General features: G+C 45.3%; 2 protein-coding genes across 3 annotated transcripts; one reads left to right on the top strand and one right to left on the bottom strand.

Annotated features, from left to right (window-relative positions):
• The first annotated feature begins 6,091 nt into the window (after window positions 1-6,091).
• Window positions 6,092-26,025, top strand: Ggcx (gamma-glutamyl carboxylase). Of its 2 annotated transcripts, XM_057762036.1 has the most exons (15): window positions 6,092-6,213; window positions 6,428-6,598; window positions 9,696-9,854; window positions 10,149-10,314; window positions 13,316-13,394; window positions 14,872-14,978; window positions 18,011-18,174; window positions 18,667-18,932; window positions 19,073-19,204; window positions 20,085-20,236; window positions 20,654-20,823; window positions 20,986-21,116; window positions 21,903-22,050; window positions 22,194-22,389; window positions 22,715-26,025. In XM_057762036.1, exons 1-15 carry the CDS (start codon window positions 6,171-6,173, stop codon window positions 22,905-22,907), a joined length of 2,277 nt encoding a protein of 758 aa, XP_057618019.1. In that variant the 5' UTR covers window positions 6,092-6,170; the 3' UTR covers window positions 22,908-26,025. The 2 variants fall into 2 exon arrangements, with proteins under 2 accessions (XP_057618019.1, XP_057618028.1); XM_057762045.1 differs by lacking the exons at window positions 20,085-20,236; window positions 20,986-21,116; window positions 21,903-22,050; window positions 22,194-22,389; window positions 22,715-26,025 and having other exon boundaries at window positions 20,654-20,793.
• A 24-nt stretch (window positions 26,026-26,049) lies between these two features.
• Mat2a (methionine adenosyltransferase 2A) lies at window positions 26,050-33,381 on the bottom strand. The gene is made up of 9 exons (XM_057762057.1): window positions 33,164-33,381; window positions 30,652-30,729; window positions 30,275-30,397; window positions 29,555-29,667; window positions 29,325-29,468; window positions 28,941-29,159; window positions 28,452-28,634; window positions 28,231-28,364; window positions 26,050-27,641 (listed from the first exon to the last, which is right to left on the bottom strand). The coding sequence occupies exons 1-9, from the start codon at window positions 33,252-33,254 to the stop codon at window positions 27,539-27,541; spliced, it is 1,188 nt and encodes a 395-aa protein (XP_057618040.1). The 5' UTR covers window positions 33,255-33,381; the 3' UTR covers window positions 26,050-27,538.
• Window positions 33,382-60,948: the final 27,567 nt, after the last annotated feature.

Here is a 60,948-nt window from a genome sequence, read left to right as displayed (position 1 = left end):
GCCCAGATGTTAATGACTGGTAGCTTCTATCTGAGCTTTAAAAGAAGACATTATTGTTGTTGTTGTTGTTGTTATGGTTTTTCTAGACAGGGTTTCTCTGGGTAACGACCTACTGTCCTGGAACTCACATAGATCCACCTGCCTCTGCCTCCCAAGTCCTGGAACTAAAGGCGTGGTACCACCACACCTGGCTATTTATTATTTTTATTTTATGTGTTTATTTTGCCTGCATGTGTGTCTCTACACTGTGTGCATGCAGTGCCCCAAGAGGACACAAGAGGGAGTTGGGATCCTCTGGAACTGGAGCGAGAGAAGGCTGTGAGCCATCATATGGTTGCTGGGAACCAAATCTTGGTTTCTGCAACAGTAACAAGCACTCTTAACCACTGAGCCATCTCTCCAGCCTCCACCTGGTCTCTCCGAGATGAGATCTTTCCATGAACCTAGGCCTCACTGATTCCTTCAGTGAATGCTGGCTGTCATCTTTCTGTCTCCATCCCCCAGGACCAGGAAGGAGCACAGAGCTTCAGAACCAGGTATAGTGTGAATTCTAATTGGTCTTAATAATAAAAAACCCAGAGTCAGATATCAGGATAAATGCTGAAAAATCAGAGAAGTAAAGGAGCCAGCCACTAGGGAGACTTTTTACCTCTGTTGAATCCTCAGACCAAAGGGAGCATGGTCCTGTCTCCACAGATCCTCAGACTGAGCATCTTGAGCTCCTGTCTCCTCTTGCCTTATATTCCTCTCTCTGCCCAGCCATATCCCTAGTTTCCACCTCCCTAGTGCTGGGATTAAAGGCGTGTGACTCTTAAGTACCGGGATTAAAGGTGTGAGCCACCTGATGCGGGATGTTCTTTTATATGCTGTAAATATGTCTTATTACTATTGGTTAATAAAGAAGCTGATTTGGCCAATAGCCAGGCAGAATATAACTAGGTGGGAAATCCAAACAGATATATAGAGAAAGAAGGCATAGTTGGGGAGATGCAAGCAGCTGCCACTAGAGAAACAAGATGTGAGGTAACAAGCCATGAGCCTTGTGGTAAAATATAAACTAATAGAAATGAGTTAATTTAAGTTGTAAGAGCTAGTTAATAATAATCCCGAGCAAATAGGCCAAACAGTAAGTAATTAATATTAAGCCTCTGAGTGATTATTTTAGAAGTGGCTGTGGGACCAGGTGGAACAAGAAACCTCTAGTTACAAAACAGAATGGTAATTTAAAGTTCATTCCACCTATAATTCAGGTTTTTCCAATTCCAAGGTCTTATCTCATGGCATATTTCTGAGTCTTTCCTTGAAATATTCTGTACTTAACTGTCTGTTTTATAGACCCCTACAGTTTATCACTAGGTGGTCATCTGGGTTTGGATCACAAAGCAGTGAAAAAATAAATTAAAGAACTTTAGAAATAGTTAAAGTGAGGGTGGAGAGATGATTCAGCAGTTAAGAGCACTTACTGCTCTTCCAGAATCCAAGTTCAGGTTCCAGCACTCAGAGTGGGCAGCTGATAGCTGCCTGTAAATCTAGCCTCAGGGGATCTGATCACCTTTTCTGGCTTCTGTGGTCACACACAGGGCATACACATGACACACCGTACATATATACATAAATTTTAAAAAGTTAAACAGAAAACCACTGTGACTTTATAGTGTCAAGACAAATGCTGCTATAACTCTGAATATCTGAATGCTACTTTTGATTTTTGTTATTTGAGAAAAAGTTTCTATGTTGTAGCCCTAGCTGTATGGGAAGTTGCTCTGTAAACCATGTTGGCCTCAAACTCAGAGATCCACCTGCCTCTGCCTCCTGAGTGCTGAGATTAAAGGCATGTGCCACCACTACCTATCCTGATAAATTCTTGTTATAAATGCAACTTTAGGTGATTTGAAGAGGTAGCCTGTAGAGAAATGAATTGTCAAAAAGAATATGTCATTTTGATATGGACTATTATCACCTTCCATAATTGTAACTTGTCAATGAAACAGATCAACAGGACCTGAAGGACACTGCCAGAGGATCACTGGCCAGAGTCCACAGAGAAGATCAAGGGCCAATTCCTTATTAATCTGTTTTAGATGCGTACGCTGTACTTTTCAACTGGCCTCTCCATGTCTCAATATATACTCAACAGTCAAGCCAAACGTCTTTAAAATATAAGATTTAATTTTTCCCTTGTGTATGAGTGTTTTACTTGCGAGTGTGTTTCTACCATGTGTGTGCCTGGTGCCTGCAGAGGCCAGAGAGGACATCAGATCCCCTTGGACTGTAGTTACAGATGGTTGTGAGTAGCCGTGTGGGTTCTGGCAACCAAACCCAGGTCCCCTGGAAGAGAAGCCAGGTCTGCCATGAAGTGTTTGGTTCTGAGGAGGCCTCTATATCTTGAGGACTCTCTGTTACAGTTTCTGTTGCTGTGAAGAGACACCATGAGCGCAGCAACTCTTATAAAGGAACACATTTAGTTGGAATGGCTTACATTTTCAGAGGTTTAGTCCATTATTGTCATAAGAGACATACAAGCATGCAGGCAGACATGGTACCAGAGCAGGAGCTGAGTGAGAGTTCTTATATCTTGACTCACAGGCAATACCTCAGATAAACTTTTTGGCCAAGGGTAAAAAGCAGCCACATTCTTGACCAAAATATCACAAGATTGATCTCTAGGCCACACACACTAAAGTTATTCTCCCTTGAAACTTCTTGAGTCAGCCCTCTCCCCCTCCCCCAGCTCAAATCACCCTTATCACTAATGTCTTCCATGCTCCTACTCATATGGCCCACTAAGCAGCATTTAAAACATCCCACTGCTTTCCTAACCCAAACTCCTAAAGTCCAAATTCCTCCAAACAAAAGAACCGTCAGGCCATTCACAGCAATATGCAGTCCCTTGTACCAACTTCTGTCTTAGTTAGGTTTTCTATTGCTATGAAGAGACACCATGACCATGGTAACTCTTATAAAGGAAAACATTTAATTGTGGTGGCTCGACTACAGTTCAGAAGTTCAGTCCATTATCATCATAGTGGGACATGGTGGTGTTCAGACAGAAATGGTGCTGGAGAGGTAGTTCTGTTTCCTACATCTTGGCTGGCAGGCAACAGGAAGTGGTCTGTCTCACTGGGTGTAGCTTGAGCCTAGAAGACCTAAAAGTCTACCTCCACATAGACACACTTCCTCTAACAAGGCCACACTGTTGTAGCAGTTCGTTTGTTCATTTTCCCAGCCATCCAGACTCCCGAAATAACCACACAGAAACTGTAATAATTAAATCACTGCTTGGCCCATTAGCTCTAGCTTCTTATTGGCTAACTCTTACATACTAATTTAACCCATTTCTATTCATCTGTGTATCACCACATGGCTGTGGCTTACTGGCAAAGTTTCAGCATGTCTGTCGCCTGTGGGGCTACATGGCATCTTACTGACTACACCTCCTTTCTCCCAGCATTCAGTTTAGTTTTCCCTACCTAGCTCTATTCTACCCTATCACAGGATCAAGACAATTTTTTTTTTATTAACCAATGGTATTCACAGCATACAGAGGGGAATCCCACATCACCACACCTCCCATCAGTGGCACTCCCTTTGGGGACCATATTCTTTAAAACCACCACAAGGACCTTATAGTTGGGTCCAAAATATATTTATTTTCCACAAAAATTTGTAGTACTTGCTAGATCAAACACAAGGACTCACACATGCTAGACCAGTGATCTATTGTGTTACAGATGTAATTTGTCTAAACATGTAATAATAACTTTTTGTCTTTGAATAAATCATCATACATGTGTATATGTGTATGTTATATAATTTTGGTTTTTTGTTTGCTTGTTTGTTTTGGTTTTTTTCTTTTTACATAAATCGGTCTGGAACTTACTACATACCTGAGGGCAACCATGAACTCTTGATACTCCTGCCTCCACCTTCTGAGTGTTGGGATTATAGGCTTATACCACTACATTTAGCATTGATGTATTCTTTGAAATTTATTTTTATTATTTTTAGTTATGTGTTTATGTCTGCGTGAGGGAATGTGTGCATGATTGCAGGTGCTCTCAGAGGCCAGAGGCCTGGAAACCCCCCCAAAACTGGAGTTAAAGACAGTTCTGAGCCACCTAATGGGGATACCAGGAACCAAATTTAGCTTATCTACAAGAGCAAGACTATACATGCTCTGAACTGCTGCCATCTCTCCATACCTAGATTCTCATTTGAAAATCTTCTTGATGTAAAACTGTTCAAAATCGGAGCTGGAAAGGTGCTCCATTGGCGAGACACAGGTCTGTTCCCAGTACCATGGGTTCACAACCCGTTGTAACTCCAGTGATAGGTGATCTGATGTCCTTTTCCGGCCTCTGCACACACGAGGCATACAGATTCAAAAATATACACGTAAATAAAAAGAAATCTTTAAAAATGTCTTCCAAACTGGGGTTGTAACTCAATTGTACAGTGTTTGCCTAGTATACTCTAGGATTTGTGTGAGCCCCAACCTTACACACTTACACACACTAGTTTACTCTAGGATTTGTGTGAGCTCCAGCATTACACACTTACACACACTAGTTTACTCTAGGATTTGTGTGAGCTCCAGCATTAAACACTTACACACACTAGTTTACTCTAGAATTTGGGTTTGAGCCTGAGCATTTCACACTTATACACACTTAAAAGAAAAAAAAAAGACAGAACTCAGCACATGTTTGTAACCAGGACTCAGGAGGTAGAAGCTGTCGGGTCGATATTCACGTAATCCTCACCTGCAGTGTTTGAGCCAGCTGGGCTACATGAGACCTTATCTCAAAATAAAACAAAAATAAACATAAAATCTAGTTTCCTCTGTTTCCAACAGTGTAAGAGTGTACTGAGACCAAAATGGTAGTGAGTTGTTCTGTTCTGGGATACTTTTCCTTATCCTGTGGGCCAATTCCAGTAGCGAATTGAATGTTACGACTGTGTTCAGTACCTTCTGACTGAAGGCTAGACAGAGAGCGCTTGCTCCTTATCTCTCCTTTTTCTTTCCTTCTTCTTCTTCTTCTTCTTCTTCTTCTTCTTCTTCTTCTTCTTCTTCTTCTTCTTCTTCTTCTTCTTCTTCTCTTCTTCTTCTTTTTAAAAACCTTCCTGCTGCTTTTAAATTTAGGAGTTTCTTTAGGTACAGAACGTATTGGCACACTAGCTTTAAGCAGGTACAGTTCTTCCAAGTGCATCCTTAACTCTCCAGGCCGCGTCTGTGGAAAAATCTGCCCTTTTGCACCATTTGTCTTTTTTTTTTTTTTTTTTTTGAATGCCAGGAAGCACTTTAGGACATTTAAACCCAGAGAGGAAGGACACAAAGAGGTGGGAAAGTATGAGTCTTAGTCTTGCAATCCAAACATTTGGGAGACAGAAGCGCAGGAGGATCGCCCCGAGTTCCAGGCTAGTTCTGTCTCAAAAGGTGGCACAAGCCTTTAGTCCCAGCACTCTGTCTTTTGATTTTTTTTTTTTTTTTTTTTTTTTTTTGGTTTTTCGAGACAGGGTTTCTCTGTGGCTTTGGAGCCTGTCCTGGAACTAGCTCTTGTAGACCAGGCTGGTCTCGACCTCACAGAGATTCACCTGCCTCTGCCTCCCAAGTGCTGGGATTAAAGGCATGCGCCACCACCGCCCGGCTAATCCCAGCACTCTGGAGGCACACGATTGTTTGTAAATTCGAGGCCAGTCTGGTCTAAACAAACGAGCGAGCGCAGGACTACACAGCTATAAAGACAGACCCTGTCTCAAAACAACAAAATAGGCGTATGTGATGGGTAGTTAGCATAGAGACACTTGTTCTGGGAATGGTCACTCCTCCCTTACAATGCCAAGGTTAGATTCACACGTGTCCCTTTACCCCTGCGCTGTCCATCCTCCGCCCCCAACTCCTTGCCCTGCCCCTCCTCCCCCTGCTCCGCAAGCTCTTGGGGCTCAACCCTCTGCTCAGGATCGCTCCGCCCCGCCCCTCACCCCGCCCACACACTTAGCTCCGCCCCTACGCCTGAGTCCCCGGCCGCGGGTTCTGGCCTTCACGACAGTGCGGGTGCTTTCCGGCCTGCCGCGCGAGTGTTGACGTGTCGAGGGGGCGGAGCCCAAGACAGTATGTGGGTTTCCACTCGCTCGCGACCGGCTGCAGAGGGTCGTTTGTCTCTGCAGTCATGGCTGTGCACCGTGGGGCTGCACGGATCGCTACCTCCTCAGGTAGGCTGGCTGAGGGTTGGCGAGAGGGATGGTGACCTTAGTGAGGAAGTGGCATATTGGGAGAGATGGTAGTCTTGTGTTGTGAGTCCGTGGGAGGATCCTGGAGGAGGGCCTGCCACCCAGAAGCTTGCAGTAGTCCGATCAATGGAGAACCCAGTGGGGTGGATACCCTAGGTTTTCCTACACACACATTTTCCCCACTTCTTGGTTGTAGATAAAGTGCAGAAAAACAAGTCTGCACGGACATCAGGGCTCAGCCAGGGCAGCCGCATGGAGAAACTTTTGGGGTTTGAATGGACAGATTTATCTAGCTGGCAGAGTGTCGTGACCCTGCTTAACCGACCAACGGACCCCGCAAACCTGGCTGTCTTTCGTTTTCTTTTTGGTAAGTCCATTTTCTGGTCCCGGACATTTTGGTTGGGCTTGAGAAAATGACATCCTATTTTTTTTTAAGATTTATTTTGTGTGTGTATGTGTGTGTTAGTTTGTCTTCTATTACTGTGATAAAACACCATGACAAAAAGCATCATGGAAAAGGAAGGGTTTGTTTCAGCTTACAGTTGTAGTTCATCATGAAGGGATGGATGTCAGGGCAGGAACCTGGAGCAGAACTGGAAAAGAGTCATGGAAGAACCGCAGTGGCTGTTGGCTTGCTCCTCGTGGCTTGCTCAGCCTGCTTTCTAATACTACCTGATCACCTGTCCACACAATAGGCGGGGCCCTCCCACATCAATGCTCACAGGCCAATCTGATTTGAGGCATTTTCTCAATGGAGGTTCCTCTAGATTGTTTTAAATAGACAAAGATTAACCAAGATAGTTTCTGTATGGATGTGTGAATGTATACCAGGTATGTGGTTGCTTGTTGAAGCCAAAAGAGAGTGTTGGATTCCTTGGAACTGGAGTAAAAGGCAATTGTACTGCCTGATGTGGCTGCTGGGAATTGAGCTCTGGTCCTTTGGAAGATCAGCGCATGCTCCTAACTGCTGAGCCATTCTCTCTAGTTCAGTCACCTATTTCTTAGTTGTTTCTTAGGTGGTCTTTTCCTTAGAGCTGAAAGTATTGGAATAATGGAAGAATTCTTTGGAAGTTTAGAATTGTAACCTGGCCTTGTCACCTCTAGTTAGGGTTTTATGCTCAGTGCACATGTGCATGTAGACCACAGGTCAACGTCAGGTGTCTTCCTTAATCATTTCTCCACCTTATTTTTTAAGACAGGGTCTCTCCTGAGCCTGGAGCTCACCAATTGAGTTAGACTGGCTGAGCAGCAAGTCCCAGGAGCAGTCCTATCTCCCTGCCTCCACAGCACTGAGATTGATGGCTGCTGTGCCAGACTTTCTGCATGAGTGCTAGTGATCTGAATTCAGGCTCTCATGCGTACAGCAAGACTGAGTAATCTCCCCAGCTCTCTTTGGTGTATGAAATGGTCTTATTCTGTAGATCAGACTTATCTGGCCTCTCGAGTTCTGCTCTTCCTCCTTCACCATCACACCTGACAAGGGACCCATTTTAGTCATGTCAGGAAGCACCCTAGCAGCTCAGAGAGTTAGGATGTGCTGAGACACTACTGTAGCAGCTCAAAGAGTTAGGATGTGCTGAGACACTACTGTAGCAGCTCAGAGAGTTAGGATGTGCCGAGACTCTACTCCTGTAAGTCCAGTAGCTTCCAGCTGGAGGCCATTTTGCTTCCTGGAGACATTTTTAGTTAGAACTTTTGAAGAAGAGGAGTAGGTAATGGGGGCTGGCATCTGTACTGGTACTAGCATGCACTAGATGTCTTGTAATGAACGAGTAAATACCCTACAGATCATTAACCAGACTGGCTAACACAACTGCTTCTGGGATTGAGAAACTGCCTGATCCCAAACTGGCTTCCAGAGCCGAGTGTCCCTTATTTATCTTAGTGTGTTGACCAAATACCACTGCCTTCCTGGGTGTGTCAGCGTGGTAAGGAGGCTGCTTGTTGGTTCCCGGCCGCTTAGCCCCACAATAATCACACAGAAACTGTATTAATTAAATCACTGCTTGGCCCATTAGTTCTAGCTTCTTATTGGCTAACTCTTACATCTTAATTTAACCCATTTCTATTGATATGTGTATCACCACGTGGCTGTGGCTTACCAGCTAAAGTTCCATCTGGCTTTGGCGGGGCTCCATGGCTTCTCTCTGACTCCACCCTTCTTTCTCCCAGCATTCAGTTTAGTTTTCTCTGCTTACCTCTATTCTTTTGCCCTATCAGGCTAAGCCAGTTTTCTTTATTAATTAACCAGTCGTATTCACAGCATACAAAAGGGAATCCCACATCATGTCAGGAGTCAAAAAAAAAAAAAATGTGTTAAGGTCCCCCAGAGCACTTTTTATGGTTCAGATGTAAGTAATTGAACCCTAACAATTTTTATAGTGTTTTGTACATATCTCTTACTTAATCTTTCTGCAGTTCTGTGACATTTTGTTATTGTTTGTCTTGTTTTTATTTTTTGAGATAGGATTTTACTGTCCTAGATGTATAGTCCTGGTTGATCTGCCACTCACTATGTAGATCAGGCTGGTCTAGAACTCACAGAGACCTGCTTGCCACTGCCTCCCTCCCCAGTGCTGGGATTAAAGGTGTATTCGAGGATCACTGGCTTGTGAAGTATTTTTTTTAAAGCTCTATTCTAGTGTGTATATTGTGTGAGTGTTTGTACATACTCCCACATGTGTATGCACACTCCCACACGTGTGTGCACAGGTGAACGTTCCTGCGCATGAGCACAGAAGCTAGAAAACGGTCTTGGTCACACTCCATTCACTAGTTCCTTTGAGGCCAAGTCTCTCCCTGGGCCCCTGGAGCTTGCAGTTCCTCTGCAGGCTGGAAGTCAGCAAGCTTCCTGTTTCTTCCCCTTTCACAGCTGGCTTACAGCTGTGCATAGAATTCCCAGCTTGTTATTGGTGCTGGAATCTGAACTGCAGTCCTTATGATTGCTCAGTGGGTCCAACTTTCCAGCGTCACTACCTCTTCACAAAGTATGCGCATGATTCACAGGTGGGAATCAGCTTGTGAGCTTTAGGGTTTGTCGGACCACACAAGTAGCATAATTCTTAGCCCAGAATAGGCTCAGTACTAATAGTAGGGACTAATAATAGTGGCTTTTATTTATTTATTTATTTATTTATTTATTTTGGTTTTTTGAGACAGGGTTTCTCTGTGGCTTTGGAGCCTGTCCTGGAACTAGCTCTTGTAGACCAGGCTAGTCTCGAACTCACAGAGATCTGCCTGTCTCTGCCTCCCGAGTGCTGGGATTAAAGGCGTGCGCCACCATCGCCCGGCTATTTTGTTTTTTTTTTTGAGGCGAGGTTTTTCTATTTATCTCAGGCTGGACTGGGACTCACTGTGTAGCCAGGCTGGTGGTGAAATTCAAGTGTGGTGCTGCGCGTGCTGAGAGCTACATCGTGCCTCCTTAGCAGATGCTAACAGCTGTCTTCCCCCACTTGCTTTTATAGCGTTCTTGATGCTCCTGGACATTCCCCAGGAGCGGGGCCTTAGCTCCCTGGACCGAAAATACTTGGATGGGCTGGACGTGTGCCGCTTTCCCTTGCTGGATGCCTTGCGCCCCCTGCCGCTTGACTGGATGTACCTTGTCTACACCATCATGTTTCTGGGTGAGGGGAACTGGGTGCTGGGGATCTGAACTAGGGAGAGCTGACTGAGCTGGTAGAAATGCAGCAGAAGCATGCTGGTGAACAAGTCATTGCATGTCTGTAGCACTTCCTCTGTGATTCTGCCCCATGCTGCTCGTCTGTTGTCATGTGAGCCGTCACGACCCCATAACTCTTCTTTCATTTAGTGCTCTGCCTGGTTATAAAATGCCTGCTGACCTTTCTTAATTTCAGTCCCAGGGAAGCTGGGCCTGTGGTGACACTTTGACCTTGAATCCTCTCCTCACAAACCCCCAGGGGCACTGGGCATGATGCTGGGCCTGTGCTACCGGCTAAGCTGTGTGTTATTCCTGCTACCTTACTGGTACGTGTTTCTCCTGGACAAGACATCGTGGAACAACCACTCCTATCTCTATGGTTTGTTGGCCTTTCAGTTGACGTTCATGGATGCAAACCATTACTGGTATGTGCCCTGAAAAGTAGGGGTAAGGTGTGTCTGGGTCAGAATGCTTGCTAGAGAGACAGGGCCCAGTGAAGTTCTAGAAATTGTCGCATAGGCACAATTTTTATTGGTGCTTTGGTCTTTTGGAAGGGGGGTTTCGGGTGGGATTTGTATTACTGTATGTCAGGCTGGTCTGGAACTTACTACGTCATCTAGGCTGGCCTTGAACTTGCTATTCTCTGGTCCTAGCCTGACTACTGGAATTAGAGCTGTGAGCCGCCATGCTGACTCAAAGACATTTTAAACCAAGTTTTGCAAAGTATGGTTTGAGATCATACTTTGACTTTGATGGATTTGGGGGAGCCTGTTCTCTCCTTCCATGTGGGTTCTGGGGAATCCTGAGGTAGCCTTGATGGTGAGTGCCCTTCTTCATTCAGCTATATAGCTTGCTTGACTTGGATCGATTGGGAAGGGGAAGGGCCAGCAAGTTGGGTGATTGCAATGACATAGGAAAATGGCTCCACCCACCCCTTTACTTTTTCCATATCTCTCCAGGTACCTTGCTATATCACTCCTGTATCCCTCTTAGAAGAAGAGAAGATTAAAGCCAGACATAGCTGTTTTCCTATACTCCAGGGTGCAGACTTTACTTTCTGTGTGTGAGTCCAGACAGGCAGAGTTAGAGCCAAATGTAGAAGTTCCTGTGAGGTGGAGATGATAGCAGATACCAAGAGGAGAGGGGCCGCCAGGGTTGCCCAGCAGTGCTGTCCTAGGAGAAAGTAACCCACTCCGCTCTGGCCTAGGTGACCATCTCTCAGGGGAGGTGGGGCAAAGCCTTGGAGCCAGGGTGGTGGGGCAGGAGACCTTGAGGTTCTCTTGTTAAGTGAGAGGAGCTGGTGGGGATGGTTCAGCAGTGATGTATGAGTACACATCTCTCTCCCGTAAAGCTTGTGTGTGTGCCCATGTGCTGGAGATGGCCCCGGCCTCCTGCGTGTACACTACCACAAGGCTACGCTCCCAAACCCCAGTCCTCACCTTTGCCAAACTTGGAACCCATTCAGGGTGTCTAGCTTTGATCCTAGAGAATTAAGAGGTCATTTTGACAGGTTTCCCTTACTTTCAGGTTCCACTTTTGTTATTTTTAGACATTTTGAAAAAATTACTGTCACATACTCAGGACTTTCTTTGTGACACACATATTTAAATGTTTTTTCTCATTCAAACCTTTGAAGAGTCAGGTTTAGTTGCTCAGGCCCAGCACTTTGGGATGCTGACGCAAGAGGATTGCTTTGAATTAGAGACCAGCTTGGGCTATCTATATTAAGATCTTGTCTCAAAACAAACAAATATGAGGTCCCTAAAGGTGAACTAATTTTGTAGATGAAAAAGTAAGTCTTGGGAAGACTAAGGTTACACAGCAGGCAGGAAACAAATGACCTCATTGTCCTTGACTGTAGGCCTAGGCTTTTGCCCACAGCGTAAGCCCCGTTCTCCCTAACTTTTTCCAAACCTGCTTGGTTTCTGCCTCAGAGTAAATCTGGTGTTAGTATCCTAGCTTTTTCCGTTCTCTCGCAGGATAAAATTTAAAGTCAGGAGTCCTTTATCACTGGATCCAGCTTTATAAATGTCAGTTTAAGCTCTGCATTATTTTGCTGGGGAGGATTTTGAATTTATTTTTCCTTTTTTACCCCTATGAAAATGGAGGTCAAACTCCGGGCCTTGTACGGGTTAGGCAAGTGATCAGTGACCTGGGCCACTTTCCCAGCCCCTCCGTCTTTGAGATAATAGACCATGTAGATGAGTGTGGTGGTGCACGCCTTTATTCTCAGCATTGAAGAAGCAGCGCGGCATGAGGATTATAGCTTGGTCTACAAGGTGACTTCTAGGCCAGCCTGGGCTGTAAAGACCTTGTCTCAAAACACCAAAACAAAATAAAAGAGATAATGCACTATACATGTATATTTGTGTGTGTGTGCATGAGTTTATACACCTTTGTGTCTGTGTTTTTTATTTCATGTGTGTATATATTAAGCTTACGTGTATGTATGTGTACCATGTGTGTTCCTGATGTTGGTGGAGGTCAGAATATGGTTCTGGACATCCTGAAATTGGAGTTGCAGGCAGTTTTGTGAGCTACCATGTGGGTTCTAGGAGTTGAACCCGGATCCTCTAGAAGAGCAGTTAGTGCTTTTAACTGTCTCTCCATTCCCTGTTTTGTGATTTTATTGTTTAGTTATTTAGTTACTTTTTTTTTTTTTTTTTTTTGAGACATAGTCTTACTGTGTAGTCCTAGAACTTGCTATGTAGACTATGCTGGGCTCAAACTCATGGGGATCTGCTGGTCTCTGTCTCCTGAGTGTGCACCATGCCCAGTCTATTTCTGTTGTCTTAGTTGTAGTTACTATGATGTGGAGTTGGTAGCCCAGTAGAGGGGACAAGGGTGCTGTGCTGTGCTGTGTGTGCAGAGGTCAGGGTTTTGTGGGCTCCGGGATGACCGCAGGTTGCTACCCTGAGCCATTTCTCCGGCCCACCCTTTAGATTTGTGAAACGGTCCCTCAAATTTGTTTCTCCTTGTCATTTCTATTATAGCTTTGAACCTGATCTGATTCCTTAGGACAAACTGAAGTATGTGTGTTTTGAGTCGGGCTCTCATCATATGTAGATCACTGGCTCCAGACTTCAGCAGTTTTCTTGCCTCTGCCTCCTGAGTGCTGGAATTGTAGTCATGTCCACAATACTCTGCTACACTGAAGATTTTATTCTTGTTTGTTTGTTTGTTTTTGAGGAAGGGTTTCTATGTATAAAAGCCCTAACCATTCTGAAATTTGCTTTGTAGACCAGGCTGGCCTCAAACTAACAGGTATCCAATTGCCTCTGCTTCCTGAGTGCTGGGATTAAAAGTGTGTGCCACTATTGTCCAGTTTGAGAACTATTTCGTAGGTAGATAGGACTGGCCTAATTGGAGGGTGGGAATGTAGCTGAACTAAGAGACCTTTCTTGATGTTTTTCCTCCTTCCTGTAGGTCTGTGGATGGCCTGCTGAATGCCCAGAAGAAAAATGTCCATGTGCCCCTTTGGAACTACACAGTCCTGAGAGGCCAAGTATGGAATCTTGTGTGTGTGTGTGTCCAAATCTTACAGCTGGATTGAGCCCAGAGTCTCCATTTCTTCATTATTGATGCTGCCTATGGCAGGCTAGGGATTTGCTGTCTCCGTCTGCCGTCTTACTGTGGGAGAACAGCAAATACAGATGCCCAGCACTATGTCTTCCTTTACACGGGTTCCGGGAATTCAGCCTTGGACCCTCATGCATTCGTGGAGAATGCTGTACACATTGTGCACTCCCAGCCAAGGAGTAGGGCTTCACAGGCAAGGGGCTCCTTGTGAGCTGTGGCTAGAGACCCTCTCCTCTGCCTCCCTAGATTCTGCCTTGTTTTTAAAAGATATCTATTTATATAGTTGGGCATGGTTGTACACATTTTTAATTCCAGCCCTCAGGAGGCAGAGATCTGTGAGTTTAAGGTCAGCCTGGTCTACATACTGAGTTCCAGGCCAGCCAGGGCTGTACAGTGAGACCTAATCTCAAAAAAAAAAAAATTATTAATTTTGTGTGTGTGTGTGTGTGTGTGTGCATGCTTGTGTGTGTGCATGTACCACATGGCATGCATGTGGAGATAGAGGATGGCTTAGGAATTGGGTCTTCCTTCCACTGTGCTGAGCAGGATGTCTCTTGATGTTTCTGTCCTGCTGCATTGCATACTCCAGGCTCCTATCTCTGCCTCCCATTTCACTGTAGCCGTGATTACAGATGCATCCCACTGCACCTTTTTCTGTTGGGAATCGAACTCAAGTTGTCAGCCCTGTCCGACATGCACTTTCACCCACTAAGCCTTCTTCTTGGCCCTGGTTGTTTCTTTATTCTTTTTGCTGGAAAGCTAGATGGGCCCTTCATTTTTCCAGTTCCTCAGTCCCTGAGTTCTCAACGCCTCGTGGAATGAATAGCACCTTGTCTATTAGATTAGACTCCTCATGAGATAATCACGTCTGTGCTTTTATTACTTTTTTCTTTGTGCCTGACATAGGTAGTTGTTTTCGTTTGTTTGTTGTTTGATGAATGTCTATGTGACGAAAGGTTAGAGGAATGGCTGTATTCTTTCTTGGGTATTGGCTAAGATGAGAGGTTTATCCTTTAATTTTTTTTAAAGTTTCATTTATTTTTTAAATTGTTTTTATTGAGCTATATATTTTTCTCCGCTCCCCTTCCTTCCTCTTCCCTCCCCTTCTACCCTCTCCTGTGCTCCCATGCTCCCAATTTACTCAGGAGATATTTATTTTTATTTATGTATGCATGTGTGCCAACTTGTCTATGTGTGTACCATGTGCATGCAGTGCCTACAGAGACCAGAAGAAGATGCTTTAGAAGTGGAGTTATAGGTGATTGTGAGCTGCTTGACGTAGGTACTGCGAATCAAACCCAAGTCATCTATAAGAGCAGCAAATCCTTAACCACAGAGCTTTCTGCAGAAAAAACATGGGTTCTTTGTTTGCTTAAGCATCATGCCACATTTTGTGTTTACAGATCTTCATTGTGTATTTCATTGCGGGCGTGAAAAAGCTGGATGCAGACTGGGTTGAGGGCTACTCCATGGAGCATCTGTCCCGGCACTGGCTCTTCAGTCCCTTCAAGTGAGTAGTGTCAAGGCAGAGGCCTTCTTGGGTTATAGGTTACTGAGTGGTGATTTGTCTGTCAAGTCTATGTAACCTGTGTCTGTCATTTGCCTTAGCTCCCTATTCAGACAAATGCAGAGTCAGTGATACTCAAAGATGGAGGCCAAGCTAGATGGAGGACTATAGTATAGACAGTCAGGAAGAGAAAAGAATCAGAATCAGGTGACATAGTGTGTCCCACTTTGCTTTTGGTTGCTGAGATAAGACCATGACCAGAAACAGCTTGGGAAGAAAGCGGTTATTTGGCTCACACATCCAGTCCATCCTAATCAGCAGCTATCATGGAGGAAAGCCAAGGCAGGGGCTCCGTAGAGCAGGAACCTGGAAGCAGGAACGAAGTGGAGACGGCTGAGGATGCTGCATACTGGCCTGTTTCCCATGGCTTGCTCCCGTTTTCTCTTTTAAACGAAAATTTAATTTTCTTTATGTGTATAATTGTTTTGCTTGCATACATGTATGTGTACCACATGGGTGCCTGGTGCTGATGGAATCTAGAAGAGGGCATCCGATCCCCTGGCGCTGGAGCTACAGACAGATTTGAGCCTTCATGTGGGTACTGGGCCTCAAGCCTGGGTCCTCTAGAAGCGTAGCCAGTATTAACTCTTTGCTCATCTCTCCAGGCCTGCCAGCTTGCTTTCTTATACCACCCAGGACCACCTGCATAAAAGTGCCACTGCCCATAGCTGCCTGGGCTCTCCCACGTCAATCGTTAACCAAGACGGTGCCCTGAAAGACCTAGGCATTCTAATGGAGGCTATCCCTCAGTTGTGGTTTCCTCTTCCCAGATGGTTCCAGCTTGTGCAAGTTGATAATAAATGAAGCAGCACACTTGGTACATTAGCCAGTACCCAGCCATTACCTTGGGTGACAGTGGTAGTTGCTTGTGTCTTTGCCTTGTCAACCCCAGTTTCTTCTCTCTTTATTCTTTTCTTTTTTTAAAAGATTTATTTATTTATTATGTACACAGTATTCAGCCTCCATTTATGCCTGCAGGCCAGAAGAGGGCAGCAGATCTCATTACAGATGGTTGTGAGCCACCATGTGGTTGCTGGGAATTGAACTCAGGACCTCTGGGAAAGCAGTCAGTGCTCTTAACCTCTGAGGCATCTCTTCAACCCCCCAGTTTCTTTTGTTAATTTTTTATTACATTTTGGCTATAGTGGTGATTGAACTTGGGGTCTTATCCATGTAAGGCAAGCACCCCAGCCCTGACCCCACTCTTTTTATTGTCCTTTTTATTTTTTAAATTTTTTTGGAGACAGGGTCTCACTATGTAGCCCTGGCTGGTCCAGACCTTACTATGCAGACCAGACTAACCTTGGACTCAGAGAGCTCCTCTGCCTCCTGCATGCTGGGACTAAAGGCGGAGTGACCGTAACCTTCTGTAGAGCCCCTCAGACAGTTCAGGAAGACAACTGGTGCTGCTCTTGCCCACAAAGCAGTTGTTACCAACTCTAAAACAGCTTCATCTGTGAGGTTTTCCTTTCCTTCCGATTCCCCTCTCATTTCGTTTCTCCCCACTTCCTTTATTTCCCATGTTCTGAAATGTGATCTGCCAGCCAAGCAGTCGCTCATGCGGTTTCATTTTCACATGTGTTTGTTTGCATGTATTTGTAGGTACATTTGCACAGTGCCATGCATACGTGTGGAGGTTAGAGGACAGTTTGCACAAGTTGCTTCTCGGCTTCCACCATGTGGGTCCCAGGGAACAAACTCAGGCCTCCAGGCTTAGCAGCAAACACTTTTGTCCCCTGAAGCACATCTCTCCAGCCCAACGCAGTCAGTGTTTTTAAACAAGTTTTTTCTTTTCTTTTGAGAAAAGATAGCATCTATCCCAGGCTGGCCTCCAGCTCCCTGAGGATGACCTTCAGCTTCCTGACTTCCTGCTTCTGCCTCCCAAGTATTAGGATTACAGGTGTGCACTGCCGCACCCAGTTTTCTGAAGTGCTGGGGACCAGTCCTGGCACTTACCTTTTTACCTTTTTTTTTTTTTTAAACTTTTTAAATTTATTCTTTGTGGATTTCACATCATGCATCTCGATCCCACTTGTCTCCCTGTTTCTTCTCATCCGCCCTCTGCCATTGCAACCCCCCCCCCCACAGGATAAAACAAAATAAAATTTTAAAGAGAAAAGAAAAAGAAGGAAAACTCTCATCATGGATGCTGTCGTGTGACACAGTGGGTCACGCAGTACACCCTTTAGTCCATACATCATTACTTGCAAGTGTTTAGTGCAGTGAGTCGTTAGACTGGTTTGAGGCCTCTGGGTTTTGGCTCTCACTGGGACTCCTCTTGGATATCCTGTTGTCCTGTGTCTGTCATGGAGAGATCCTGCCACTTTGGGCCTGCAGGGCTGGCCCCTTTTATGCTCAGCACTCACCTTTTAACACTTCTTATTTATGATTTCCATGGGGAAAATTCTGTAGTATATTCCCCGCAGTATATTCCCCGCGGTATATTCCCCGTAGTTTATTCCCCGCAGTATATTCCCCATAGTATATTCCCTGTAGTATACTTTTCCATCAGATTTTATCCTTGGAGACTGGGCATTACTCATTGCACAGGGGATATTTATTTATTTATTTTTATTTTTTTTTATTATTTTTGGTTTTTCGAGACAGGGTTTCTTCTCTGTGGTTTTGGAGCCTGTCCTGGAACTAGCTCTGTAGACCAGGCTGGTCTCGAACTCACAGAGATCCGCCTGCCTCTGCCTCCCAAGTGCTGGGATTAAAGGCGTGCGCCACCACCGCCCGGCCACAGGGGATATTTAAAATAAAGAAAAAAAAAAGGCCCCCTGAAAATGTCAAGGGGTTGGTAAACTCGAATGTAGAACATTTTTATGAGTGCATTTGGGCCTTAGCTGTTGTACCCCACTGGTGGGTAGATCTTCATTAGGGACAAGTTGTTGAGGTCCCTAGTGCTTCAGTTGTGCTGTGGTTGCTGGGCAACCCCACTGCCTGGGCCTGGACCTTTGTCTCTGTGTCTGCAGGCTGGTGCTGTCCGAGGAGCTGACAAGCCTGCTGGTGGTGCACTGGTGCGGCCTGCTCCTCGACCTCTCTGCTGGCTTCCTGCTCTTCTTTGATGCCTCAAGATCCATTGGCCTCTTCTTTGTGTCCTACTTTCACTGCATGAACTCGCAGCTCTTCAGCATAGGTCAGTGCCTGCAGCTGCGGGGCTGTGGGGAGCCTGGAGAGGGGCCTTGTCTACCGGTGGGAGATGGCAGGGGCGTGGGAGGTGCAGGAGCTGAGCTGAGTCCAGTGTGGTCACTGTGAAGCAGCAATGAGTAAGGATGAGAGGATTGGGACCTCTGGGTACATCATGTTGCACAGTGAGGGTCTGTGAGAAGAGCTGTTAGGTACTTCCTTTAGGGCCAGGGATGTGGCTCAGCTGCTCCAATGCTTCCCCAGTGTGCATCCCCAGCACCACACAAAACGGAGGTAATGGCATTCACCCCTTGTCCCAGCCCTTGGGAAAAGGTTAGAAGGACTAGGTCAGGGTTGTCCTCAGCTACACACTGAGTGCTAGGCCAGCACGGGCTTTGTGAGACTGCCCAAGAAAGTGGAGACAGAGCCTCCTTAGAGTAGAACACTTCAGCAGTACTTTGTAAGGGAGCCTGACCATCCGACTTTCTTCCTGCTTTCCTAGGCATGTTTCCCTATGTCATGCTGGCCAGCAGCCCCCTCTTCTGCTCAACTGAATGGCCACGGAAACTGGTAGCTCGGTGCCCCAAATGGCTGCAAGAACTGCTGCCTACCAAAGATGCTCCTCGGCCCAGCCCTTGCTGTGTCTATAAGAGGGCCCGGGCCAAGACTGGTACAAAGGCGGGACTGCGCCACCGGCTGGGAGCCGTCTTCACCCTGCTCTACCTTCTGGAGCAGCTCTTCCTGCCGTATTCCCACTTCCTCACCCAGGTTTGTGCGATCATTTTACATGCTGCATGGGCTTGGACTGTGCTGGATGTGGCAGGGCTTGTCCTTTTAGCTTTTCCTTGCTGGAGAATGAGGTTGGGTTGAGAGATATCAAGCTGACGTGGTCTGCTCTGCCTTCCCAGGGTTACAACAACTGGACAAACGGGCTGTACGGCTATTCCTGGGACATGATGGTACACTCTCGCTCCCACCAGCATGTAAAGATCACCTACCGCGATGGCCTCACAGGCGAACTTGGCTACCTTAACCCTGGGGTGAGACACCTGATGTTGCCCGTTCTTCAGAGCCCCTCGGGCTTTGGGATTTTATTTGGTCCTATACATATCATAAAATAAAACAAATTTGGGTCCCTGCACTTTCTCCAAAACCAGACAGAACCTTCTTTTTTTCTTTTTCTTTCTTTCTTTTTTTTTTTTTTTTTTTGTTGCTGGACCCAGGGCCTGACCACAAGTGTATACTCTACCATTGAGCTACATCCTCATCTTTGAACCTTTCGTCATTTTAAAAAATTTAATGTATGTGCTTGTGTGTGTACATGAGAGACAGACAGACGCATGTAGAGACAACTTTGTGGAGTCAGTTATTTCTGCAGCTTTGTGAGCTCTGGTAACGTAATCCAGGTCATCAGGGGGTTGTGGCAAATGTTTTTAACATGCTGATCATCTTTTTTTTTTTTTTTTTTTTTTTTTTAAATCAAGACAGGGTTTCTCTGTAGCTTTGGAGCCTGTCCTGGAACTAGCTCTTGTAGACCAGGCTGGCCTCGAATTCACAGAGATTCTCCTGCCTCTGCTTCCCGAGTGCTGGGATTAAAGGCATACACCACCACCACCACCACCTGGCTACCAGACCATATTTTTAATTAATTAAGCCAGGGTCTTTCTGTATAGCTCAGGCTGGTCCCTTTTCAGCCATTATGTCTGATGCTGTACTTTTTTAAAAATGTGGATAGAGATGAAACAGTTTGTCATTGTTTTGAGTTAAGATTGTGTTTTGGAAAGGTGAGTAAATACCTAACAATGAAAGTTCACATCCGAAGACAAGTTCCTTTCCCCTCCTTCTCTAACTAGGCAGCAGGTAAAGATCTTTGTGTTATTGGCAGTGACAAAGTGGGACTAATATGGGGGTTTGGGACAGGTATTCACACAGAGCCGGCGATGGAAGGACCATGCAGACATGCTGAAGCAATATGCCACTTGCCTGAGCCTGCTGCTTCCCAAGTACAATGTCACTGAGCCCCAGATCTACTTTGATATTTGGGTCTCCATCAATGACCGCTTCCAGCAGAGGTGGGCAAGAGACAGGGGAAGATGAAGCACAGCTCTTTTTGACCAGATGAAAAGCTGACGTCTTCTCATGGTGTCTTGCTTTTTACAAGGCTGTCTCTCTCTCAGTCTAGTGCATGTCGGGGTTGATCTGGTTGTGGGCATAGTTGGTTGTGTCCAGCAGGGGGCACCATCATCCAGGAGAAAAGCGAACTGACTATTCTTTCAGACACTGTTAACACAATGCCTTCTCCTCAGGTGGCCACTAACTCACATTCTTTCCCCTTCTCTCTGCCACGGACTGGCAATAACATGCTGACAGTAGGCATTTCTCCTTTTGGGAAATCCTGTCCACTCTCCATGGGTCCAGTGTTGAAAGGAGCAGAACCAGTGGTGGGTGAGTGGCCACTGCCTCCTCAGAACATGATTTTCTTTTTTAAGGCTTTTTGACCCTCGTGTGGACATCGTGCAGGCTGTCTGGTCCCCCTTCAAGCGCACACCTTGGGTGCAGCCACTCTTGATGGACTTATCTCTCTGGAGGACCAAGTTACAGGATATTAAGAGCAGTCTGGACAAGCACACTGAGGTGGTCTTCATTGCAGACTTCCCTGGTATGGAGTAAAGTGAGAGCAAATTGTGCTGTCTTTCCTTGGCTTCCTTGACCAGAGACATTGCATATGATGGGATAGGGAGGGAACTCTCTGGAGGTGATGGTGGCGAAAGTTTGTTTTGGTAGGATGGGGTGGGATAGTGACTTCTCTTGCTTCTGGCAGGGCTTCACCTGGAGAATTTTGTGAGTGAAGACCTGGGCAACACTAGCATCCAGCTGCTGCAGGGAGAGGTCACTGTGGAATTGGTGGCAGAACAGAAAAACCAGACTCTTCAGGCGGGAGAAAAAATGCAGGTATTTGCTGGGGTTAACAGTGACAGAGGCTGAGGATGTAGTACTACAAAACAAAACCTGCAGAAGGGGCATGAAGTTTAGGGAGATATAAAGAAACTGCTTGGCCTTTGATAGGCCAGCCCTTAGGTAGGTGGAGTAGACAGAACAGAATTCTGGGAGAAAGAAAGCCGAGTCAGTCAGTCGCCATGATTCTCCTACCCGACACAGACGCAGGTTAAGATCTTTCATGGTAAGCCATACCTCATGATGTTACACAGATTATTAAATATGGGTTAAAGATGTGAGAACTAGCCAGTAAGAGACTAGAGCCAATGGGCCAAGCAGTGTTTAAAAGAATACAGTTTCCGTGTAATTATTTTGGGAAAAGCTAGCTGGGAGCCAGGCGGCGGGAACACAGCCCCGCAGCCTCCTACTACAGAGATAGGGTTCATTTATTACAGATAAAAAGTCTTTACCAGTGCAGTAGTGTAGGGGAGGCTCAGAAAGCAGGAACTTCACTGGGGCATGGAAGCACGTGCCTGTCATTTTCAGGACTTGGGAGGCTGAGGCAGGAAAACAGAATTCTAGGCCAACCTGGACTACACAGTGAGACCAGAACTCAAAACAACACTAGGAGAAGAAACAAAAAGGAGGACCCCTGAGGCTGTGAAAAACTTTCCAGATTCTAGGGGCCATTGTTTCAGACTCAAAGACAAAGGAAAAGAGAGTGCCAGCATGATTAGAGTAGCGAGGCCATAGGCTAGCTAGGGAAGCTAGAATTAAATGTATCCTTTGTTACCCTCTCAGTTGCCTGCTGGAGAGTACCATAAAGTCTATACTGTATCATCGAGTCCCTCCTGCTATATGTACATCTATGTCAACACAACAGAGGTCGCACTGGAGCAGGACCTGGCATATCTGCAAGAATTAAAGGAGAAGGTGGAGAATGGAAGTGGTGAGTGAGTGTGTGGAGGTTTGACAGGAAGTCAGGGTTATAGCTAACCGTCAAAGAGAGTGCTTGAAACCTCTCGGAGATGGGGATGACCCAGTCAGAGAGGGGTCCATCTCATTGGTTCCTTTTTGCTGACTTCTGGACAGAAACAGGGCCCCTGCCTCCAGAACTTCAGCCTATTTTGGAAGGGGAAGTAAAAGGAGGTCTTGAGCCAACACCTTTGGTCCAGACCTTTCTAAGACGGCAGCGTCAACGCCAAGAAATTGAACGCCGGCGAAATAGCCCTTTCCATGAGCGATTCCTCCGCTTCTTGCTGCGAAAGCTGTATGTCTTTCGACGCAGGTATTTTCACATCATCAGGTGTTTGCAGGTTTGGTCACTTTCCCCTAGTGAGGACAACAGTAGAGACTCCTAGGGATCTTTCCCCTCCTCACCCTTCCCCATTCTTTTTTATCTCTAATCTTTCCATCTTTCTATGGTTATTCCTATTCTACCCTAGAATACTGTCAGCCTTCAGAGGGGTAGGGTCCTTGCATTTGGGATGTGGAAGGTCAGTAAAGTAGATGTCTGTGTCTCCAGGTGAGTGGGTCTAAGACCAAGTGTTTCCTTAGGGCTTTGGTTGGAGTTATGTAGAAAAATAAATTTGGACTGTTTAATTTTTTTTCAGCTTCCTGATGACTCGAATTTCACTCCGAAATCTGCTATTAGGCCGTCCTTCTTTAGAGCAGCTAGCCCAAGAGGTGACATATGCAAACTTGCGACCCTTTGAACCAGTTGATGAGTCAAGTGCTTCAAACACCGATTCTTCAAACCCTAATCCTTCAGAGCCAGATTCTGAGCATGTTCACTCTGAGTTGTGAGGGCAGTCCAGATGTTCTGTGCAGATGTGGGGGCTTCCTGGATATTTGTGAAAAATGGTCTATTTTGAGATAGGGTTTCACAATACTATACAGGCTGGCCTCAGACTCATGCTAGTCCCTCTGCTGAGTGTTTTGTGATTACATGAATATCACCAAACCTAGTTCTTTTCCTTTTATATCCCCCACCCCTTATAAGTACAAGATGATAGTTTACAGAATTCAAGGCAACAGGGAATTTGAATTCCAAGATTGATGGCTCTTTTTAGAAGCAGTGTGAACTGTCTTTTTACACAGCAAGGGAATCTTTGTGTAGCTCTTGCTGTCTTGGAACTCTCTGTAGACCAGGCTGGGTTTAAACTCTCACCTTCCTCTGCCTCCCAAGTGCTGGGATTAAAGGTGTGCACCACCAATGCCTTGTTTATAGTCATTTTAAAGCTGGTTCTTTAGGAAAAGGAATTTACCACAATAACAGCTGAAACCATGTGCTTGCTATGTACCTGGATTATCATACTTTGTACTTTAAGAAGTATTGGCTTTATTTTACCTTTGAAGAAAGGAAAGCAGGTAAAATTCACCCAAAGGAGGCCGGGCGGTGGTGGCGCACGCCTTTAATCCCAGCACTTGGGAGGCAGAGGCAGGTGGATCTCTGTGAGTTCGAGACCAGCCTGGTCTACAAGAGCTAGTTCCAGGACAGGCTCCAAAACCACAGAGAAACCCTGCCTCATAAAACCAAAAAAAAAAAAATTTCACCCAAAGGCATCCAGGAGTGGGTTGACAATTTGAACTGCAATCTGTTGGAATTATGTCTTCTATGCTGTTGCTTAATAATTTTCATAACCAAATGGGAGGAGGGGAAGAGGTGGAAATTTTTAATAAAAATTGAAAACTAAAAAATTTTCATAACCACTGACAGTAAAGCTGAAGCAGTATAGCTTAAAACTTGTATTAATTCCAAGTGATTAGGATGACCAGGTACTAAAATGTACAAAGTAATTTTTTATTTACGATTCCTTTTTGTGGCCAGCATGTTTTTCAGCAGTATTGGTATTAGAACTGCACTACTAAATAGGGAAGCCAGATGGCTTGCTTTAGTATAAATCAGCTTAGTGAATGGCAGCTCTCTAAGCCATGACTGAATATTAATCCTTGAGGTTTTTCTTACATTTGTCAAGCCCCATCACATCTATCTTCTGTTCATCCTATTTTTATCTCTACTATTGGCTTATTCCTTCATTCTTTATACTAGAGTCTACTTAGGGATAGACCAAGTCAGACCCACTTTTTTTTTTTTGCGCAGGTTGAGCCCAAGTATGGACATCAAAAGTCCCTCTTAATGCATACAAATTATTGTATATAGGCTATTGATGGCCATGTACAGGAAACCCTCTGATCCAATTTTCTAACAGGGAAAACCATTTTGTGGTTTTTTATTTAGAGACAGGTTTTCTGTAACAGCCCTAGCTGCCCTGGAATTTACTCTCTACACCAGGCTGGCCTCAAACAATCTTTTTCTTACAGTAACACTATGAATGTACCTTGGCACTATGTCCTTTCCAGGCTCAGCTGTTTCCTTGTTCCCTTAACCTGTCACCCTTGACTAGCAAGAAGTTATTTGGGATGTCTTTCAAATGTATGCTGGAAATGAACCCAAATTTCATGCAAAGTACTCAGTCTGTACAAAGATGCTGTTTCTGTGCTGATATACTACCTGACTTTCTCAAGAGAAATGTTAGGATGGATTAGAGATGAAGACATTACTAGATAAGCTACCTGGAGCTAGAGATGGAGCTCAGTTGATAGAGTACTATTAGTCTACCACGCATGTGCAGGTGGAGCTGTAATCTCAAGAGGTGACAAGATCAGTTTAAGGCTAGCACGGGAAAGGCGAGACCCTATCTGGTTGAAGTTGTATTAGTATTGCTAGAGAAACTACGCTCTCCCAAGAGTTGTTCTGGGAATGGATTATTGATTTCTTTAAAAAGTTAAGGGGCCTAGCATTGTACATCTAGCAAAATTAAAAATACAATTTCCTTTTCATGTTAAGAACTTGTACCTGACCTTACCATCTCTCCAGTGTATATTTCATGCTTGTACTTAGCGTGTACCCTTACTTGGTCTAGTGTTCATACACCTAGTACTTTTAGGACATACTCTGTCCTATGCTACTCTAAGCCAGTTATCTCATAGTTTAGCAATTTGATCTTAGCTAGCCCAGACTATCCCCAAATATAAATTATATAGCAGAGAATCTTTTAACTTCCAGTTGTCCTGAACACTCATATTACAGGTGTTCATTACCATGCCTGAATTTTTTTCCTTTGAGACGGGGTCTATTATATAGCCCTGGCTATCCTAGATATGTAGACAGCCAACTTCAAACTCAAATGTCTCTGCTTTCAGACATTTGGAATCACAGGCATGTACTACTACATACAGCTCAGCAATCATTGTTCCTACTACTAATCATCTATCCCCTCTTGTCTTTAGCCAATAAGGTTATTCACAATGGAATGGTACCTAAGACTTGAGATAAAGACTTGCTAACCAAGTTTGCTGTCTCTCAAATGCTGGGATTCCAACTGAGCCACAAAGGCTTTCTAGGCTCCTTGAAATCACTAAACCTTTATCAGACAATGCAGTGGGCTTTCTGTTGTTACTAATTTTAGTGAACTTTAGTTAAGAAAACTTTGCTTTGGGGGCTGGAGATGGCTCAGAGGTTGAGCCCTAAATTCAATTCCCAGCAACCACATGGTGGCTCACAACCATTAAAAAAAAAAACAAAAAAACAAAAACCAAAAACAAACCTTTGCTTTTCCAACACTAAAAACTAAAGTGCCTTCCTGTCACCACAGAAGCCACCATCCCCATTCAGGGAAATCCACATTCCTTAAATTCCAGAGAATCTTCCCTATTTATTTCAATAGCAGGGGCATACTAGTTTTGGCTAGCCCAGAACTCAGGAGAATCTGCTTGCTTCAGCTACTCCAGTGCTTGAGGGATGGGGAGACACCTAACTCCAGAGCAAGCAACAAGAGTTCACTCCAAGCTTCTAAACCATGACCTTATCGTTGAAAACCTTTTCTTTGGCAATGGTGGTAGAACACATGTAGATTTTATCATAGAAAATAACAAGTGGACACAGTTTGGGTAGAACCTAGCATTTTATTTAGATCTTCATTAACTGTTGGAATTGAGAACCAGACATACGTAATAAACCTCCAAAAATAGATCCTGAAAGGCACTTTCTTGCTTAGGGCAAGCAGTCACATGGAATAAGCATGTAAACAAGCTGGCTTCTCTGTACCACACCAGCCAAGTCAGCTTTCTCCATGGCCAGCTGCACCAGCTCTGCCCTCCCTTCTGTTAACACCAGCCAGACCCCCTGTAGGTCTAACCCAAGGTTTTTCTGTAGGACACCTTGGCCTACCTGGGAATGCTGGAAACATGTTAAAGGAATCATGGTGTTGAGGAAAAAAAAAATCTTTTAAAAGCTGCCATCTGAGGTGATGGCTTCTCTGTACTTACGCCATACCCCAGAATACAATAAATAAGCAATTAGAAAATGTTCAAGTATGAAGGGATTTCCTCCTCCCCGCCAAAAGCACTGCTCTCTGAAGGAAGCTGGTTTCTCTGTAGCTACACCAGCTGTTCAGAAAGCTCATTGGACCTGGTTTTGAAAATAAAACAAAGTTAAAACCCTGGGAGGAGCTATTGTGCAGTGGAGTACTGTCTTTCTTATAAAGAAAAAAAAAAAAGTTACCTGGTACCAAAGTGTGCAACCTACAGACCCTCAGGTACTGCCCTGTGACTTCTCTGTATGACATCACAAGGGTGCCAAGTGCCTGTTTTTCTAGACTAGAAGTTGGTGAGGTTTGGCTAGTGCTGAAACCATGCATAGGATTGGTTTACTAAATAAAACCTTATTACGTACGTCCTCCAAAGACAGCTGAAAAGTGGAGAGATTTTGATTTGGTGCTGTTTGAAAGGTGGCAATTAATAGCATAAGCACCAGGGAGATGGTTTAATTGTAACTGCCTTTTTTTTTTTGAAGTCAGGCTAGAGCTCCAACTGAAACTTGCGTTTCATGCAAGATTGATTGGATAGGGACCACTCCCTGACAAAGAACTACATAATTAGAAATGACCAAGTTATAGGGAGGATAAGGGGAGGGGCTGCACATTCAATAAATAGAGCTCAAGACATTACAAATTCATGCTGACAGGGCTATGGCATTGCCAAAGTCTATAGTCAAACTACGAGTACTTTACGTGCACATTACAAGGACATTTTCAGCATCTGGTGGGTTAGGACTTTGGAGGATTAGGTGATAGGACACAAAGATTCGATTTCAAAGCATTATTCACTACAGTGTTTGTTTCTAGGCAGTTACATGGATCACCTATGCTCACTATATCCATTATAATGGTGAACAAAACACCTAGGGACAGAGTAGCAAGCCCAACTTACAGTTCCCCACAAAAGCTAAAATTCATGTCATTGATTAGAGTGACTGCAACTGATCAGGAGCTGAAAGAGGACAGAAAAATTTAGGAAAAGGGCCCTTTCCCTCAGAGCTTGAAGGCTTCTCTGTAGCCTACGCCAACAAGTCTGGGGAAAAAAGGCTAACACTTTCAGTATTTAAGCTTTTTGGGCACTTCCCATGGGAAGCTGTCCCTACCAAAGTGGCCATAGGCTGCAGTCCTCTGATAAATTGGCTTCTTCAGATCCAGATCCCTGGAATATACAAGTCCATAACTTAATATGTAGCATTAAATCAAAATAAAGCAAAACAATCAGCAAGACTCATTTCAAGAGCTCTGGCAAAATGAGTTCAGTTCTCCCTGGGGTTTGCTAGGAAAAAAGTTCATGGCAAAAGTGTTGTTACTTCCCCGGTGTCCAAACTGCTTGCACAGTCCTTTATTAGTAACTACAGTTGTTTTCCAGCCCTGGCTTGACAAACATGAAAACTTAAATCATTCTCAGAATTCCAATTAAATACTTACCAAGGTCCAATCACTGCCCAACTATGGCTACTTTCTTTGTAACTTTGAACATCCCACCTCAACATATTAATCTTTAATGTAGCACCCGTAGTTAATGTAAGCACAAAGCTTAGTACTGAAGATGGAGAACTTTTTAGAATGTTACTGAGTCGCAGAACACTAACTTCATCAGCTAGGTCCTCTCCAGGCAATTTAAAATATTGGCATGTTTTAAGAATTAAAATTTGTTCCCCTATATGAAGAGTCTACCTTCATCTCCAGATTTCAGTATACATGCCCACCCACCATTTCTCACTAGCAATAGGCTTTACCATCTTTACCTGACAATGACCCCAGGGCGAAGATCAAAATTCTTCTTTACAATTTCTAATAGCTCTCTCTCACTCTTCTGGGAAGTACCATAATGGAAAATGGAGATCGACAATGGATGAGAAACTCCGATAGCATAAGAGACCTAAAAGTCAGTAATATATTGTTATAAAATAGGGACACATAAACTTTTACTTAATACTCTTTTCCCATTTACCTGTTCATTACATACCTGAACAAGAACCCTCCTGCACAGACCTCCTTTAACAAGGGATTTTGCTACCCAACGAGCAGCATAAGCAGCTGAGCGGTCCACTTTGGTATAATCCTTTCCTGAAAAGGCCCCTCCTCCATGAGCTCCCCAACCGCCATAAGTATCCACAATGATTTTTCGGCCAGTCAAACCAGCATCACCCTGAAATTATAGGGTTTAAGTTATGTAATCTTTTCTAGTAAGTGGTTCTTGACTAGGCTATTAGGAATCATTCAAGATCCTTAAGTAGCTAGCAGTAGCCACATGTATAATCGTAGCGCTTTAAGGTTAGCTGTATACAGTGATATGAAATCAGGTACATAGTGAATTTGGGGGTAGCATGGGCTATGCAAGACACAGTGTATGTAGGATATGTATGGCTGGGGGAGGGGGCAGTCAGAAAAAAGATGGGGGCAGCGAAAATTTCCAAGTTACCAACAATAGTCAAAACATTTCATAATTTATTACCTGAGGCCCACCAATAACAAATCTGCCACTTGGCTGTAGGTGGTAAATTGTATCCTCATCAAGGTATTTTGCAGGTACAACAGCTTTGATCACTTTCTCCTTTAGAGCATCTCTCATCTCATCAAGACAAACTTCTTCATCATGTTGCACAGATATAACAATTGTATGGACTCTGATAGGAAGCACAGCACCTCGATCTTGCATATACTGCACAGTCACCTTGGATGCAAAATAGATCAGAACACTTGTCTAACCAGCTTTGTTCTATCATAAGATTAAATATAGCAAAAGACAAGTATTATCCCCTCTCAGTCAGCTATAATTAAGTAACTTAGGACTTTTAGTGTAATTTGAGATGAACATTAGTTTTAAACCACCACTTACTTGAGTTTTAGAATCTGGGCGCAACCAAGGCAATGTGCCATTGCGGCGTAGTTCAGCCAGTTTGGCATTTAGCTTGTGCGCTAAGACAATGGTTAAAGGCATACACTCTTCAGTTTCATCAGTGGCATAACCAAACATCAAGCCCTACGAAATAGGAAAAATGAAATGTGAAAGAGAAATCCAAGTTTTAGAATCCAATGTTAAGAGATGCCAATAAACAATGACAATACCTGGTCTCCTGCACCAATGTCTTCCTCATTCCGATCAAGATGAACACCTTGGGCAATATCTGGTGACTGTTGTTCCAAGGCCACCAACACATTACAAGTCTTGTAGTCAAACCCTGCAAACAACAAGGTGTTCCAGTAACTCTCATGTTGTTTTTTAGTGGTAACTCCAAAATGTTAACAAGTTGTGTTGCTAGCAATTGAAATATGCTTAAAAGTGGTCAACCCAGGTGGTGGTGGTGGCACATGCACACCATTAATCCCAGCACTTGGGAAGCATAGGTAGGCAGATCTGAGTTCCAGGGCAGCCAAGGCTACAAAAAAACCTATCACAGAAAGAAAACAAACAAATGAAAAAACAGAACTAAAGGGTAAAGAGAAAAAAATACCGTGGCAACAAGATCTACTGTGCAATATTTTAATAGACCATATTCAACATAATTCACTTATTGCCCCCCTCTGCATTATGGTTTGAAAGAAGATCTTTAACTTGGTTGGGCTAACTCCTGCTTGACCTCTGGCCACTCTACTGACATAAGATATTGCTCTTGCACTAAATCACACACTTTAGAGGACAGAATAGGCTAGATCAGAAAGCTGAGAGGATATGGTAAAACTATGCAATCAGTTAAGATTACCAGGAACGCAAGAAGCTGCTCTCATTAGCATCATATTCTATGTCTGCAAAAATGAGTTTATAAAAATTAAATATTTAAAGAATACCTTTGGATGAATCATCATATCCAATGTGCTTAATGGCTTCACGAACCACTTTCTGGTAATCAACAGCAGCTCTGGATGTTATTTCCCCAGCAAGAAGGATCATTCCAGTTTTAGCAACAGTTTCTAATAAAACAGAAATTTATGCCCAGAATATTAGGGTAGGGGTGCCAGCTGGGGAATTCAATCCACGCTGTACATGCTATATCCCTGGGCTTCATTTTCTACTTCTGAGATAGTGTCTTGCTAAATTGCCAAATTGGACATTAACTTGCCACCTCTAGCCTCAACCTCCCAAGTAGCTAGGTGCATCACAAACCTACCACCAGACTTTCCTTCAAATGCCCCCTTTTCCATTCAAGCAAGTATTGTATACCCACCACAAGCCACTTTGGCATCGGGGTCCTGCTGAAGGTGTGCATCAAGAACAGCATCACTGATTTGATCACAGATCTTATCTGGAAAATAAAAATTCCCCATTCAATTTATTCATTACTATTATCTATCATGTAACTAGCAGTTGATGTTCAACCCGAGGGCCAAGTACAGCTGTGAATTTGTAGATGACAAAAATCTTGTCATGCTGTCAAAAGATTATATATACCTAGCTGCACCCAAAAAACAAACACTATTGGTTTTTGAGATAGAATTCCAGCTATTACTCAAACCCATGGCAGTCCTGACTCAGTCTCCAGAATGGTGGATTAAAGTATGCATCACCATTCTAGGCTTAGACAAATAAAAAACAACATTATTTGTGCATACATGGCTAATACTTGTATGATGGTGTTCATGTGAAGATCAGAAAACATTCAGAGGAGCTGGCTCTCCATTATGTATCCCAGGAACTCTGATCACAACAGCCTTGGCAGCAAGCATTCTTAACCTATTGAGCAAATCTCACTGGCCTCACTGGCCCTACTCACTTAACTTTGAAGTGAACAATTCTACTTCATTGCTTTAATATGTTAATAAAAGCACTGCTTTACCAAGACCCATTTGCCAGAATAAAAATTACTGTATACAGGGTCGTATGCTTAAACTTTCAGCCTATTTAACATCCTAGTCGAGTCAAAGTAGAAATGGTGATCATCTTGAAATCCCAAAGCCAATCCCAGGAAATAACTCCACAGTATATTTTAAAGATCAATTGTTCTATCTTCCACTTAAAATAGGTTACAAAATTAACCCACTAAGAGCTAAATAAGCCAACTGTCAGGTTACTTTTTTTCGAGACAGGGTTTCTCTGTGGTTTTGGAGCCTGTCCTGGAACTAGCTCTTGTAGACCAGGCTGGCCTCGAACTCAGAGATCTGCCTGCCTCTGCCTCTGAAGTGCTGGAATTAAAGGCGTGCGCCACCACCGCCCGGCAGGTTACTAATTTCTTAAAACGTCCATTTCCCCCATTAGAAGCACCCAGTTCCTCAAGTTTTAACTAGTACCAAACCTCTGTACTTGGGATGAATAAACCAAGGTCATATGTAGACCAAGCACTCTGACCTAAAAAAGAACGCTAACCATTTAGAGAAACAAGACTTTTCTTTGTATTTTACCATGAAAGTAAATTTTAACTATGAACAGCAAGAGGAAAATGATCCAGGAAACTATTCAAATGCATTATCAATTTGGAAAACAGAGAGTATCCTGGATTGGAATCTGTGTGGTGTTGACAAAGTGTTCCATGTAGACCAGGCTAACCTCAAACCCAATCAATCTCCTGCCTCTACAGTCTAAACGCTGGGGCAACAAAAGTGTGCCATTAAGCTTGGCTCCAATCTCCTGAATTTTGTTACTACTTTCTCCCAAAATGTGTATTCCAGTCAGAGCACCTAAGACCTTATCTAGCAACTGTAATAAAGTAATAAAGAGCGACCCAATCGATGTGGAGAGATACCCCTTTCCTTGAGGGAAAACCCACCACAGCAAGACTTGGATTTCATTTGTCACTCAAGGTCCTATTAGGTTTGTTCTCTATCATTAATTAGGCCACTAACTAAAAGCAGATCCTTCCATCAAGGATGTTGCTGTGGACTCCTTTAACAGAAGAGCTCAAATGACATCCCAAAGTTCCCGAAAACAGCTTCATTGTAACTCATCTCAACATGGCCGTCCAGTGGACAAAGCCAAAGGAAACGTGACATTTTTTTTTTCAAGACAGGGTTTCTCTACAGCTTTGGAGCCTGTCCTGGAACTAGCTGGCCTCGAACTCAGAGATCGGCCTGCGCCACCACGGTCCGGCAATAAATCCTCCTTTAATCGTTGGAAAGCGCCAAAGGGAAGACTTTAAAAGGAAACCTAATGCCATGGGGTTTGCACTTAATTCATGCTCCTCGTCCTTTTCACGCAGCCTCCAAATATGGGATGTCCTCTCTAACTCGCGCTATATTTAGTCGGCGGCTGCCTGTCACCTTGGAGGCCTAAGGACATGTCCAACCACACTCTTGCGCATTTTCAGTGACCGGAAGTCGTGGATAATGGAGACAGCACGTTTGGAGACACCAGCCCCCACTTCTAACCCAGGGGCTAGGGCGGCGAGCGGCCGGCAGCTCCGCTTCGCCCCGATGCCACATGCGGTGAACACGTGGTTGCCGCTGCAATGCGGAGCGCGCGCTCCCGACGGCCGGAGGCGAGCACGCGGGGCGGGGTCGCCCACTTGAGATTTTTCCAGACGACGGGACTAAAGAGGAGGAAATAGGGCCCTCCCCGCGCCGGTCGCTGGCCCCCGCCCTTCTCGTTTTCTGGAACCTTCCGCGTGCCGGGGAGCGCCGCCGGATGGGGATGAAAGGGGGGAGGGGAGCGGCCGCCGCGCGGCTGCCGCTGTTCTCACCGAACCGGACGGCCTCGACCCCCAACGCCACCGCCCCGTCCTTCTCCCGAGTCCCCCGTCCGCTCACCTGGGTGACCTTCCCCCACAGACTCCGAGGTGAAGAGGAACGTCCCCTCCTCAATGAACGCCTCGTGGAAGCCGTTGAGCTGACCGTTCATGGCGGCGGCGGTGAGAGGACGCGACTCGGAGGACACGGAGCGGCGGCGAGGCAGGGAGCTGCGAAGGGCGCAGACCGAGGTTTACCTCTGCTCGGGGCGGGATGGCGACTCGGAGCGAACGGAGCGGCCCCGTATTTATAGAGCAGCGCCCGCGCGCGCCCGGCTCGGGCCCCGCCCCTCGGCGTCGCGCGCCAATGCGCCACCGGCGGGCGGAGGGGGGGGGTTGGCGGGATGGGGCGCCCCGCTGGGCGCGGAAGAGGCCATTCTGCCGACGGGGGGAGAGCGGAGTTAGCGACGTCTCCTGCCAGGAGTTAGTCATCTTAGCGGCGTGAGGTAAATGGAGATGTGAGTCCCTGAGCAGGCCGGGCTTTTAGTCCCTCCCGGCTTGCACGCCGGAGGAAAGACGGTCTCCCCTCTGCGGGGACATGGTACATCCCTTCCGACCGTTGCCCGCGGAGGTAGGCCGGCGCGCGCGCCCCCCAGCGGCGGCTGCGGGGATGGCGGCCGTTTTGTGCTGTGACTCTAGCCGAGGGTCTCTCACGCCACCCGCGCCGTTCCCCACCTCATGCACCGGCGCCGCGTGGCTCTCCGCCATGTGAAGGTGGCCATGTTGGCTAGCCCGGGAGGCGGCTGTGCACGGCCCTCCATCATCCTACGCGGTTCCTTGCGGGGGACGAGAGATTCCGAGGGGCTCCGGCCCAGCTGTTAGTCATTTCTCGAATAACTTACTGCTCTGGTGAAATGGATATAAAGCCGACTAACGGGAATGCTGTATTGTTTTTTAAACAATTGCTACTTGCCAGCCTCTCCTCCCCTCTCTCCTTGCTTCGTGGACCCTTGGAGTCTAGAGCCTCTTGTGTCCTAAGTCTGACCTTGCTCGGCTTGGTTTTCCATGCTTCTGAGGGAGAAATGAATGTTGAATCAATCTTTTTCGGAAGAATATGGAAGGAGTGTGTGTGTGTTGGGGAGGGCGCCATCCAAGCCTTCAAATACGCTTTCCGTCTCTTGTCAAGGTCAAATGGCCTCGATTTCAGAACACTTTCCCTTTTAAACCTTTGCAATTGTCTCAGTTTTTCCCATGAAAGGAATTAAGAGGAAACAGTGAAATAAAACATATGCCAACAAAGAGTGGAGTCGGGAGCTGAATGCAGGCGAGAGCCACTGTGAGACCAGACTCACACTCTGCTGGACCAGCCTTAGGGCAAGCCTGGAGCTGTAATGGTGGCTGTGAGATCTATCGTTTGTGAAGAACATGGCTTTTTAGAATGTTAGGGAACAGCCTGCTCCTATCATAAGGATGCTCTTGATACCGTGAAGCTGAACAACAGCCTCCAGCTGCTGGCAGCTCAGAAAATTAGGTACATTGTGAATAGCAAGGAGCCTTTCCCTGTAGGGTGTGTGCCAGTGGAAAGGTGGGAGTTTGAGAAAGGCACCGTGGGAAACAAAGGAAGCTCTTGGGCTGTGCTAGGAGCCTCAACAAAGAAGCTAGGGAAACAGGCTCATCTCCGCGTCCAGGAGCACATCCCTGCAAGCAGCCTGACAAGTCACAAAAGAGACAATAGTTGCTTCTTATTTGTTGTTTTATTTTCCAAACTAGCTTCTCATGGGAAAGTAGTCAAGACTTTCATATTTTTTACTTGCTTTAGGGACTAAAGAGAGGGTTCAGCCATGAAGAGTAACTCACCTCACAATGAGTAATAAAATTGCCAGCTAGTCCAACATGCCTAGGTAGACTGGTCAGTGCATTATCTTCTGGCAGAAATAATCTATATGGAAGCCAGAAGATAATTAAAAAGTTCATTAATAGGGAGGCAGAAGAAGGGGATTGCATTCAGAGATTAGCTCATTGCATTCTGATCCTCCTTTGCGCCCAGCTCTACATCTGGTTCATCCTGCCAAGAGGATTAGACTCAGTTGTACACTATTAACTCTGTCTTGCTCATAGGTCAACATACGGGCCTTCCAGCTGTGGCTTTGGTCATGCTTACAGAATAAGCAACCTCTATACCTCATCTTTAGCCTGGAAAGTTGGGTTAACAGTAGGAAATTTTTAGCACAGTGTCTAACATGTAACAGGAATGTTTGTTTTTTGAGACAGGGTTTCTCTGTGTAACTGCCCTGGAACTTTGTAGACCAGGCTAGCCTTGAACTCACAGAGATCTGCCTGCTCACCCACCCTCCCAAGTGCTGGGATTAGAAGTGTGTGCCACCACTGCCCGGCCTCTAACAGGTACTGCAAAAGCAGTGAATGATCTTTCACAGGTGTCTACTTGTTGGTGGGACAAAAGCTGAAATTCTCTACATATTCTGTTTTGTTTTTTGAGACAGAGTCTCATTCTGCAGCCTTTGTTGGCCTGGAACTCACTGTGTAGCCCAGACTGGCCTAGAATTCATGACAAGCCTGCCCTGCCTCAACCTCTCGAGAGAGAAAACTTCAGGTGTGTTCCACCATGCTTGGCTAACGCCGAGCATACTCTCTTTAAAGATGGAGCCGGATGCTGCCTCTACTACTTCAAACCTCATCCTGTACAGATTCCCTCCGTCGTCTCCTACTGTGAATCTCTTTTGCTAACAGTTCAAGTCGTCAACTGATGCATCAGAACAAGGACACATTTTCATGTTATGTTATTCACGTTGTCCGTTCCTTTCTTCTGTAAATATTTATGAGAACAACTGTTAAGATTGGCAGGTACTGACATGGAGACAGTCCTGGTTCTTTTCCTACCCCAGACTCTTAAAAACGGTGGTGCCTGGCACCCCCTTTCCGTGCCTCCTAGCTCAGCTTCTACTTCCTAGATGAAGCCTTCATTCACCTCCAAAGATTTCTCACAGGGTTCAATCTTTACTTGTGCTGCTAAGTGCTCTTTGAAATTGCAGACTTGATGATTAGTTGATGGATGGCTCCAATTCCCAGTTTGGTGCATAACCTCCATGGTAATAAGGTGGTCTGTTTGCTGAAGCTTTGCTCTGAATGCACCTCACAGGATGCTGGAGAGTGTCTAAAGGGGGAAAGGAACATCAAGTAGGGACATGAACCTTGGAGACCCAACAAGACCGATGGAAAGGGGTCCTGCCTTGGCTTTGGGACCAGCTTTACAATTAATAAAATGGAGAGCCCTTAGCTAACAGAGAGGCACATGGCCATCCTGTTCTGGAGGGAGGATGAGATTTCTGATTTCATAATTAGTGCCCTGAGGGCAAAATAAAGCAGAAGTTATTGGTTTAAGTCATATTTAGCACTAATGAGATGTGTTGAATTTGCATTATTATAAAGCACAGAGGGAAAATTTGAATCACTGCCCGAAGGCTCCATATTTCTCAACCCAGAGAATCTTAATGTATCAGGGAGACTGATGGACACTTTCAAAGACAGGGTTGGGAACTGGTGTTTGTTACCCATTCGGCAAATAGAACAACCCAGGTCTTATGAGTCACATCAGAGCTTCTGGGAGAGAGTTCTGGAAAGTGAGAGAAGACATTTACCTGGCACATGTGTGTGTCGAGCTGGGCACTGTAATCCCAGCACTCAGGGCTGAAACAGGAAGATTGCTTCAGGTTCAAGGCTAACCAGTGCTACAGAACAAGATACTGTCCAGATTAGGGTTCTATAGAAAAAAGAACTGATAGAATGAATATATGTGATAATTATTGGATCCCTGGTTGCTGGGTTCCTCCACCAATGCAATAAGCCAAATCAAACCAAATTAATAAATAGGGCAGTGCAAAGCAGAGCACTCCTGGCAGCTATCAGGAAGGCTGATCAGGTCTTAGATAGCTGATAGCTGTGGCCCCAGGTGTCTGGGGAGTTGGAATTGCTGATGGTGGGCTTTCTCAGGGGTGGAGTCTGGAATGAGTCAGCTCCAGGGAGCTGTTGTGTGGTGTGTTAAGAGCAGGGTCTGGAACACCCCCACCTAAGCTGGAGAATCCAAACAGTGTGTGTGTGTGTGTGTGTGTGTGTGTGTGTATACATGCGCATGCGCATGCGCACACACACACATATATGAAATTTATTAGTGGCTTACAGGCTGTGGTCCAATGATTGCAGCCATGGCTGTCTGCTGAGGGGAAGTCCAAGAATCCAGTAGTTGTTTGGTTCATGAGGCTGGATGTCTCAGCTGGCGTTCAGTATGTGTTGGAATCCCAAAGAAGTAGTCTCTAAAGCCAGCGAAGGGATGAACTAGCCAATGAGAGTGAGGGCAAGCAGGCGAGGAGCAAGAGCTTCCTTCTTCTGTGTCCCTTATATGGGCTGCCACCAGAAGATGTGGCCCTGCAGTCAAGGAGCAAGAGGTTCCTTTTTCCATGTGCTGCCACTATATTGGCCACCACGAGAAGGGGTGACCCAGATTTAAGCTAGATCTTCCCACCTCAAATGATTGAATTGAGAAGAAAATCCCTCACAGGTGTACCTAGCATCTCGGGGTTTAGTTCATTCCAGATGTAGTCGAATTGACAATCAAGGATAGCCATCAAACTGGCTCCCCAAAAGGAAAACAAAAAAGCTTGTCATGCAGCACACACTTGTCATTCCAGCACTTGGGATGAAGGTAGACAGGACAGTCGATTGTTCCAGGCCAACCTTCAGCCATAGTGAGCTTGAGATGAGCCTGGGCTGCAAGAGACTCTGTTTCAAACAAACAAACAAACCCAGCCACGGCTGCTGACTCAGCACAGGGGAACAGGGTGCAAGAACAACAGCGAGTATGTGGGGATCACCAAGTGACAGACTAGGCAACTGAAGATGAAATGCCAGAAAGCCTGAGACTGCGAGCCTTCTGTGTAAGGACATGCCAGGGAGAAAGGAATCTTCTATACCAGATGTCTCCAGAAGGGTGCCTGTCTTTTAGTCAGATAGCTTCAGAAGCAAGCTAGCTCTAACAGGATCAGAAACAGGGATATAAATTCCCCCACTTATAAAATGTTTAAGTGTGTGTTTTTGTGTGTACATTTGTGGGTGTATGTATGAGGTCAGAGGACAACTTTTGGGAGTTCGGGCTCTACCAGGGATCTGCTGCAGATCATAAGACTTGGCAACAAGCACCTCTGCCTACTGAGCCATCTTGCTGGCCCACTTTCCTTACTTTTAAAGTCATTTTGTACTTCTCTCTGTTTTGTCTCTTGATTCTTAATGTGAAGGATAGGAAAAATGCATGTGGTACAGTGAGAAGATCCTGAAGGAGATAATGAGGCCGAAGCTGCAGTTTACTTGGGTGAGCATTGCCGTAATGGCTGCACCTTACAACAGCTCTAACGGGCAGTTGCTAGTTATTTCTCCTCCTGTTTTATAGATGAAAAAATTGGCATGTGCTTTACCCCAGTCATGCATCAACTCGGTGGCAGATGGGGACTTGATCCTGGGTCAAAGATCTGATATCTAGACTGATGAGATCTTTTTATAGTCAAACAATAAATACGTCGTATTTTTTGAAATAGGAATATTTCATCGTCTTATAACTTTTCCGTGAACACACACTTTACTGCTCACAGAAATGTGGCATGGTTTCTCTCTTCAACACTAGAGGATTGAACATGTCATTGAACATGCGAGTGCTCTACCACGGAGCTGTATCCCCAGTCCCTTTGTAGCAGTTACTGATTGTATTCTACTCCAGCATTGAACCTGCTCTGCAACCCTGGGAGGCCTTGAGCTTTCTGTCCTCCTGACCCTGAGTAGCTGAGATATCAGGCTTGGGCTGCCAGCCTGGCTGTTTTCTCTTAACAATTCTGTAACTTTTTCTGTAGACACAACCCAGAGATAATCTCAATCTCTCTCTCTCTTCTCTCCCTCCCCATCCACCTCCCTCCCTTCTCTCTCTCTCCTCCCTCACCACCCACTGCCCTCTTCTCTCTGTATGTCTTTGTGCTCAGACAGGGTTCTCATGTAACCCAGGCTGCCCTCACATTCCTGATTCTCTTGTTTCCACCTCCCAAGTATTGAGATCACAGGTGGGTGCCACCCTGCCTGGTTCCTCATTGTAGGGAGAAGTCTGTACTTCCTCTTGAGTATGCTCTGAAATCTCCCTCTCCCCCTCTTCCTTACTTTCATCTCTGAATTCTTTCTTTGACAAGAACCTGGCAACACCAGGTATGGTTTCAATCTGGTCTCTTTCTGAGGTTTCTCGCCAACACCCGCAACACAGTGATGTAGAGAGGTAGGTACGAGGTAATAGACAAGAAAACTGAAGGGAAAAACTGGCAGTGGGAGCCAGGCAGTTGTGGTCTCTCACAGGCAATCCAAGTCCTTTGAGGAAGAGGTGCTGTTTGAGACCAGCCTCAGCTATCGAGAACTTCATTTTTTCGAAAAACACATTTTAAAAACATTTTGTTCTTTACCCGCTGGTAACTGTTCTGATGTAAAACTGGGTGCCCCTGAAATCCATATGTTCAAGCTCTCACCTAATCCCCTAGAGTCTCGGAATATACCTTTATTATTGTTATTATGGACAATAATAACAGGGTCTTCCCTTGTAGCTCAGCCTGGTTGTGAATATATGAGCCTCCTGACTGCTTCCCAAGTGCTGGAATTACAGGCTTGTGTCATCACACCCAACTCAGAATCAATCAATCTCTCTCCCACCCCTCCTCAGCCCTCCACTCTTTTGCGTTTTATTTTATTTATTTATTGCTAGGAATGAATCCTGGCTTTGAAGCTAGGCAAACATTCTAGTACTAGTATCTATCTTTCTAATCCCATAGATAGATAGATAGATACTTTTTTTTTTTTTTTTTTTTTTTTGAGTCAGAGTCTCCATAAGTTTTCCAGGTTGGCCTAGGTCTTACAATTCTCCTGCCTCAGCCTCCTGTATAACTAGGATTACAGTTGTAAGCCACACAACTGGTCAGAATGTGCACTTGTAGCCCGTAGTGCTGCCTGTGTGAAATAGTCAAATTTCTACCCAACTCTACTGTTACTTCGAGGATGTCTGTTGATTATAAGTTCCTGAGCAGGTGGGATTGCCAAAACCGGTTGCATCTAAGATAGCAGCCAGAGTGACCTCCCCCCCCCAATTGTTATAGTTATCTTTCTGTTGTTGTAAGGAAATATCATGACCAAAAGCAACATAAGAATGAGTTCATTTTAGCTTATGGCTCCAGGGGTTGGATGTCCGTAATGTCAAGGAAGACATGGCAGCAGGAGCAAAAAGCTGAGAGATTACATTTCTGTCACTCACAGGAAGCAGAGTGAGCAAACCAGAAGTAGGGAGATGCTATAGATCCTGCAAAGCTCACCCCAGTGAGGTGATTCCTCCAGCAAGGCTGCAGCTCCTGAAGGTTCTATAACGTCTCCAAATCCCACCACCAGTTAGGGATCAAGTGTTCAAATACCCAGAGCTCTCAGAGACATTTTTTGTTTAAATAACACCAGCTAGCTTTATTATAATCTCATCTGCATATGAAATGGCACTTCGTCCCAGGCTGCAGCTGGACATGCCTAGTTGAAGGGTTAAGAAAACCAATGACTCTGATAACTAACAGCTTTCACAGGTTGAAGCTTGTCTAGGTATTCTCTGATCACGGCAGCAATGAAGCAAAAGTGCTGGTCTGTATGCTTACACTTTAATTCCTGCCTGTAGTTTGGCAATGCCCCTACCATGGGCTGGGGGCACTGGGCCACATGATACCACCTTGACTGTCAGGAAGAGATGTGCTCCTCTATCAGCAAGCGGGAGTTCAGGCAGACAGTGTTGTGCACGAGCAAGACTTTTGCAGTGATGGTTGTAGGCTTCCTCTCCTAGAGACTAAAAAGGCAGCCCCTTGGTACTCCTAGTGGATCTGCTGCTTAGCAAATTGTGGCCAAGGACTGGAGCGAAGGATTTGTTCAGATGTGGAAAATCAGACCTGCTCAGGTTTCCCTGGGAGTTTGGATGCCCTACCCTCTGCTGTCTGGAAGAGGTCTGCTAAAATGTGGTGGATGTTTCTTTGAGATATGGACCACTTGGCAGATGGTTTCATATCACTGGCCCTGAGTAAAAGTGGCAGAAGCACTGTGTGCTCCTGTGAGTGGCCCCTGTGTAACCCAACCCTTTTATGAGCCAAGTGCCCAGAGCCCCAGCAGTGTCATAGTCACTGGAGAGATTCTGCACACACTTAGGATTCTCGGCAAAATGAAAGCTTCTTCCTTGCTCATCTTAATGACCTAAATACTAATACTAAAGACATTAAATGCCCCATTTAATGTGAATACTGTGACATAGTAGCCCTCAGTTCAAAGTTTTGATTTAAAGTAAGTATATAACTGCCAAGTCCCTGTTTGCCAAGGAAGAGGTCATTAAGTGTGCAGATGACCCGTTTAGATCTAGTCTGGACTACAGAGGATGGGCCTGCAGGAGATGAGAGAACCTTCTTCTTTTGCCATGCTAATTCCTTTTCTGGGTCAGGAAATGGCCTGTAAGTTTGCCTGCTTCATCATGCAGCTCCTTCCTATGAAAGGGGAACTTGGGCTCTGTGAATGGACTGCAGACTCCAAAACTTAAATCCTACCGGTACTGTCTCCTATGGCTAGGAAAAACAATCCAGACTACATTTAAAAAAAAAAAAAATTACTAAACCAACAAGATGGCTCAGCAGGTAAAGGTGCTTGCCACCAAGTCTGATGACTTGAGTTCAGTCCCCAGGACCCATAAGGTGGAAGGAAAGAATGGATTCTTGTAATTGTCCCCCAACCTCCATACATGAACTGTGGCATGCACATGCCCCTCATTCACCACAAAATAAATACAAATTTTAAAAGTAAAGACAAACTGACTGGGTATAGCCAGCACATGCCTTTAATCCCAGCACTAGGAAGGCAGAGGCAGAGGCAGACAAATCTCTGTGAGTTCAAGGCTAGTTGGGTCTATGTAATGAAGATGTCTCAAAAAAAAAAAATAAATAACTTCTAAATCTAGGTGATGGAGTGTACTGCAATCTTAGCATTTGGAAAGTAGAAACCTGAGGATCAGAGAAAAGGGTCCTCCTAAAGGATAGAGAGATGGTGCGTTTGTTAAAAGCACTGGCTGGTCTTGCAGAGGGCCCAGGTTTGGTTCCTGGCACCCACATAGTATCTTATAAACCTCTATAACTCCAGTTCTAGGGATCCAGAGCTCTCTTCAGATCCCTTTAGGCACCAGACATACCTGTCACACATATACATAAGCAAAACTCTCATTCATGAGAGAAAAAGAAAGAAACATAGCTGGGATGTAGCTGAGGGTCCTTGCCCAGTGCAAGGCTGCGGAGTCCATCTCCAATTACACACCCACACACAAAAGACTGTCGTGGTGCGCACACTTGTAATCCCAGTACCTTGGTACCTAGAGGCAGGAAGATCTGGAGTTCAAGGTCATCCTTGGCTCTATGGTGAGCTGGGCTCCAGAGACCTTGTCTCAGATCAGCCACTCTTACAGAGATGCAAGGGAAGATGAGACAGGAAAACAAACCGGTGCTGATAATGCCGCGTGTTTGTGGGAATGCCAGAAACAGGCAATCTTGTGAGCTAGTGCTGCCAGTGTAAACACAGCCACCCCTTCGGTAGGGGTATTTAGCAATGTCTGTCAACACTGGGGCACTTACACTTGTGATTCAGCAATTCTGCCACTGAGAGTTACCTAAAGAAAAGCTGGCAAAATATGTCAAAATCATGTGCCTGGGTTTGTGTTTAAATTTTATTATTTATTTATTAAGTATGTGTGTGCCTGTATGACTTTATGTGCAAGTAGATATCTATAGGAGGTAAAAAGAGGGTGTCAGATCGTCTGGAACTGGAGTCCAGGAGGCTGTGAACTGCCTAATGTGGGGATGGGGACTGACCTCAGGTCCTCTGCAGGAGCAGCGAACACACTCATCCTTGAGCCATCTCTCCAGCCCTGAAAAGATAAGTTTTGCTTCTGCTATTGTTGTTTGGTACTTTTCTAGAATGTTTGAATTTTTTAACTTTTTGAGGCAGCGTCTCACACTATTGCTCAGGTTGGGCTGGAACTCACTCAGTAGCCCAGGCTGGACTTCTCTTCCTACTGCTGCCTTTCCAGTGCTGGGATTGCGAGTACGAGCCCTGTGCCTGGTATATTTGCAGGAAACTCTGAGCGTGTTCATGTGTGCACATGCTATGGGTGTGCCCATGAAGGCCCCAGCAGGATGTTGGGCACCCTTCTCTGTAAGTCTCTCTCTTCTTCCTTCAGGACAGGTCCTGCCACCGAACGTGGAGCTAGGCTGGCAAGCTCCAGTGACCCTCCTGTTTCCACCCTTCATAAACCTGGGGTTAAGGAGGGCACAACCACACCCAACATTTTACATGGGTGTTGTTATCTAACTCAGTTCCTCATGCTTGTACAGCAAGTGTTCTTACTCACTGAGCCATTTCTTCAGCTTGAAAAAAAAGGGTTTATTTTGGTTCATAATATTTAAATATATATACTATGGATATGCAAAACTATTTTAAGATAAATCTTTTGGGTCAGTGAGGTGGCTCAACAGGTAGAGATGCTTGGTACTAAACCTAAGCATCTGAGGTCACCTGAAGAGCCACATGGTGGAAGGAGAGAACTGACTCCATTTGCCCTCTGATGCCCACGGAGGGGCCGTGCCAAACATGCATTTTCACACACTCACAAATAAATAGATATCAGTAAAATGGATCTTTTGAAAGAAGCCAAGGAACGTAAGAGATAAATGAGAGGAAGAGGAACTTTACATTAGAGAAATGATGGCTTCTCCTGAGCGAGCTGATTGTTTTAGCTGTGTGAATGAAAGCAAATGGTACGTGAAGATTTGGGTGTTCTAAAGAGCAGAGGGAGGAGGAGGAAAGGGAGCATAAAAGACTAGAATCAGCCCAGGGCAATGTCCCCAGTTAGTTCCTTGGGGCACCTGAGGATAGGGAACCTGAAATGAACCTATCCTGTAACCATACTGATGAATATCTTGCATATCATCATAGAACCTTCATCTAGCGATGGATGGAGATAGAGACAGAGACCCACACTGGAGCACTGGACTGAGCTCCCAAGGTTCTAATGAGGAGCAGAAGGAGGGAGAACATGAACAAGGAAGTCAGGACCATGAGGGGTGCACCCAACCACTGAGACAGTGGGGCCGATCTATTGGGAGCTCACCAAGGCCAGCTGGACTGCGACTGAAAAAGCATGGGATAAAACCGGACTCTCCGAACATGGCGGACAATGAGAGCTGACGAGAGGCCAAGGAGAATGGCACGGGGTTTTGATCCTACTTCATGTTCTGGCTTTGTGGGAGTCTAGACAGTTTGGATGGTCACCTTCCTAGACCTGGATGGAGGTGGGAGGATCTTGGACTTTCCACAGGGCAGGGAACCCTGACTGCTCTTGGGACTGGAGAGGGAGGAGAAGAGGAGTGGGGGGAGGGGGAGAGGGGCGGGAGGAGGGGGAGGGAAATGGGAGGCGAGGATGAAGTGGGAAAATTTTTTTTTCAATAAAAAAAAAATAAAAAAAATTAAAAAAAAAAGACTAGAATCAGGGCCTGGTGACATGAATGCAGTATAGGTTCACACAACAGAAGAAAATAGCCTACTGCCACAGGTTGTCCCATGAGCTGTATGTGTGCGCCATGGTGCACATGCATACACACAACAAACAGAAAAGAGGAAGGCAAGGCCGGGCGGTGGTGGCGCACGCCTTTAATCCCAGCACTTGGGAGGCAGAGGCAGGCGGATCTCTGTGAGTTCGAGACCAGCCTGGTCTACAAGAGCTAGTTCCAGGACAGGCTCCAAAACCACAGAGAAACCCTGTCTCGAAAAACAAAACAAAACAAAACAAAAAAAGAAAAGAGGAAGGCAATGTTGTGCCCAGCTGGATGAAGATGAGAACCAGGGAATGAAGGAGGCCTCCCAGGTGGCAGGTAGCTGAGTGGAGGGTGAGCTGCCCATGCGAGCACCCAGAAGGAAGCAAGGGGTTAGTGAAGTGAAAGGCTTGGGAAGAAGAAAGTGAGTTTGGTCTTGGGGGTGATGGACTGAGGTTTGAACACATCGTGGGATTTGGAGCTATTGTGGACCACTTGTTCTCTGAGCACCACAAGGCCGTTGTCCTTTTATCTTTGCATCCAGCATTAACTCGGGACTTTCACAAGACTGGACCCATTAACTTCCCGTCATGGAGGTGAGGTGAGAGACTCCCAAGACCCTTTCCTTCCCTGACAATAAATAGGCAGATACCGGTTATGGGAGACAGAGATGTTTTCTTCAGTGGTGCTCCTGCTGGGGACCTAGCCTTCTGCGAGTAACCCCAGTTAAACTCATTGGTTCACCACACTATTGAGTGGACTTGTTCCACTGTCATTAGTTCCTTATCTGAGGTGAACAGTGCTTGTTGGTCTTTCTAGGGATAAGTGCACACCAGGAACTCACAGAATTCTGGATTGGAAATGGTAAAAAAGGAAAAGAAAAGAAAAGAATCTGATGTGGACCAGATTGCTGCTGAAGGTACCACATCAGGAAAGCTGGTAAGCTGGGCAGTGGTGGCGCACACCTTCAATTCCAGCACTCAGGGGCAGAGGTAGGCAGATCTCTGTAAGTTCAAGGCCAGCCTGGTCTACTAGAGCTAGTTGCAGGGCTGTTACACAGAGAAACCCTGTCTTCGGGGGGAAAAAAGATGGTAGCAGAAAGCAAGTATAAGGAAAGCATGGAGATTAAAAGATTTCTGCTCAAGGGAGATTCTGAAGTTAGCAGTTGGGTAGAGGATGAGGAAGTGGTAGTGGAACAGAGGGGAAAACCAGAAGGGAGTGGTCCCCAATGTGTGCTCTTGCAAATGCAGGGCCTGGTTATTTAAGCTTTGCTTAAACCAGTGCCTCTTCTGCTTGGCCACACCTGCCCAATAAGATCTTAACTCCGAACGTTGTCTCTTGTCTTGAAAAAGATCACTCAAATGGGGCAGAGTGGCACACATTGAAAGTTCAAGGCCAGTCTGGTCAATACAATCAGTTCCAGCCCAACCCTGGCTACATAGTGAAACCCACTGCAAAAAATAAGAAAATAGCCAGAAAGGAGCTAAGGATATAGAGTGCCTGCCTATCATGTACAAAGCCCTGACACCATATAAACTGACCATGGGCCACTCGTGAATGTAATCCCAGTAGTGGGAGGTACAGGCCGGAGGATCACTTCAAGGCCACTGTCAACTGTGTAGAGAGTTTGAGGCCTGCCTGAAATGCATGAGACTTATTTTTAAAAATGCTACCCGGTGTCAGTGAGCAACACACACACACACACACACACACACACACAGAGAGAGAGAGAGAGAGAGAGAGAGAGAGAGAGAGAGAGTTTGACACTTCCCATACTGCTGTTAGCTTATTTTTTTGAGGGCTTTTATTCCCTAGTTAATCTAAAAAAATCAGGACAGCTAAAGCTGTCATCTCACTTCCATTTTCTTTGTGGACAGTTTCTTCCTCCTAAAGAGGCCCCGGGGTGAGTGCCTGAGACGGCTTAGCCCTACTCTGTTTACATGCTTGCACCCAGCTAGCTCTAACAGCCCTCCAGGAGACTTGCCAGATCCAGGTTATCATGGAGCCCAGGACTTGTCCTCCTGTTAGTGGTGTCACATATGTCTTGCATTTTCTATTGTGGCATTAATAAGGTCATGCCACCGTCTCCTTCAGTAAGCTTGCTGTTACACATGCTTTCTTTCCTTTTCTTTTTAAAATTTTTTTGGGCAAGAGTGGGTGGACATACACGCACATGCGCAAGCAGGCACTGTATACCTTTGGGGGTCACAAGACAACTTGCAGGAGGGGCTTCTTTCCTTCCACCGTGTAGATGCCATGGACTGAATTCAGGTCATCAGGCTTGGCAGCAAGCACCTTTACCAGCTAAGCCATCTTGCTGGCCCTTTTTTTTTATTTTGAAATGGGATCTCTATGGAACTCACTATGTAGTTCATGCTGGCTTGAAACACTCAGCAGTCGTATTCAGCCTCCCAAGTGCTGGGAGTACAAACATACACTCATATGCCTAGTTCTGACTGGCTTTCAGATTAATATGATGGTTGCTAGATTCACCTGTATTGTTGCATGCAATCATGAATAGTTAATTCCCATTTCCCCATCCTATTGTATGAATAGACCACAGTTTATTTATCCATTTATATATGATGATAAAAGTTTGGCTATTTCCCTCTGAGAACTATTGTAATGAGAGATAGTAAAAAATCCCCAAATCTACCTGTTACAGAGGTAAAATGTGAAGAACAGCTATGGAGCCGGTTGCTTCTGGAGGCACTGTTTCATTAGCCCCCACATCTCCGGCCTTCACGGAGGCCCAGCAGAATGTAATTGTATGAGAAGATCAAGACCAAAGAATTTATCATTGTGTTTTCAAGTAGTAAGATAATTGCCAAATTTTGCATTTGTTCCTGGATAAGACGTTTGCAATACTTTGTGGGGACCCTGATAACACTATTGAGGACATCAATAGTGACACGTCTGGAAGCTGCTCAATGCCGTGGATGGTGGGGGAACTGAAGGTGCTTGTCATGCTGGTGAGAGCAAAACTGCATCAGATGTGGACCAGCTTGCTTTGATTGAACCGGTCTGTGGAGAAGGCAGCTTTCTGGTCAACCATGATGCCAGTTCTTAGAGCATTTACCATGCACCAGGCCCGGCTTGTGCTTTTGTTTTATTTTTGACATAGGTCTCACTGTGAAACCCAGACTGGCCCGGAGCTCACCATGCAGACCAGGCTGGCCTCAGCTCTAGGTAATCTTCACACCTCAGCCTCGATTGAATAATTGAACGCCAGGTTCCTGACAAAGCCAACCATAAGACAGCAGCCTCCCAGATTTGGCTCTTTTCCCATCTTTATACCTCACCTAGTAGAACTAGCTTCTTTCTAGAGCCTGGCCTCTTCCAGGCCACTGTGGGCCTGTCACTGTACACATCACAGTGAATCTGGGTCAGGACTTACTTTCAGCCTTCTCTGCACTCTTGAAGCCTGTCACTCTCCCTGTGGCTCTGTCTGCTGCTCTCTCTGTTCAGTGACTAGGACAAGGAAAGGAAGGGAAGGCTAGATAGCATGGCGGGGGCTGTGGCACCGCAGATGTAGCCAAGAGCCCTTTGGGTTTATCCTGGTTTGTTTTTTGTTTTTGTTTGCATGTGTTTGGGTGTGCTTGTAAGTGTAGGTGCCCATGCGTGTATGTGTGACTTCACATGGAGGTTGGACAGCAGCATGGGTGCTCAGGACACTGTCCACCTTTCTGAGGTAGGGTCCCTCACTGCTCTGGAACTGGCTACGTTGGCTGGCTGGCTACTAAACCCCAGAGACCTGCCTATTTCTGTGTCTCCAGCACGGGAATGGCAAACATATACCTCTCCTGGCTTTTTTTTTTTTTTTTTTTTTTCGAGACAGGGTTTCTCTGTGGGTTTTTTTTGGAGCCTGTCCTGGAACTAGCTCTTGGCTCTTGTAGACCAGGCTGGTCTCGAACTCACAGAGATCTGCCTGCCTCTGCCTCCCGAGTGCTGGGATTAAAGGCGTGCGCCACCACCGCCCAGCCTGGCTTATGTTTTTTAATGTGGTTCTGGGTACCTGACCCCAGATCTCCATGCTCATTGTGTTCTCTCTCTTAACACATGCTATTGATGTTTTAGTCTTTAGAAACAGGCCCTTATTAGCCTAGGCTGACTTTGAACTCTATGCAGATGGATTTTGAACTTCTGATCTCCTGCCTCTCCCTCTCATTTGCTGAGATCAAAGGCTTATAGCACCACACCTAGTTCCATTTAGGCGAATCTGAGGCAGGAGCAGCGGGAAGTGCCCAGTGCAGGATAAAAGAGAAGACATCCTTCTCTAGATATATCTGTCCAGTTTGTTACATCAGACCTTACAAAGAAGAAAAACACAGGCAAATCTGGGTTACTGTATGAAAAAAAATGTGCTTCTTAGGAGAAGCAAAATGCTTGTCCTTGCAGGGTGCACTGTGCCTCTGGTCCAGGGATAAGATACTTTATCTTCCCATTGGCGCCTGACACCTAAGCTGGGTGGCAAGATCACAAAAAAAGGCAGTGACCAGAGCTGTACAGAGCTGGGCTCCCGCCCTGTCTGCCCACTCCTTCCAGAACCATGGTTTCCCTCCCTCCTCTTTCTTCGGAGTCCTCTAATTGTATTTTTAATTTCTGGGCAGGGACATGAGGGAATCTAAGGTTGCCAGAGCATGGTGGCATAGGGCAGGCAGATCCACGCCTCACTCTCTCTTCCCTGAGCTTCAGCTCATGTACTTGTTTTCTTTTCTTTTACCGGACCAATCCAGACACATGCTAACCGTGTTAACCCGATAAATATCAGTAGGCCTGACCTTTCTCTCCAGGCCCTCCAGTCACCCTGACTCCCCAGCTCTGCCTCACTTGTGCTTAAACTGGATTAGCACTCAGTGCTGTAGGCAACAGGGCCCTGCACTTGGGCTTGCTGGCAATCAAAGCAGAGATTACCTTATTTGACGTAAAGCATTTTCCACTTGAGGGATAAGATTCCCCAGGGAAATCCACTGGGGCTTATACATACATGACTTTAAATTGGATTTTAAAAATAGCCTGCCAGCTGTTTGCTAGGTCATGCTTGGGTTCTTGGCCTCGATTGCTGCTGTGTCCATTTGGGGAACAGGGGCTGCCAAGAGTGCAGGGCTCTAGATGCCTGGGGACTGTCCCAGGAGCCCTGGCAGTTGTTGCCATGAAACCCGCAGATCCTGGCACCAAGGTCTAAGGGTCACACAGAGAAAATAACCACATCATTTAAACCACATCCCCCAGAGTGCACCGCAGCCCTGGGCTGCCTCTGCTCACACTGAGTCTGAAAGAAGAAATCAAACGGAGGACTGTTCTCACCAAGAGCGGTCTTCACACTTTTTGAGGATTTTTTTCTCTCTCAAAGTTTTATATCAATTTACTTAGTAATGGGTTTCATTAAGGCATTTTCATATGTGAATAAAATGTATCTTGATTACACAAGCCCCCTTTCTCCTTCTCTGTGCCCTTCCCATGCTCACTGATCTTCTTCCTCTTCTCAGCTGGTCTTCTGCTCTCGTGGTTTTTGTGATGTGTGCGTGTGCATGTGCACATGTGTCCCAGTGAGTTTCATTAGGGCTGCGGATGGGGCATGGGTAAGTGATTGTTCTTAGGAAGGACACACTGAAAAAAAAATGTCTCTCCCTCACCCTATTAACTATTAAGGATGGGTGGAACTTGGTGAGCTTCTCCTTGCTTCATGAGGGATTGCTGATGGGCCCGAGTTAGTGCTTGCCTTGCAGCAACCACACTTGCTGAGAGTTCACAAATGCAGTAGCCATGACCACACACTGGGGATAGTGTTCAGTAAGTCAGCCTTCTCAGCTCTTTCTGCCATGCCCTGTGTAGCATTTCCTAAGCCAAAGAAGAGGGTGATAGGAACCTCCAATTTATGGCTGAGCATTCAGTGCTCACTGAGTCCAGCACAGTGACCAGATATTCATCTTATTAACAGCTGCCCATTGCAAAAAGAAGCTTAGCTGAGAGCCGCACTAACTTATGGGTGTAAGCATAGTTATTTAGAAGATAATTTGACAGGCGTATCATGCCCGTTACCAAGTGACAACAGTAGCTTCCTCCCTGTAGCCTATGGCCTCTGAACCATGTATTTTTGTCCAGTTTTACAATCCCAGACAAGAATTCCTTCCCATGGAGTGGGCCTCAAATGCAATTAGAAAGCAACTGGTCACCCCACAGCAGACTTGACACCATTGCACCAGTGGGCTCCTCTCACCTAGTGGGTCCATGCTGTGGTTCCCAGGGCCACAGCTGGAGTTCAGTGTGTCCTACAGCCATAGCATGCTGTGTCCTCAGCAGTGAGATCTCACCGCCTAGTGGAATATTGCACACCTTTTGTGACTGAGTATTCTCGCTCTTTGTATAAACTTCAGGTGATACATACAGGGCATCGCACCCCCTTCTAGTCCTACTCTTTTATCATCAGCTCACAGCTTGAATGTCACTTTCTGGGGAGAAATGAGGGAAAGAAACATATGGAGCTTCAGAGCACAGTGTGCAGCGAACGCCTGTGTTTCCAGCAGAAGGACCAAGAGCTAAAGGGATTCCTTTGCTATATCATGGCAGGTTCTAGGGCAACCTGACCTAAAAGAGACTATTGTGGAATAGTCTTTTTATTCAATGTGCAGATGTGTCACTCTGATTGATTTAATAAAAAGCTGAGTAGCCAATAACGAGGCAGGATTTCCAGGCACAGAGGACGCTGGGAAAAAGAAAGGTGGAGTCGCCAGCCAGATGGAGAGGCAGCTGCATGGGCAGTACAGAGTATAAATAACTGAGCCATGTAAAACAATGTAGATTAAAAGAGAGGGGTTTATTTAAGTTATAAAAGCTAGTTAGAAACAAGCCTAAGCTATTGGCTGAGTTTTCATAATTATATTAATTATAATCTCCTTGTCGTTTGTGAGCTGACTGGTGGGACAGAAAAAGATTCACTACATATAGTACCCAACTTCTGGCCATGTATATTCACGTAAGGCCTAAAAAAGCTTAAAAGAAAAGTTCGGGACATGGAATCAGACACAGCTTCCTGGTGACCGCGGTCTCTCGGGTAGGCTTGGTGTATGGAGACTGCCTGCCTGCTGGAACCAACCGCCAGCACCATGTGCCAGCGCCATGCACTAAGCTGAGCCATGTCAGCAGCTGACGTAGCAGTTTAAGATTTGTCTCACTCGCTCAGAGAATGCTGCAGATGCTCAGTAAAGACAGAGGCAGATGGAAAAAAAAACTCTAAACAGGTTACAGTGTGTTTAAAAAAATGTGGGCTTAAAAAAGAAAATGGGTCTAGATGGTCATAGAAAAAAAGTAGTTTATATCATGTCAAGTTCCAGGGCAACCTGAGCTACAAGAGACCCTGTTTAAAAAAAAAAAAAAAAAAAAAAAAAAACCACGAAACAAACACCCAACAACAACACCAAAATATATATAGTATAACACAATGTATAGCTAACGTTGTAGTGCAGGCCTGTAACCCTTGCCAGTGAGAGGCTGAAGCAAGACGGTCGGTCTCAAGTTCAAGTCCTGTTTGAACTACAGAGCCAAGCCTGAGCAACCTGTTGAAACCTCATCTCAATAAGTAAGTAAATGGAGGTCTAGGGGTAAAGATCCGTGGAAGAGCACCTCCCTAGATGTTAATCTCCAGTAAAGAAAAAGCAGGGGGATATGGGAAGAAACCGACCCCATTAAGGCTGTTGTGAGCTGAGGAGCAAATGAGTTTGTGTGGACTGTATGAACCACGGTAAAGTGTTCAGTAGCTGTGCAGCCACCCTGCTGCTCTCCAGGCTTGACTGCCTGAGCCGTTCTGTGCTCCTCTAGCTCAGTCTTTGTTTATATTATGGTCTTCTTTGTTTATCTTTATGACTTAATGATCGCTTCCTCCATCAGACCAGGAACTTCCCAGTCTTTACAACCTAAACCATCCCAGCCTCTCAAACACTCAAGAAATGTTTGTGCCTACAATAAGAAATGAACTATCTGAAAGAAGAAATCCTAAAACCCAGCTGGGATCCAGAAAACAGACTCTCAGGCCCTCAGGTCAGTCTCTCCTTCATCTGTGTTTGCTCAGTCTGTAAACTTGGCCTTTTCATGTGGTTGGTCTGATTGTTAAACAGAGAGAGACTGATGAGTTTGGAGTTCCGGGATCATGAGGATAAAGCTTTATAATCAAGTCTTTTGCAGGGGACCTCTGTCCCTATCAAGTTTTTCAAATTGTAATTCAATATTAAATGTATGCTAAAGAGGGCTATGAGGTGGATCAGAGGGGAGAGGCACTTGCAGCCAAGCCTGGCCGTCTGAATTTGATCCCTGGGACCCACAAGGTGGGAGAAGAGAACAGACTCCTGCAAGTTGTCCTCCCCTTCTCACTGGAATGTGGCGCATATAAACAGTGTTCGTACCATCAACAACACAAACCCGTGTAGGAAACCTACTTTTTCATGTTAGCTCTCTTTTGCTCCACTACCAAACTCATCCATTCCCACGGAATAAAATTTAAACCTGCCTGCCAAAGCATGCAAGGCTTTTCCCCAAGTCATTTGACCCTTTACGTCCCCCCTGCAGCAACCTGTACAAACACTTGTCACAGAAGCATTTGCCCAGTGCAAGACCCTCAGAGTCAGCCACAGAGTGGGTTTGAAATCCCCGCTCAGAGACGTGGCTTACCTTCAGTCTAGCGGGATGGCTTAGTACATAGAGGAACTTGCTACCATGCCTGACAATCTGCATTTTATTCCCAGGATCCACATGATAGAAGGAGACAACCAATTCTTGTAAGTTGTCCTTTGACCTTTGTATACTGTAAATGTGAGCGCATGCACAAACACACGTAGATACACAGACAATAAATAGCTGCAATTAAAAAAAAAAAAAACCTGAGTCCTTGTCTTCATTACCATCTACTGTCTGCATCCACTGTCCTGTCTTCTCCAATAAACTCCCAACACTAAGGTTCTCAGACACGGCTGGCCTATGTCAGCCCTTGCAACTTTGATTTGGGCCTCTCTCTTGCCTGGAACCCCAGTTTCCCATTTTCAAGCCCCACCCACCCATTTTCTGAGGTCTACCTCTAAACCTTCGGACCTTTGACTGTCTCTTCTCAACTTTTCTTCTGACCCAGAGCATAAAGCTAGCTCTGCACAGACTGCTGGGTGGGCTTTAGACCCTATAGGTCAGGAATAATGGCACCAATTTGCAACACACAGGGCCTCCACACGCTCTGTCCAATAACTACTGTTTTAGGATGCAATGATAAACATCGCAGTAGAAAACAACAGAATAAGTCTCTCATTCTCAGTTTCATATTAAGCATTCCTTCCTGACCCTCCCCCTGATAACAACAACAACAAAAATATCTGCTAAAAACAGATCAGTCCAATTTCTTTATCTTGTCAAGCAAGGAAACAGAAGTCTAAAGAACAGGGAAGCTGAAAGACAAACTAATCCATTCTTTTAATGGCTCAGATGGCCTAGGAAAGATAAACAAGCAGCTGGACCCGAGACAAAAGGTCAGCGGCTGTTGAGGGAAGCAGGCCAGGCGCCTCTGAGGCTCAGCAGGCCAAATCCTGGGCTGGGGTGAGTTGTGGAAGGAAAGTTGATCAGCCAGAGTCTCAAGCCAAATCCCTAGACCTGGCCCTGAAACACCAGTCGATCAGTACTGTGTGTGAGCAAATGTCGGCATATTCAAATCCAGATGTGGTGACACACATCTGTAATCCCAGTCGTCAGGATGCCAAGGCAGGACGTTTGGGCATAATGGTGCATGCCTGTAATTCCAGTCCTTAAAAGGTGAAGGCAGGAGAATCAGGAGTTCAAAACCAGCTTTGACTGTATGACGATCGGTCACAACAACAAAAATCATAAAAAGTCAGACATGGTGGCCCAGAAACCTGCCTGAATCTGCCTTCTGAGTGCTAGGATTAAAGACATGATCCATGGCGGGTTGTTTTTAATTGTTATTTGTTCTGTGGTATGGGGGCTGCATCTAGAGCTCCATGTATACCAGGCCAAAGCTCTACCACCCAGCTACAGCCCTTGCCCTGCCCCTGTGTGGCTTTTTAAATTAGGGTTTCGTTCTTAGGCTGACCTCAATATGTAGCCTAAGTTGTCTCTGAACTTGGTTTTGTACTTGTGGAATTTTGGTTTTTTTTGTTTTGTTTTGTTTTCTCCCAACAGTGAATATATTTACTAAGGAAATGTGAAAAAGAACTTCTGAGATTGATAGGGGCTCCAGGGTAGGAACATTGTGTTGTCGTTGTTACTGTTGCTTTGAGTTTTAGAGAAAGGTTTATTATATAGTCAAAGGTGGGAGCTTAAGAGGGAGGGAGAGCCACACTGTTTGAGTTAGGCTTGAAGTCAGTCATGAGGCAGAAAGGGGAGCTTTAGAAAAAGTGAAAAAGTCCAAAGTACTGGAAAAAGCATACTTCGACTCAGGTCGCCATCCAAAAGAAAGGCGGAAAGGCCTGCTTCTCTAGGGTTTTTCATTTTTGTTGTTGTTTTATTTTGTTTTTGAGACAGAGACTCACTAAGTTGCTCTGGCTGGCCTGGAACTCACTATTTATCAATAGACTAGGTGAAGAGATTAGTCTGCCTGTCTCCAAGTGCTCAGGAACAGGCTTGTGCCACCACATCAGACTCATTCTGGGCTTTTTTGAGGCAGGACTTCAATATATCTCCCTGGCTGGCCAAGCGCTTGCTCTGTAAGTGAGTCTGGTCCTGGACTTGCAGTGGCCCTCTGCCTCTCCCCCTGAACACAGGGACTTCAGGACGTGTGCTACCATGCCCGGCTCACAGAAGTGTTTGGGAGGATAAGTAAAGTTCATTGAAGAGAAGACAGGGCTAGGAAGGTGTTCATTTGATACAGTGACTCTCTACTGTGCATGGAGACCGGGGTTTGGTTTCTGGCGCTGTGACCCAGGAACAGTGGTATATGCTCATAATCCTAGCGCTGTGAAGTGGAAGCAGGAAGATCAGAAATTCAAGATCACCGTCCATTACACAGCAAGCTCACAAAGGGTGAAAAGAACAAACATTGTCCTAGGAAGGATGTCTCTGTGAAGAAACACTCAGCTCAAGACCTACATGGATTGATGGCTATCAAAGACTTTGAGAGTTCGGGATGTGTTTTCTTGCATTTCCTTATTTCATTCTGCCCATATTGGCAAATCCCATCTTTATAACTCCCCTTTCACCTTGGGGCTGTTCCTCATGGCTGAGTCTAAACCAAGCCCTTGGCAACCCGACCAGCTTCTGCCTTCATAGGACTCCTTGTTCCCTTCACATGGCCAGTCTCCTCGCTACTTGAGGCACTGGATACCATGTCCTGCCTTGTCCCCAGCTCTGCTTGGGGGCTCAGCAATTCTTTGCTGCCTGTAGCTGATATTCTGCATGAAAAGCTCTGGGTGACCCATACTATTTGGCAAGTGTAGCCCCTCATCAATCATTGTCTTTCTGTTAAATCAAGTAACTCAGTAGAAGGGAAAGTTCTCAAGGGCAAGAACCTGACCATAATGATCCCTCAATTCCCCTGTAAATCTAGACTGTCGCCTGGATGCTGTGTAGTCCTCTTAAGTGGTAGGTGAATGGGGACATCTGACTTTCCCTAGGTCCTCTCACTGTGAGGGCCTTCCCCCCAGACCTAGACCTCCCTCTGAGTCTCAACTGTGAGCAATCCACAGAACCCTATCCACCCCATCTCTAAATCAGATGAGAACAATGAGAGATTGAGTTCTTTAAACAAGCTTTGAGGAATAACTACTAACATCTGTTGTAGGGGAGCGCGGGCTGTGTTCCTGCTGCCCGGCTCCTGGCTGCCTGGCTAGCTCATGCCCCAAAATAACAACACACAAACTATATTCTTTTAAACACTGCCTGGCCCATTATATCTAGCCTCTTCTAGGCTAATTCTCACGTATTAATTTAGCCCATTTCTAATAATCTGCGTAGCACCACTAAGTGCGCTTACAGGGAAAGATTCGGCATATCTGACCTGGCTTCTGGCTGCATCGTGTCTGGCTCTGAGAGGAGCTGCCCTGCATCTGAGCTCACTTCCTCTTCCTCCCAGCATTCTGTTCTGTTTACTCCACCCACCTATGTTCTAACCTATGAGGCCAAGCAGTTTGTTTATTAATTAACCAATGACCTTCCTCCATCAAACATCCTTTGTCTGACTACAGTTTACAATAGCTTACTATATATTTTACAAAGAGCTAGAAGAGGATTTTTTTACATCTATTTATGAGTGGTGTGTGTGCACACATGCCATAATGCATGTGTGGAGGTCAAAGGTCAGTTTGTAGAAGTCAGCTCTCTCCTTCTACCATGTGGGTTTCAGGAATAGAGTTCAGGTCATGAAGCCTGACAGCCAGCATCTTTCTTGCTGAACTGTTTCTTCAGAAGATAGAAATCTGAACAGAGAAATAAAGAGACGAAATGCTAATTTTCTTGATTTGACTATGACATTCTTATGCATTGTACTGTTACACTTTGCCTCATAAATATGAACAGTTATTATGTGTTAACTAAAAAGGAAAAATCTCAACCTCCTTAGTGATACATGCTTGTGACCACACAGTTTGGCGGTTAAGGCAAAAGGATCACTAAACCAACCAAGAAAAGAAGAACACACCAAGATTTTTCTTTAACATTCTATTAGTAAATATCAGTCAGTTTGAACCAAAATATTAAAAACATTTTTGCTTTACCTTCCTGACTTTGTGGTCAAGTTTAGAAATAAAATATTGTCAGGCCACCTATTTAATGTGTTTATCACTATGAGATCCAGCTCTTTTGGGACTCAGCACTCATGAGCATTTTAGGAAGAAGACTTCAAGTGCCTGCCTTTTAGCGGCAGCATCAACTTTTGTTGGTTTGTTTCTTTGAGACAGGGTCTCACTGAGTAACCCTGGCTGGCCTGGAAGTCGATAGGTAGAGCAGGCTGGTCTTAAACTCAGAGCTCTGCTTGCCTCCGCCTCCCAAGTACTGGGATTAAAGGTACGTGACACCACTCCTGCTCACATAGCAACATCTAAACAAAAACCCAGCACATTATTTTAAGTTGTTACTGAAATTGTGAAACTCAGAAAGCACAAACACAGAGCAAACAGAATGATGTTTTTTGTTTTTGTTTTTTGTTTTTTTTTTTTTTAAAGTACATGTGCTTCCTGGTGAAATATCCGTGGGGAGAAGTAAGAACTGGCATTTTGCCAAGCAGGGTCTCACAGGATGGCAATCCCAGCATTTAGCAGGTGGAAGCAGAAGGGTCACGAGTTCAGGACCAGCCTCGGTTTCATAGCACGTTCCAAGCCAGCTTGGGCTACAAGATCCCCTGTCTCAAACAAACAAACAAACAAACTAGTCTCTTTTATCCAATGCTAATTCTTGAACCTAGGGTCTTGTACATGCTGAAAAAAAAACTTTATTACTGAGCCAGGCCCCCAGCAAGAACTGGCTTTAAAAATTTTTAGCACACATTTATTTATTCATTGTGTGTGTGTGTGTGTGTGTGCATGTGTGTGCATGGTGGGCACAGAGGTCAGGGCCAACTGTGGGAGTTTGTACTCTCTCTCCACCATATGAGTCTTTAGGGACTAAACCCAGGTCTTCATGCTTGGTGACAGGTGCCTTTACATGCTGAGCTCATCTTCAAAGTGGAGATAAAAATGCCATTAAGTATTAAGGCTATAGTGCCTATAAGACATGACCCGGGTCCCCTGACTCATTAATTGACAGTATCTGTCAGGATCGTGTCGAGAAACAGAAGGTCCATTCTGGTCTGATCATTTCAGCAGAATTCAACGTGAGAATGTCAACGTAAGGTCAGGGTGCATTAACTGTAGGGCTAGTTTTGAGGCTCTGTGAGGTCTACATGGGAGATGGGGAGGCTTTTAAAGATACTGGAACCTAGAAAGCTGAAGACACCATCCAGGTCAGAGAATGGAGAGGAACTGAGTCCAATTCCTCTTGCCCTTTCCCCACTGGCTCTGGAGAGATCCTCTTTGGCTCTTTGAATGTCAAATATTAAGAGGTTATGTTGAAGTCCATGTATGGGTCAGCCTCCGGGGCACAAAACAAGGGACAGAAGTAAAAAGTGGCTTGGAGATGAAGTCAACAAGAAGAAGTAATATGTACAGAGGTATATCCTTGCTAAACCTTCAACTTCTTAAAGGCAAAATAATAATAAACAGAAATAAAATTATTATATGAAGCAATGGTTATATGCATTAAATATAATAATTTGTCAGCCATTCCACAATAATGACTTCAGTTATTAAAAAGCAAAACCACTCTTGACAACCTCAGACTTCTGATCCCTGCTTGCTATGGGCTTTCTTTCCACCACACTATGACTTAGACATAGTCCAAGCGTAGAATTCTAGAGGAAGTTCCCTGAGATATTACCCATGGACCCACAGTATCCCTCAGCATTACATTTTAAGTTAGTTTCCTTAAAAAGGGTAGTGTTCGTATTAGTTTCTACAAATAGTAGGCAAGCAATCCCCTGGGAACTGCAATCAGAATGAGTCCTGGCAGCTGGATGGTGGACTGGGACAAGATGGTGGGGTCAGGAGGTTAAAAAAGCTTTCTCTGCAGGCATTGCTGATTCACAGCCATCACCTTTGTCAAAGGTGCCCTGCAGTCTTTAAGGCAGCTACACTGGGCACTAGCCACTGGCTGTCAGAGCTTTGGGAAGAAAAGCCAGTCTTACTACCTACTGCACCTGCCAGCTGAAGAACCCCCAGGAGAGCTGCCTCGCACCATTGGCTCTGAAGATGGTGCAATTGACACTTGGCTGCACTGCCTTTCTCCCAAACGCCCCTGGCATGAGACTCTGGGTTTTATGGTGGTATGAGACTCTGGGTTTTATGAGAGGAAACATCTTCGGGGCAGAACCTTCTACCTTGGGTGAGGTTTTTATTTACCTTTCTCCCCAGTTCTCTGGGGGCAAAAGTCATAAAAGAGTTTCATGGCAGTGACCTCTTCCAGACCCTGGAGCTTAGAGAGTAGGGTAATGAGAACGGCAGGAACCCAGTGTTCTCAGAAAGCACACATCCAGACGTCACGGAGAAAGAATTCTCAGTTCCTGTCCTGGCAGAATCGATTCCAGAGAAATGAAGTGATGGTCACATGCAGCTCTCAGGGTGCTGGGTGCTCCTGTTCCCAAAAGAAATGTCACTGGAGTCTACAAACAGTAGCCCAAGGAAACAAGAAAAGAAAAGGAGAAAAAAGAGAAAAGAAAAGAAAAAAGACTGACTTTTCTTATGTGTATGAATGTCTTGCCTGGATGTATGTGTGTATGTATACCGCATGTGGGCCTGATGCTCGCAGAGGTCAAAGGAGGGCTTTGGATTCCCTGGAACTGGCGCTACCGATGGTTGTGAGCCACCATGTGGGTGCTGGAAATCAAACCCAGGTCTTCTGCAAGAGCAGCAGCCATTGCTTTAAACTGCCAACCCGTCTCTCTAGTCCTGTGGCTGCACTTGAAATTTTTTTTTTTTTTTTTTTTTTTTTTTTTTTTTTTTTTACCCTGGCAATGCTGAAGCATGCATGGCTGCCCGTATATGGCGGTTCTGTTGAACTTGTCCATATTGGGTTTCATGGTCTAAGTTGATGAGGACAAGTGACCAGGTCCTAAGTGGCTGCACTTAGGAGACTAATAAAACTAAAGTCTTTCTCCCACATCTCAACCAAATACTACCCTATGCATGGTGTATGCCTTCCCACTGCAGGTGAGGATGTTCCCCCCACTACTCTATTCATAAGCTATTTCTCTGGCACTATTAAAACTGATTATAATTATAAAGAATTGTAAAGCTAAACCAATGATTTCTCATAAAATTGCTTCAGACAAGATGTTCCTGCTTCAGGACTTTTGCATTTGCTGATTTGTTTGTTATTTATTTTAGAGATATTTTAATTACATTTTGTGTGCCTGTGTGTGCATGAGTGTGTGTGTGTATATATACAACTTACATGAGTCAGTTCTCTCCTTCTGCCATGTGGGTCCTGGGGATTGAACTCGGGTCATCAAGCTTGGCAGCAGGTACCTTTACCTTTACCTGTACCATTCCACTGGTCTTTGTTTGTTTATTTACTTATTTAATGTATGTATGTGGATGCCTGATATGTGCACCATGTATGTGCAGGAACCTAGAGAATTCTAGGCATGGGATCTCTTGGAAGTGGAGCTAGA

Source organism: Chionomys nivalis, chromosome 1, assembly GCF_950005125.1.
Source record: "Chionomys nivalis chromosome 1, mChiNiv1.1, whole genome shotgun sequence".
NCBI classification, from domain to species: domain Eukaryota; kingdom Metazoa; phylum Chordata; class Mammalia; order Rodentia; family Cricetidae; genus Chionomys; species Chionomys nivalis.
The sequence above is the reverse complement of the archived record's forward strand: the minus strand, read 5'-3'. Positions and strand labels throughout refer to the sequence as shown.

Excerpts from the sequence above, each read along its gene's own strand:
- Mat2a (XM_057762057.1), bottom strand. The coding sequence starts at position 33,254 with ATGAACGGTCAGCTCAACGGCTTCCACGAGGCGTTCATTGAGGAGGGG. Across the intron at positions 30,730-33,163 it reads TGTGGGGGAAGGTCACCCAG|ATAAGATCTGTGATCAAATC; the intron begins GTGAGCGGACGG and ends TTTATTTTCCAG. Across the intron at positions 29,160-29,324 it reads GCCCAGATTCTAAAACTCAA|GTGACTGTGCAGTATATGCA; the intron begins GTAAGTGGTGGT and ends TTTGCATCCAAG.
- Ggcx (XM_057762036.1), top strand. The coding sequence starts at position 6,171 with ATGGCTGTGCACCGTGGGGCTGCACGGATCGCTACCTCCTCAG. Across the intron at positions 13,395-14,871 it reads ACACAGTCCTGAGAGGCCAA|ATCTTCATTGTGTATTTCAT; the intron begins GTATGGAATCTT and ends TTGTGTTTACAG. Across the intron at positions 14,979-18,010 it reads TGGCTCTTCAGTCCCTTCAA|GCTGGTGCTGTCCGAGGAGC; the intron begins GTGAGTAGTGTC and ends CTGTGTCTGCAG.